At 50.8% G+C, this 55,880-nt stretch overlaps 2 protein-coding genes, 1 non-coding gene and 1 pseudogene across 3 annotated transcripts; 1 reads left to right on the top strand and 3 right to left on the bottom strand.

The window, feature by feature from the left end:
* Window positions 1-12,538: 12,538 nt before the first annotated feature.
* RGS14 (regulator of G protein signaling 14) lies at window positions 12,539-26,501 on the bottom strand. Its single transcript, XM_020874027.2, has 15 exons — window positions 26,249-26,501; window positions 19,022-19,043; window positions 18,654-18,832; window positions 18,218-18,310; window positions 17,986-18,129; window positions 17,494-17,637; window positions 17,275-17,377; window positions 16,816-16,928; window positions 16,167-16,370; window positions 14,397-14,473; window positions 14,027-14,153; window positions 13,868-13,949; window positions 13,722-13,768; window positions 13,529-13,643; window positions 12,539-13,247 (listed from the first exon to the last, which is right to left on the bottom strand). The coding sequence occupies exons 1-15, from the start codon at window positions 26,291-26,293 to the stop codon at window positions 13,045-13,047; spliced, it is 1,698 nt and encodes a 565-aa protein (XP_020729686.2). The 5' UTR covers window positions 26,294-26,501; the 3' UTR covers window positions 12,539-13,044.
* LOC139034509 (U6 spliceosomal RNA) lies at window positions 22,181-22,284 on the bottom strand. The gene has a single exon (XR_011487055.1). It is a non-coding gene; the product is annotated as a U6 spliceosomal RNA (small nuclear RNA).
* Window positions 26,502-32,287: 5,786 nt separating the features above from the next.
* Window positions 32,288-52,051, top strand: LMAN2 (lectin, mannose binding 2). Its single transcript, XM_020873979.2, has 8 exons — window positions 32,288-32,703; window positions 32,871-32,989; window positions 46,219-46,336; window positions 46,975-47,054; window positions 47,190-47,351; window positions 47,440-47,554; window positions 50,098-50,217; window positions 51,388-52,051. The coding sequence occupies exons 1-8, from the start codon at window positions 32,499-32,501 to the stop codon at window positions 51,546-51,548; spliced, it is 1,080 nt and encodes a 359-aa protein (XP_020729638.2). The 5' UTR covers window positions 32,288-32,498; the 3' UTR covers window positions 51,549-52,051.
* Window positions 52,052-52,588: 537 nt separating this feature from the next.
* Window positions 52,589-53,340, bottom strand: LOC110125106 (heat shock protein HSP 90-alpha A2-like; annotated as a pseudogene).
* Between the last annotated feature and the right edge of the window lie 2,540 nt (window positions 53,341-55,880).

The following is a 55,880-nucleotide window of genomic DNA, read 5'->3' as shown; positions in this document are numbered from 1 at the left end:
AATAATCCCTCAAATCGATGGAACGTGGCAACAGGAACAAGCATTCTCATGACAGAGGAAGGTACCACCAGAGGTGTCCCAGAGGTAGAGGGGTTCACCCTCACAAGTGCACCTCTTTCCCTATCCATCCCTACCCTCCCCCGCCCCGCCCCAGCAATAAACAAACACTGATGGGACTTTCGGCCATGTATGAGGCTAAAACCAGGATTGGTTTAGTTAAGGAGGGTCCCCACCCTGACCCCAAGTCTGGGAAGTCTCCAATTTGCTTTAGGACCCCTGGAACTGCCCCAGGAGTTCTCAGCGGCTGTTGGGGTGGGAGTACCTCCGTCTACTTCAGCACCCCCACCCTCCACCCCCAACCTTATTCCAAGGGTCCTGACTGTTGGGGTTGGGGACCATGCAGAGCTGAATTCCAAGCCCTCGAAGAGCATGAGTCCATTCTACAGACTCTGAGGCAGTGAGCCAGGCTGGGCTGGGACTGAGATGTTACAGGGGATGGGAATGGGAGCACAGTAAGGACAGAGGTGAGGGGCCCATTTTCTGCTAAGATGGGGATGGGATTGGGATGTGGGGACTCTGGACTCACCTTGGTGTTCTGTGTTTCAGCTCCTGCCCAGCAGCTCAGGGAAGCCCTAGGAGCCTGAGGAGAAGCTGGGACCTTCTCTTTATACCTTTGGGTCAAGGGCAAAGTCCCTAGAATCCTAGCTTCCCTCCCTCTGTTCCCCAATTAACTTCATCCCGGAGATTCCTCCTGGTTAATTGCTAATCGTCAGTTCTGCAGGGGGAGTCTGTGAATAGGCTCTTTCCTCTCCCACACAGATACCCAGCCTGAACTGTGATTTAACCACCAAGGAGGGCACAAATGATCCCATGTCCCTAGGCAGAGACCCTGATGCCACTCAGGCACCTCATTCCCAGAGTCTCCAGAGATGCCATGGCTCTGGCCTCTTTCCCTCATCCTTGGCCTGACAGTACTCCCCAGGAGGTAACCCAAACACACTTTATACTGCTTTGCCTCTGGGTGTCCTTAGGGACAGTCGAAGGAGAGAGACTGTGTGATGGAGGAAACAACAGAAGACAAACTCCAAGGGGCTGTGTAGTGCTCAATCGTGGGGGGTCCATGACCCCAGATCTGAGATATGACCCAAGAGAATGAAGCCGCTACCTGGATGGGGAGGGGCTGGTCTGCATTTTAGAATGGTCCTGGGTGTGGAAGGGTTGGCATGAGGCAAGGGGAGTGAGTCTGGAAGCAGAGAGACCAGGTAAGAGGGTGATAAGATGGTCCAGGTGAGAGAGGATGAGGTCCAAATCTAACTGGGAAGAAAAGGAACAGAGAGGAGAATGTGCGCTCCTGGGATGCTTTTTATTGAAATTTGAAATTGTTAGACCCTAGTTGTATTCTTTGTAGCCCCATGGAATATACAGCCCATGGAATCTCCAGGCAAGAATACAGAAGTGGGTAGTCATTCCATTCTCCAGGGGATCATTTCCGACCCAGGGATCAAACTCAGGTCTCCCGCATTGCAGGCGGATTCTTTATTGTCTGCCCAAGGAGTTGTTATGTTTGGGCAGAACAACTGGTGTTGGGGAGGTGGGTGGGAGGGGAGGTATATCACAGCTGGGTTTCTGGATCAAGAAGCTGATGATGACCTGAGGTCTCTTGAGGAGTCCCTGAAATGCAGGGAGTCTGAAAGTTTCTTTCCCTTTTGTAGGACCTTGAAGCCTGAGTTGGGGGCCCATATTCACATAGGGACATGTGATTCCCTTCTAAGGGATTTAGATTTTATCAGATCCAGGACTGGTGAATTCCATTCAAGATCTAGCTTGGGCAACTGTCTGAGCAACCTAACTTCCACCCAGTCAGCTACGTGTCTATCCATTCATTTCTAAGAACAGTAGTTGAGTTCTTATTCCATGCTGAGCCAAGAGCTAGCTTCTCTCTTGATCCAAGAAACAGTCCATTCCCTGAGTGGTCCTGGGATCCTAAGTCCTCACCTCTCTGAGCCCTAGTTTCTTCACTTATAAAATGGCCATGAGTATGGATTTGTCTGGGAGCTGTAGGACTCAATGAGCTAAATGACCTGTCTCAGTGCCTAGAACAAAGAACCTCAGCATGTTTGTTCTCTTCATGCTTTCATGCCCTTTTCACTGTTTCTAGGATGGTTTAAGTGTCCCTGCCAAAAAAATGGCCCCAACTTCTCTAGATTCTCCGCCCTGTTTCAGGTCAACAGCTCTTGGCTCAATAGCCCTCTGATTGCTCAATATCTTACACATCTTAGGGTGACACTGACCCAGCGTTTTCCTTCAAGGAGGATGGACATTTTTGTCCACTTCCCTCTTTAATATTAGTGCTTAATTTGCAGAGTGCTGTGGAATTATCCACTGCGTAGAGTTCACAGTAGACTATTGAAGTGCCTAAGAGCAAGGAAACAGGCCAACCTGCGTTTGGATCCTAGCACCGCCACACTGCGGCCATGGTAGTTCAGGCCACAAAACCCACAAGGGTGCAGGGGATGGAGGCGTGGCTGGGGCTGGTTTTGAGTAGAGTGATCATGAATCCCGGTTCGCCCAGCCACGTCTGGTTTATAACTGTTGGCCCAGAGTCCCCTTTCATTTTGCAAAGTGCCCTGGTTTGGAGGATAAGCCATATGGCTTGTTCTGGAAGATTCAGAGGAACTAAGGCAGGGAATCAGCCACTGGGTGCTTACTAGAAGGGTCTCCATTCAGAGCAAAAGGAAAATAAAAGCAATCTTGTTGCCCAGAAACATCCCTGTGGTGTCTAAGACATTGCCTTTCATCTTTTTCCCTGTGCCTATTTTGGATTGTCTCTAGAAGACTGCATCTTGCTTTCTTTCATCTAGCATTCTAACACAAGCCTTTTCCTCTGTCTTTACACTCAGCACACATATTGTTTTTAGTGATTGCATCACATTCAGTCATGAACCCTAATTTACATGTTGAACCTATGGGTGTTCTAGAACCTCTCTTACTTGGAAGAAGTGATTTGGGTAAGATTGAGGTTCATGCACCGGTGGAAGGGGTGTTGCTTATCCAGGGAAGCGCAGAGGCCCTGATGGGTTTGGAGATTGTCTGGGTACAAACATCCCCACCCACAGTGGTTTCAGGGACCCCCGCCCACAGGCATGGTCCTCTCTCCTGCCTGCCCCAGTCAGGCTCCGGGCAGGAGCAGTGGTATCCAGGGTGCTCCTTATGAACTGGAGGCACGTCTGCTTTTTAAGAAGGTTTGGATCTTTGACAGTTTTGAAGCCTACCTTCCCTGCCCTCAGGGAGCTCAGGGTTTAGCAGGGGGAGGCAGTTATTAATGAAATGTCTCACAGGAATACAATTACAAAATGCTGTGGACATCCATCAGTTCCAAAGACGTTTTTTTTGGGGGGAAGGGGCTCCTTGGGTCTTCCCCGGTGGCTCAGAGCTAAAGAATCCGCCTGCCAGTGCAGGAGATGCAGGAGACACAGGTTCGATTCCTGGGTCGGGAAGATCTTCTGAAGGATGGCATGGCAACCCACTGCAGGATTCTTACCTGGAGAACCCCATGGACAGAGGAGCCTGGTGGGCTACAGTCCATGGGCTCACAAAGAGTCAGACATGACTGAAGTGACTGAGCCCGCACGCATGGGGCTGCCACAGCCCTAGCAAAAGCATAGAGGTGGTCAGAACTGCCTTTGGGACTTTTGAGAACAGTGGAGAAGGTGGCCACACCCCAGCCCCTAAGCCTCTCAGCCCCTCTGCTCATCTCAGCTTCTGCTCACAGCCTGCCTCCTCCCTGTCTATGACAGATTCTGTGTGTTCCCTGAATGGTGAGTCACACCGTGTCTGCTCACCGCTACTCCAGCCACGGCCTCCCCCAGACCTCTGGACCTGGAGCCTGGGTGGTTGGCGGTGTCTCACACTGAGAAAAGGCACCCGGGAGGAGCAGTTTTAGAGGGAAGATGCCAAGATCTGTCTGTTCTGAACTGTACTGCTGTGTCTGAGATGTCTCTGGTGCAAGCAGTTGGAGCTGTGGGTCTGAAGCACATGGCGTGCTCTTACCCCCACATGGGGCCTCCTGCATGTTCTGACCTCAGTGAGCAGCACATGGGCCAGACCCAGACCCAGACCTGGAGCAGGCATCTTTTTTTTTTTTTAATATGTATTTATTTATTTGGCTGCACCAGCTCTTAGTTGCAAGCATGTGGGATTAGTTCCCTGACCGGAGCTTGAACCCAGGCGCTCTGCATTGGGAGTGTGGAGTCTTAGCCACGGTACCACCAGGGAAATCCCCAGGAACAGGCATCTTTGACATGTGTTCTCCGCCACCTCCTGGTCTCAGATCCATCCCCCTATTTTCCCAATTTTCCTTTTCCAGGAGCTCCCTAATCCTTCTGCCACCTCCCTGTCCTGGCCACCATTTCTCAGCTGGCTTAGTGCAATAGGCTTTCTGTCCAATGGCTCCCCCCAGTCCAATCTCCAGAAAAACTGCCAGCCACCTTTCAAAAGGCAAATCTCACCATGTCACCCCTGTTGCTCTTAAATCCTGTCCCTGCCAGCTTTTAGACCAGCATCCGGTCACAGCTCGGGGGCCCGGTGTGACTTGACTTACTGCCTGCATGGCCTCAGGTGAAGATGCCCCCAGGGAGAGTGGGCCCAGTGAGGAGAGACCCAGCCGAGCACCTGTGTTTGAGGGAGGACACAGGACGAGGTAAGGACCTCGTCTGGGAGGGACCGGGAGGAAGAGCAGAAAAGCAGGAGCCCCAGAAGCCAGGATCGCCCATGTTTTGAAAGAGACACCCTGGTCAGCATGATCAAATACTGCTGAGATGTCAGGAAAGGTGAGAACAGGGCAGTCTGAGTGACCTGGGAGAGCTGAACCGGGGCAGTGCTGGGCAGGGGAAGGAGCAGGAGGTAGGAGCAGAGACAGTGTAGCTAACACGAATGGGACAGGTGACAGACTTGGAATTTCATCCCGTGGATGACAAGGGCCTCTCTAGGAGTCGCATAGTTGCTGAATGGAGTGGAGAATGGTACCAAGAGCCAGTGTGTGGATCAGAAAGAGTGCGAGCCTTGGGATCCGGAACAGCCAGCTCTATTTCTGTAGTTCCCTGTTGAGATTCATTTTCTCCTTAAATACACACTGCTTCACATGTTTTCTGTGGGACCTAAAGTTTGACAATAATCAAAGGAGGAACAACTAACATTCCAGTCCATGGGGTCGCAAAGAGTCGAACACGACTGAGGGACTAAACGCTGCACCGCACTGGGTCTTCATTGCAGCTCAGGCTTTTCTCTACTTGCGGTAAGCGGGGGTTACTTGCTCACTGCTGTGGCCTGGCTTCTTACTGTGGTGGCTTCTCTTGTTGTGGAGCACGGGCTCTGGGGCACACGGGATTCAGTAGTTGCAGCTCCCAGGCTCAAGAGCACAGGCTCAGTAGTTGGGGCGCACTGGCTTGGTTGCTCCACGGCATATGGGATCTTCCCAGATCAGGGATCAAACCGTGTCTCGATCATTGGCAGGAGGATTCTTTACCACTGAGCCACCAGGGAAGCCCTGAACCGGACTTTTTGAGGGGACCTGGTTAATGACCACAAGAGGGTTTCCCATCAGCACAGTTTGGGGAACTGGTGCCTCTTCTCATCCACATTGATTCATTCAACCAACATATAAGCCCCACAGAGGCAGCGCAGAGCTGTATACTGGGAATATGTGCGTCAGCATTCCGACCCAGCGTGTGGCCAGCCAGACTGCACACTGACCCAGCATGCGTGTGCATTGCACACGTGGATGCCTCATTTCTGTATCTGTGGTCAAGGCAGCCACTGTTACCAGCAGGCTGAGTGACACAGTAGAGGTAACCTGTCACCTCCCTCTGGGAACAGAGTGGTCCCTCCCTCCCCGGTCCTCTTGACTGTCCTCTCGTAGAGAGCTGGATTTTGACCTGAGTTGACCGGAACAGAGCAGGAAGAGCCCAGAGATGTTGTTCCATCTGAGCCCCACTTTCCAGAGTGGGGCCAAGACTGTGTTAGATCCTCTGTGTCCAGGGCAGGGGTGGCTGGCCTGAGGAAGGCTGTGTCCTTGTTTGGGGGATTTGTGCCCCGTATAATGATTAATCCTGGTGGCGCAGTCACCAGTCACTCATTGACTGACAAGGCCAAAGTCTGTGGCGGAAAGAGCTGAGGCCGCTTTGGGCTTTTCTCAGAAATCACCTCTTCCCCTGCAGCTCTGTTCCTTATGTGTCCCCAGCCCAATGCCCTTCTTCTGGCCTCAGGAATAGGCCTGAATGGGAGGCTGTGAACCAACAGCTGGTGGTCCCAGCCTCTGGCTTCTGGATTCCAGACATGAAGCTCGAAGGTTGGCTTCAAACTTCAGGTCCTGGCTTCCATGGTCTGGATGTGGAGCTTGTCTCCAGTTTTTGGGGTCCCCACTCTGGTTCTGGCCTCCAAGTTGGCTCCGGGATCTGAGTTCCAGTCTCCTGCTCCAGTTTTAGGCATCAGATGTCAAGCTCCGGGCTCTGGTTCTTGGCGCTGGACTCCAGGTTCTGAGTCCTCATCTCCAATTTCAGATCCAGATGCCAGGTTCAGCTTTCCACTCTTGGCTCCCTGTTCTGGGTCGGAGCTTCAGTTCCCAGATTCAGGCTTTGTGCTACAGATCCCAAGTTCTAGTTCCACCGTCCAAGCTTCAGGTTTGGGGTCTAGGTTCTGTGTTCCTTCAGAGCCTCGGCAATAGGGCAGGAAGATGGTGGCCTCCTCCTCCGCTGGTGGGGTTACCTCAACACATCCACCTTAGTTGGCTGCTTCCTCCTGGCAACTGGCACTTCGGGTCAGCCTGGAGGTCGGACGCTCAGTGGGGCTTCTCCTTGGCTTTCCGTCCCTCTCTACACACAAGCCAGTTCTTTGGAGATAGGAGCTGAGACGGTCACAGAGCCCTCCTCGCTCAACGCCTGCAGGAGTCACAGGACACACACACATGTCCATGTCCCTTCTTCTCGGACCCTCAGGACCATGGTGGACATGAACGGCATCCCCTGCAGTTGTGCAGGGCTAGGGTCCTGTGCCCAGATCTGGCTGCATTTGATTCAGTGTAACCAATCATGTGTGTTCTTCCCTATCTGGGCCTTCGTTTCCCTGTGGAAGCTGAATTTCAGCCTTTAATCCCCCAGAAGTCCGAGTCACCTGACCACCAGGCCAGGCCCCCTGCCGGGTGTACCCTGCACTGCCCTTGGGGGTGGGGTGGCTGTCCCCGGAGCACCAGACCGAGGCCACGTCAGCACTTGCAGCCCAGCTCCAGGTGAGCAGCCAGGGCCTCTACCCTGCCCCCACCCTGGCTCAGAACCAAGGTCCCTGTGTCCATCCCATACTCCAAGGCTGTTAAGGCGAGTATAGGGACAAAAGACAGATTCTCTCTTAGAGGCTTGGAGCCCCATGGGCCAGGGCCCCCCTGCCCTCTCAGCCTGTGAAGGTTGTAGGATGGGGGTGGTGGAGGCTGCAGAGGGGTCAAATGTGTGCTCTCTCACTTCCTTCACCCTGGGCACTGGGTGAACAGGCTGACTGCCCCCAGGGCTGCCCCGCTGGTAGCATGAAGACAAGCAGCTCTGCGACGTTACCCACCCAGAAGTCTGTGCAGTGGTTTTGAAGCATGGTCCCAGGGCTTGACCAGCAGGTGCTCCTTGCACGCATTTATCTGTAGATGGGGCTTGGCCAGGCTGAGATGGACGATGAGGGCTCAGGGCTGCCTCTAGGGGGAGGGGAGCATGAGGGGACTGTGGCAGAGGGACACACCCAGCTGGTTAAAATGGGCTGAGGGGGCAGAAGACCCCTGGGCTGAAGACCCTAAAGGAAGAGTTTGGTACCACTCTTTGACAAAGAGATGGCAGGCCAGCAGTGACAAAGAAGTGGTCTTGAGTGCTTTGTGATAGTATAATTATTTTTAATTGTGTTCTTTAAAAGCAAATTAAAGGCAAAAGTCTCCTTTGACTACTATTCCATCATGGTCTCCTTCCCAGCTCCTTGTCAGTTTGATATGCATCCTTCTAGAACATTACTCTCCTGTCTGTACACTTAAAAGTACCTAGCGTGTTTGTGGTTTATATAAAGGTATTGTGCCATGTTCATTGCTGTGCTTTTTTCCTTTTTTTTTTAACCAAACAATAATATGTCTTGGAGAACTTTCTGTAGCAGGACGTACCCAATTCTTTATCTGCTGTGTGGTATTGGAGAGCACGTGTTGTGTAACCCCACCCCCACCCCATCCACTTTTCCCAGTTTTCAGGCCATAGACCACCCTGCAGGGATGGGCCCCTTTGTGTCCATAAGTGAGGGATTCTCTAGGGGCATTGCTAGAGTCACACACTGCGTGTTTTTAAGTTTTAACAGAAATTCTCAAAATGCCCCCCAGAGTAGCCATATCAATGTATCCTCTTCTGAGAGGGCCCAGGCTCCCCAACGGGAGTCCTACAGCATCCAGGCCCTCTTTGGTGTGTGTCCCTGAATCAGACAGAGTGCGTGCTGGTGACACCCCAGCGACAATTCCCTGTGTGACCCTTGGACTAGTCACTTGGCCTCCTGCAGCCCTGATGTCATCCACACCAGTCTGTTTTGTTGTGAGGACAAAATGAGATAAAGGATGGAGTATTTCTAACTTGGAGACCTTGGTAGATGTGAAGTCTTCCTCCTGCAGGGCTGACCTTTACAGAGGATTTCCTGCCTGGCCCACGATCCCCTTTCTAATGAGATAATCTTTTTGGTCCCTAAGAGTAAGAGGCATCATCTCTGGGAGTGGGGATGGAAGTCTGTAGGAGAGTGGGCTTGGCTTGCAGGATATTCCAACTTTGGGAAGTTACCCCATCTCTCACCTGGTGTCCCCACCTCTCTATCCCGGGGCACGTGGAAGAATGCCACAAGGGAGAAGCTCCAGGTCCTGGGAAGTATGAGCGAGGTTCTGCAGCTGATCAGGGAGGAGATAAAGCTTGCCTCCCTGCCTCCATGTCTGGCCCCAGACTGTAGCCTGGTGTATGTGGTCCCCTGCCTGGCACCCCCACTGCCCTGCTGTCCTGAATTCTTCACTGGGACTAGACCTGTGGGCTGTGGTATTATCTGTCAGCTCACTAGGCCAAGCAGACACAGCAGTGACTAAGATGGACAAGGTTCCTGCTGACATATATCATTCTGTCAGCAAAGTATAAATAAGTAAACAAGGTCATCACAGAGTGGGCTGAGTGCCGTGAGGGAAGAAAAATGGATAAAATGGTAGAGAACAGAGTTGGGAAGCACTTGGGACTTTTCTGGTGGTCTGGTGGTTAAGACTCTGAGCTCCCAATGCATGGGGCCCAGGTTCAACCCCTGATCAGGGAACTAGATCCCACATGCCACAACTAAGACCTGGTGCAGCCAACACACACACACACACACACACACACATACACACAAAGTTGGGAAGCACTTCATATAGACTATCATAGTCTGTTTGGGCAGCTCTAACAAAAAAAAAAAAAACCCCAGCAACAGGGGGGCTTGTAAACCACAAAAATTTATTTCTCACAGTTCTAGAGGTCGGAAGTCTAAGATCAGGGTGCAAATACGGTGGACTTCTGGTGAGGACCTCTTCCAGGTCGTAGACAGCCAATTTCTGTGTCCTCTTATGATGGAAGGGGTCAGGGAGCTCTCTGGGGTCACATTGTAAGGGCACTAGGGCACTAATCTCACTCATGAGGACTCCATTCTCATGACCTAATCACCTCCCAAAACCCCACCTCCACATACCATCACCTTGGGGATTGGGATTTCAACACATGAATTCAAGGAGACATAAATGTTTAGAGCATAGCACAATGTGGTCAGAAAGGCTCTTCTGAGGTGTGGAAGCTGAGACCCTCAGTGAAGCGGGACTCTATGGTTGTTAAGTCTTAGAAACTCACTCAGAGTCAGGAACACACACGACCAGTCATGACCACTGGCTTGCCTAGTGAGGAAGTCTAGGGGTGGATGGGTGAGTTTAGGAGTTTAGATCCTTTTCATCAAGAATCGCCACCCATCAGACCTGCTTTGTTGTGCTGGTTTCATTTGCACGCATCTTCTCTCCCTGAATGCCTTTTCTGCAAATCCCCCAAAGGACAGTAGACAATGACCCGGATCGGGATTCTGATTGGGGTCAGAGGATCATTCCTGAACCACACTCAGTAGCCAAACCTGGCTCATGAGACGACCCCAACAATGGACTGAGGGGGCAGAGGGCTGAAGGTCCCAGGAGGAAGGCCTGTACTCAACTTCTCGAGTTGCTGTTCAGTCACTCAGTCATATCCAACTCATGCACTGCAGCACGCCAGGCTTCCCTGTCCTCACCATCTCCCAGAGTTTGCTCAAACTCATGTCCATTGAGTCTTTATGCCATCCAACCATCTTGTCCTCTGTCGTTCTCTCCTCCTGCCTTCAATCTTTCCCAGCATCAGGGGCTTTTCCAGTGAGTCAGCCCTTCACATCAGGTGGCCAAAATATTGGAGCTTCAGCTTCAGCATCAGTCCTTCCGATGAATATTCAGCATTAATTTCCTTTAGCGTTGACTGGTTTGATCTCCTTGCATCCAAGGGACTCTCAAGAGTCTTATCCAACAGTTCAAAATCATCAATTCTTCAGCACTCAGACTTCTTTATGGTCCAACTTTCACATCCATATATGACTACTGGAAAGTGAAGAGGAACTAAAGAGCCTCTTGATGAAGGTGAAAGAGGAGAGTGAAAATACTGTCTTAAAACTCAACATGCAAAAAACTAAGATCATGGCATTCAACTTCTAGAGAAAGGCCAGCAAACCACACTCATCTCTCCCAGGAATTTCAAGGGTAAAAAGTCAGTTACAAGATAGGGGGCAGGTATGGGGAGCCCCTGGCAGAGGGTGAAGAACTGGAGTGGGGAGGAGAGCTCAGCCTGTTAGCGGCAGCCACGAGTGCCCCTCACTTCTCCCAGTGCCTTTTCAAGCCTCCTGTGTCTCCTTGTTTCTCTGTCACAGAACACTGGGATTGAATCCGGGTTCTCTGCCTGAAGGCTGGGGCTCTCCTTCCTGGGTTCTCCCTGATTCCACATTACAGGAGGCTAAACAGACATGACGATTAAATGTGATACCTGGCCCTAGACTGAATCCTATATTAGAGGGGGGAAAATGCTATAAGAGACTTTATTAGGTCATCTTATAAACTGGAATATAGATTGCAGATTAGATAAAAGTATCTGTCAATTTCATGTTGATAACTACTGTGGTTATGTAAGAGAATATCCTTATTCTTCAGAAGTACACACTAGAGTTTCGGACATAACTTACCCTCAAAAGCTCTAAAAAAAACAAGTACTCACACTCACATGGATACACACTCAGAGCAAATGCTAGAACAAACAGGTGTATTGGATGCTCCTTGTACTATTTTTATTTTTGCAACTTTTTACAAATTTGAAATTGCTTTAATAAAAAGTCAAATTAAAGTGTGCCAGTGGAAAAAAGAGACATGATTCCCTTTATTTGCAGATGATATTGAATATCTATAAAACCCTAAGAGGATCTAGTTAAAAATGAAAATGAATAAAAACAACCCCACCCAGAATTAATAAGAGAACTTGGCTGTATACAAGATAAATATATAACAATCAATCTCAGATTATTCTCCATCATATATTATTATAAGATTTGAATATAGTTCTCTGTATTATATGGTAAATCTTTGTTGCTTATCTATCTTAAGTAGCTTGTACCTGTTAATCCCATTCTCATAATTTATCTCATAAGCTGAAAACAAAACAAGACGGAATCACTTTTGGTTTGTGTTCTCCATGATAATTCAAGCTATATAGTCATGACTTCCCTTCTGTATGTTTGCTATACCTCAGTTAAACTTAAAACAGAATCACTTTGCTGTAGACCTGAAACTAATATGTTATCAATCAACCATACTTCAATTAAACAAGAGTATGTTTCTCCCCAAAAGAATCACAGAATGTTAAAAGAGATCGTTGCTTCTCCTCCTGGGTGGGCTCTGGGCTTCCCTGGCTGCCTGGAGAGAGGGAAAACCAAACAGCCAAAGCAGGTAGGGCCAGAACCTGCCCTTGCCACAACAGCCAGTGTCCTCCTTGAGGCCTTCACAGAATCCAAAGGAGCCCAGTGCCATGTCTACAGAGACATGTTCAGTCTCCACTAGAAAAGGAGTTGAGTGACCAGACACTGTACTCAGATTCAGAGACCTAGGAACAGCACAAGGACACCAGCAGAGGCACAGCTCCCCAGAGGGGTCTACCCTCCCTTCCCTTCCCCCTCTTCTCCCCTTCCTCCCTCCCCACTTCCTCTGTCCCTTCCTCCCTCTCTCTGGCTGTCTCTGCCTCTCTCTCACACTCACACCCTATACTGCCATGCAATCAGGAAGAGAGGCTCTGACAACAGGAAGTCAGAGGGTACATCCTGAGGCCCCCAAGAACTTCCTGGCACTGACCTTAGTGACAAAGGCAATGCAATTTTTGGGTGGGGGCGGCGCACAGTGTAGACTGGTACACAAGGAAGACACCTCATGGCAGAATAATAATAATTATTATAATAACAATATCATACATCCAGGACAAACCCAGCTGCCCCAAGCCAACCACACAGTCCAAGTCTCTGGGTAGACGGAGGGGCTGCCTGCCTGCACCCACAGGCCTTACTCAGACCATCTACTGGAAGAGGGGCCAGCCCCTCCTCCTGCTCCCTGCTGAGGCCTGGCACGCGGTGGGGAGGCTGGCACTGCCAATGCCTCCCCTCCGCGCTGGGCACACCTGCACTGGGGGCTAGGCCCACCTCCCCCTGGTGGCCTGGCAGCGAGGGCTGGATGAGCAAGCCCGTTAAGGGACCAAGAGGTGCCAGCTGTGGGGTGTCACTCCTCTGAGTCTCCTCTCTGCCCCTCCCACCTCTTCCTGCGGGCCTGCCCGTGGCAGGAAGGGGCCAGGGACACTCATGGCACAGACACGGCATGCAGAGCGGGCCCATGGCATGCTTGGCCCGCCAGGTGCCATGCAGCCGGCCTGGACTTTTGGGTAGCTGTCAGAGGGCAGAGTGGACAGTGGAGTCCGAAGCGCTCCCCTTGGGCTGGGCTGCTGATTCCACTTGGGGTTCAGGCTGCTGGGAGTTGGGTCCTTGGGCAGGCAGCTGCAGAAATTCTGGAAGCACTAGGTCCTCTTTGCGCAGAAGGCCCCTCTGGTCATGGGCTCCACAGCTCTGTACTCGGTTCAGCAGCTCCACCAGTCCTGGGGGTGGTGGTAGAGTCAAGGGGCCCATGGATGCAGACCTACCTATGCTGGCCCACCACAGACCCACTGCCCTTACTGTGGCCACAGTCTCCCTAAACCCAGCATTAATGCTCCCTCCCTGCCCCCATCCTGGCCTTTCTGATCCCTCAATCCCAGGGGACCCTGTTCCAACCCCAGTGACATCCAGGCCCCTGCCTCAGCTCAGCGCTCTCTGAGGCTACCAACCTTCAATAGTCCTCAACCATTCTGGTCCCTAGCCGCCACCGCTCCCAACGTACCTTCAATGTCACAGGTCTGCCGCTTTCCAGTGATACTACTGGGCACTTGGGCCAGTGAGTTCAGGGACGGCGGAGGGAGGTTGGTGGCCTTGTCCTGGATTCTAGGCGGTCCACCCTGCGAGAACGTGGGGTTGAAGCCATAACCAGGAGTGGAGACTGATGGGCAAAGGAGGGCACCCTGACCCTGGCTCACCTGGCTGTGGCAGGGGGGTATGTCGCCAGCCTCAGGGATCTTCACACCTGCAGCAGAGAGTGCCACCATTCCTGTTTGTCTCCTGCCTGGACCTCTTGGGCCAGAGGTATGCTGGGGGACCAAGCCATGGGGCCAACATGCCTTACCTGGAAGAGTGTCCAAAACCAATCTCTGGGAGGCCACCGAACTCACTAGCTTCTCCAGATCCAGCGGCTGCTTCTCGCCTGGCTGAAGGGACAGGTCAGTAGCCCGCGGGACCAGCAGCCCGCCCCGCTCCGCCCCGGTCCCTCCACCCGGCGGCTTACCAGGCGCAGCGCCACCTGATGTGGGCTCAGGCCGTGCTTTGTCAGGATGGGCTGTAGCGCCTCCTGCAGCCGCTTGGTGGGCTTGGCCGAGATCCGCACCAGGCGCTCCAGCGCCGACACCTCGAGCCTGCGCGGGACCCTAGAGCTGCAGAAGGGTGGAGAGCCCGCCGCGCCTCTCCCCTAACCCACCAGGGACTGGCCAGAGAGGGGGCGGAGCCTGAACTGGGGCGGTGGGACCGATGGGAGGTGGGGCCTCAGCCTAGGGGGCGGGGCTAGCACAGGGGCCGGACTTGGAAGGACAACAGCAGTCCGAACTGAACTGGGACCGAAGTGAGTGCTGGGACCCTGGGCTGAGGTGACAGACACTTACTCGAGGGTGATTCTGTTCTCCAGCCGCACTTCCTGGTCTGCCAGCACGGTACAGTCCTGATCCAGGACTAGGGCCTTCTGCAGACACAGAGGGGCAGAGTCTCAGAATTCCTTCTCCTTCCCCCTTCCCCCACCCCAGGTCATCCTCACGTCCTTCCATGACCACTCTGGAGGCTTCCTAACGGTCAGAGGGAAGGGCTGATGGTCGGGTGAGCCACAGAGATGCGGACAGAGTAAGAGACCAGGCTGGATCAGAGCCTAGAATGGCCCAGACCAGGGAGAAGGGTGGCAAGAATGCTGGAAAGACTTGGAAAAGGAGCAGAGTTACTGGAAACATGGAGGTGAGGTAAGCAGGAACTAGTAATGAGGCTGCTTGGTAAAAAGGGTCAGCTTAAGGGCTGGAAAAAACTACCTCTTCCTGAGCCAGGTGAGGATCTGCCCCCTGGACAGCTGCCCTTTGTCCCTCAGGCATGTGAAACTTAACTGGGCCAGCTGGACACATTTCCTCCCTCACCACCCACCTTTGGTCAGCCACCCAGGCCTTGTCCTTATTTTTTTTACACTTGTCCACTTCTCTCCATTCCCACCTACCAAGGACACTTCTTGTTTCCTCACTGCAAAAAAAGAGCTCATCCCTCCAAGACACCTGTGAGGCCAGAAGGATGTGAAGTATCTTACACAGTGCCTGACACATAGTAGGTACATAAAAGTAGTGGTAGTGATCACCACCTGGCGACCTGTACCAGCCCAGGGCTGGGAGGCAGCCTCTCCCAGGGAATAGGCCTGTGCTGTCTGCAGGGACAGGTGGAGTGTGGGTGGGGAAGTTATATTTAGCAGACATGAGAACCCATCTGGGTTGTGGAGGCTGTCTGGGTGGCCAAGAGATGGGCAGAGTTTCTCCCACTGTGGCCCTCACACTCCTGTGCCCCAGGCCTCTGAATGTGCCCAGCACTTCTTATATCCCCCTATGCTCTAATGTCCTTCCCCCACAGCTCTGCCAGGCAAACTCATCGTCATCAACCACCACCTCTTCCCTGAAGCCTCCTGGGACCACCCAGAAATGCCTACCTTGCCCCAGAAACTCTCTGGAGGGTCAACTCCTCCTCCCTGATCACATTCTGCCTGGCTCACCTCCAGCCTTTGGACCTGGAAGACCCTGGGTCCCTCTGCTCACTCACCTGGCAGGGCCTTAGGATTGTCTACTGGGTGAATGATATTCTGATAGTTCTCCCTGGGATATGGCAACCTTCCTTTAGATTCCCCCTTACTGGATGGTTTAAGTTTAAAGCTATGCTAGTTTGTACCAAAAGGAAAATTTTTCATAGGCTGGATGAAGTTGGGCTTTCCCGGAGGGAGGGAGGGGTCTCCAAATGGCCATTTCAGGAATGGGCAATCTGAAGTCTGGGGGTGACAGGGAAAAACACAGCTCCAGCAGTGGTTTCCCCCACTCTTGCTCCCAGAGACTATCATAGTCTCTGGATATGGACGAAGCTGGAAACCAGGATGGGAATGGGATGGGGCCAGGATTTTTGTGGGGTAAGAGTAGATACCTGAATTTGAGTGAGGAGTTGGTGCTGGATTGATTTGAAGTTGGGCATGGGGCTGAAAGTTGTAGCAAGAGCTGGAGTCAGGAAGGGGATAGGGACGGGGGATGGGGTTAAAGTTAAAGATGAAATTGGTGTTGGGGTCACGGCTGAGCAGAGACAGGAATGGGGAGGGCAGTTCAGGATCAGGAAGGGATTTAGAGTTGGAGACCAGGCCAGATTCACACCTGCTCATTGCCCACCAGGTAGACCTTGATGTCAGGTAGAGAGAGGCCTCGTTTTTCACAGATGCCTGCCAGCATGTCACGGATGGTGAGGCCGGGTCGGGCCAGGGCCAAGGAGGCTGTGCCATCAGGCAGGTATACGCAGCAGTACTTCCCTGGTCGGCTTTCATTCTCACCTTCTGAGCTCCCAAGGCTCTTCCGGTGGCTCTGATCCAGAGCAGATGTCAAGGGAAGTGATGTGTACACATGCAAGGACACAAAGACAGGTACACAGGTGAGCTCACTGGGGCACACACGTGCCCAAGGGCACACTTGCAGGCAGGCAGGATACATCCTCCTATGGGAATACATGTATGCTCACCCAAGCCTATGGGCACCCCAGGGACTGGTCTACCCACCGACTGCTTGCTACACACACGCTGTATACACGTGGTCACCCACACATGCACACACAGGCTGAAGAGTTCACCCATAATATGCATGGGGCCCAATGCAGTGAGGACAGGAAGAAAGTAAGGAGGCTGAGTTGTTGGCCATATGGATCAAGTAGGGGATGAAGTGGGGCTGGTGACGGAGAATGAAGGTGGCCACTCAAAGGGGTAAGAGTCAGTGACCTGGGTCCACACCTAGTCTCCCCTAGCAGTTGGCTTACCTCAGATTTGCTGCTGGTAAAGGCAAGGTAGCCCAGGTCCAGACTGGCGGAGGAGTTGAGCGATCCCTGGGACTCACGGCGCAAGGCTGAGTTGGCCGTCCCGCCGGCTAGTTCTAGAGGAGAGCAAGACTGAGAGGAGGACAGGCCCCCTCTCCTCATCCCTCTGCTGAGGCCTCTCCGCACCCGAGCGGACCCTATTGGAGCCCTTTTGCAGGGGTCTAACGGGGTTTGGGTTCCTGGAGGCTTCGCTACTGACAGGGGCTCCCCAAACTTCTGGGTTCTAGCGTGGGAACAGAACCACCAGGGGAACGTAGCGGGGTGGGGGTGGGGGGGTCCACAGGGCCCTGCATTTCGATTTTCACTGACTTAAACTGCGGGATCAGTAGGAGGAAGGGAGTGTTCTCCAGACTTGCCCAGATTTCTGCCCTCGCTACCTCTGCCGTCCGCTCCTGCCCTCACCCCTGCGGAAGGACTTGCGGAGCTGACGGCCCTCAGCAGGCGGCAGCTGCCCCAGCTCCTCCACGCCCAGCGGCAGCGACTTCCCGGGCTTCAGCTTCGGCTTCTGCAAGACACACGCCAGGCACTGGCACTGCGCGGGGCGCCAGCCCGCAGGCCGACCGTGGGCGCCCCCCGCAGATCTGCACCGAGACACCGCCCCCCACAACCCCGCGTGCGCACCTTTCTCGTGGCGTCTGGGCTGCCGGGGCGCCAGGAGCCAGGTTCCCGCAGAGGGCGACCCTCGGCCTCCGCCAGGAGGCACTCGCGGTACAGAGGGGATTTGACGAAGCGCGCATAGCTGTCGAACTTCATCAAGTTGAAGATCTGCGGAGGCGGCGCCAGGCGGTGAGCTGCGGAGAGCACTCAGCGAGCCGCCTGGGTTCCAGACCCGGCCCTGGGGCCAACTTCGGGGGCGAGCCCCGAGCCCCTCCTTGCCCCAGGCGCCGCCCCTCAGCCCTTCCTTTACAGTAGACTCTCGTCTTCCCTCTGACCCACGCCCTGCCCCTACCTTTAGCCGAGTGCCAGCATCCAGACCTGCTCTCTTCCCCACCCTATCCCCACCATCTCTGCCGCTCAGGCTCCGCCCCTGGATCTGGCCCCGCCTCTGCCCCGCCCAGCTCCCTTTGGAGGCGACGCCCCTTACCCCAGGCCCCGCCCCCTGGGACCGCTTACCTGAAGCTGCTGGGCGCGGAACATGTCCGGTCGCGGTTCTGCCAGCACCTCCTCGCCGAGCCAGGCTTGCCGGTCGATGTTCACGGGGCTCAGCGCCTGGCTGGACAGGAACTCCTGGTAGATGTTGCGGGCCTCCTGAGCTAACTGGGGCAGGGACGGACAGGAGAAGGTCAGGGGCATGGCTCAGGGCTTGGTCCCATCTCTCGCAGCCTCAGCTCCCCCTTCTCCACACCTGCTGGGTGTCGCTGGCCGGGATCTGCTGGAAGCGCTCGCAGGCCTTCCAGAAAGTCACATTCTCAGCACTGAACTCCTTCTTCAGGAACTCCTGGGGGTGGGGAGAAGGAGAGGCAGGTGGAGACCCAGAGACCTAGTCAGGAGATGTGGTCAAAGAGACTGGGATAGAAAGAGGGCCCAGAGACCAAGCCAGACAGACAGATGGGATCAGATCCAGAGGCACAGAGAGGAAAAACAGAGGCAGAGAGAAGGAAACTTCCCAGTTGGGAGAAGAGCAATGAGTGCCAAAGATAGGCTGGATGAGGAAGCCAACAGAGGGGTCCAAATCTGGCCAGCCTGAAACTCCAGCCATGCCCCCTCCCATGCACCCCCCCCGCCCTTCCCCCCATGGTGGCCACTGCCATCCGCCCTCCCTATCCCACCCCAGGGCTTACGGTGAAGTAAGCCAGGCCCAGTGGGTCCTGTAGCAGCCGCTCGAAGGACAGGCCCCAGCTGGCCACAGGCTGCTCCTCGGTGGGGAAGGGGCTGCTGGGGCCACTGGGGAGGCTGTGGATGCTGAGGGAGCTGCCTCGGCCCTCGCCCTGGCCCTGGGGCCCAGTCGTGCTGCTCAGCTCTGCAGGGGGATGGACAAGTGCAGGTGAGCCTTGAGGCCTTCCCCAGCCCCTGGCCCAATCCCATCTCAGGTACTTTCCCTGGAAAGACAGCAAATGGCAGGGGTATCCCCACCCTTTCTCCAAATACACCCCCCTCAACCCCTACCCCCAACTCCAGCCAGGCTTTCTCTGTACACTTTGTCACTTACCTCCATCGGAGACAGCCAGAACCTATAAGAAACCCAAGGCAGAAAGTCAGAGGAGAGCCCCGGGTGGATTCTCAAGGGACAGTTTGAGGCCCAGCCCCTGGGACTGAAGCTGTGTTCTCATCTGCCTGGAGGGCCACGCTGGGCGTCCTCAGCCAGGTCACTGCTTGCTCAGGGTTTTGCTCAGGCTGCCCTGGGCTCCCCTTCCATCACGTGCCAACCACCTTGTGTGCTAGGACTTATGCCAGGTACCCTCCAGTCACTCATGGTTGACCCCTAGCTCCCACTGGGTGAGCCTGGGTGTTGAGTATGGTGGGTAGGAGCATAAGGTTTGAATCTTACTTCTGTTACTTCCTAGCTGTGTGACTTTGGGCAAGTTACTTGTTTGTCTCCATCTGTAAGTGAGAGGGGGATGATAATAATAGTGACTTACTTCCTGTGCCTGCCACTGAAGGTCAAATCAGCTTAATATATTCCCAGCATCTACAACAGTGGCCAGCACGTGGCAAGTGATATATCGATGTTTGCTGTTTTCTTTGAGAAAGGAGAGATTACCTGTGTAACTGATGATCTCCTTATTGTAATTGTTTCTTCTTGGAAACACCCTACCTTGGGCAGGGCATGGGGTTCTATTTTATAGTAGAGAGCAGTGGTTCTTAAATTTTAGTGTGCATTAGAATGATGGAGGGGCACCTCTGGAGCTTCAGGCTCTCCATTTCTACTATCTGAGCCACCAGGGAATCCCCCAAGGCTCTCCATTTCTAACAAATCCCAGGCAATGTTGATGTGGCTAGTTATGAACCTCACCGTGAGTAGCTACAGAGGTCAATCCCATCCTCTGTGCCCCCTCCCTCACTCTCCACCCCGGGTGCACAATTCTGACTTCTCTGGGAATCCCAACCATCAGTGAAACAGAAAAACCCTCCTTTCAAAATGACTCTTGCAGTGGTTTCCCTTGGTCTTCCTACCTTCCTTAGCAGCTCCTCCAGCTTCCTCATTATCTATACATGCAAGGTGGCCTTTACCCTTCTCTGACTCTGATCTGGGCCCTTTCTCCCTCCCACATCTCCCCAGCTTCAAACACACACATAGCCAACTTCCTGCTGACATCTCCACCCAGATGCCCCATAAGCCCCTCCAGCTCAGCCAGTCCCAAATGGAAGCCACTTCCTGCCGCCACCAATGCAGGGCAGAGAACCAGCTTCTCTGCGTCTGGTTTTCTTCCCATCACTGGGGTTTGACTAATCCCAGGTTCCTTCCTCATCGGCCCTGCTGCATTTTCACCAGGTCCTGTCACAGGAGCTTCCACCACCTGCCCCTTCACTCCCTTCCTGCTGGAAACACGTCTGCAGATGTCTCCTCCCTAGGAAGCCTCCCCCTGCCCTCCTGGCTGGAATCTCCCTCTTTGTCCCCCACTTCTACCTGGGAGCACCCGGGTCACACATCTGTGGGCCAGAGCTGGCCTGCAAACAGGTAGGATGTTATTAATATCAGAATGTTCTTTTTTTAACTTTAAAGGGGTTTCCCACATTTAAAAGTTGGGCATTTTACATGAAACCCCAGTTTCTGCCCTAGCTACCCTGAGCTTCTTCCCAGCATGGCAACCCTGCCTGTTCCTGAGCAACAACTGGCTCCTCTAGAAGGAGTTCACACTCTCCTCAGAGGACTCTGGGGCCAGTCTGAAGCATTTCTGTTACTCACAGAAGCAGGTCCCAGACAACCTGAGTTCGAGTTTGTGCCCTGTGACCTTGGACAGGATACTTCATCTCTCTGTGCCTCACATTCTCCCTCTGTATGTGCTAAGTCGCTTCAGTCACGTCCAACTCTGTGCGACCCTATGGACTGTAGCCCGCCAGGCTCCTCTGTCCATGGGACTCTCCAGGCAAGAATACTGGAGTGGGTTGTCATGCCCTCCTCCAGAGGATCTTCCCGACCCAGGGATTGAACCCTCCTGTCTTATATCTCCTCTGGGGCAGGCAGGTTCTTTACCACTAGTGCCACCAGACTGGGCAAATAATGGTCCTGACTTCAAAGGCTTGCTGTAATTAAAGAAATTAAATATACATAGAGAGAACTCAGAGCACCACCTGGCATGTGGTAAATGTTCAAGGAACATAACTATTATTGTTGCAGTAGTATTGGTGTCTGACCCTGCTTCAACTTTCAGCTTTGCCAAGCCCTGCTGCAGAGGGAAAAGCCCCGGTACTGGGTCTGTTGGACCCGGATTCAGATCTTAGCCCTGTCCTCTTCTAGCTTTACCACCTTGGCCCCTCCTTGAGCCTGTCTCCAAGCTGGAGTGTGGGGATAAGACGTTGCTGAGGAGGAAGGAAATCTTGTGCAGAGGGAAGCTGGGCGTGGAACCAAGCCGGGCACCCTCGCCTGGTTGCCCCAGCCTTCGCCCAGCTGCCTCTGCGCTCTCCCATCTGACAGCTTCATCAGAATTCTCCCCTGGGGCTGCAGGACAAACTCCTGGGGTGTGTGAAATGGACAAGCTGAAGCTCAAGATTCCTTCCAGCTGTTCTTTCCCTTTCCTGGCAGCTGCCCACGTGGGCGGGGCTTCCCAGGTGGCACTAGTGGTAAGGAAATCGCCTACCACTGCAGGAGACCTAAGAGATACGGGTTCGATCCCTGGGTGGGGGAGATCCCCTGGAGGAGGGCATGGCAACCCACTCCAATGTTCTTGCCTGGAGAATCCCATAGACAGAGGAGCCTGGCGGGCTACAGTCCATAGGATAGCAAAGAGTCAGACCCAACTGAAACGACTTAGCACAAACTCATGCCCTCTTGGACACCTTCCTGCCCCGAATTCTCCTCCCCAGGCTGCTCTGTGACTGTTTCCAGCCTTGGTCACCAGGTCAGGTCTCTAGGAACCATCCTGACTTTCCCCTCCTCATCCACAGTGGCCATCTGGTCCTCCCTCCTCCCGCCCCCAACACCCACTGGCCTCTCTCTGGCCCACCCTCCAACCTGGACTCAGCCTCTCCCTTGCTCAGCGCTCTCCACTGCACTCTCCCCTGGTTGGGGGGTGGGTGGTGGAGTAGCAGGATGCTCCTGGGCAAGCCAGGACCCTAGGACCCCAGCCCAGAGGGGCCTGGGCTGGCTTACACTTGTTTAGTTCTTTACATCTTGTTGGATGGACTGTGTCTTTATTTATTTATTTTTTAAAATATGGAACACTTCACGAATTTGCGTGTCATCCTTGCGCAGGGGCCATGCTAATCTCTGTATCGTTCCAATTTTAGTATATGTGCTGCCGAAGCGAGCGCTGGACTGTGTCTTTAGATGGGGCTGGCTCCCAGGTCCTCTTCTGGTCCCATCTGCATCTGTTGCTGGGTTACAGCTTAAGCTCTGCCCCAGGCCTGACTGATGAACCTCTTCAGCCTCCACCATGGCCTCCCCCTCATCTCCACCCTCTGCTTTATCAGACTTTTATTTTCCCCACACCCCTTCACACTCCTGCTTCCTGCTTTGCTGTTTCCTCTGCCTGGTATCTGCTCCTGCTCCTGTTGCCCTACTGCTCTCCAGTCTCTGCCTGTTGACATGGGTTATCCCTAAATACCAGCTGCCCTGATCCTCTGTCCAATGCACGCTGCCTGTTTATGTCTGGACCGCTCCTCTTCCATCCTGTAGCTCCTGGAAGGCAGGCCTGTACTACGGGAGAGAATTGGCCTGAACTCCCTCCATAAGGAGCACTCGCCCAAGTGCTCCCGAGCAGCCATGGGGGCCCACGTAGCCCTCCTCTGCCCTCGCAGGAGGCACTGGCACCCCTCCATCAGGGATTCTGTGGCTCCGGACCCCCCATCTCTGTGGCCTGCAGTTCTTCCTGGCCCTCTCTTGCCCCACTAGATGTTAACCCTATAGAGCTGGGGCTGAGACAGGAGGTGGCAGGGAGTGGGGACAGAGTTCAATTCCAGATCCACCATTCCAGGGCAAGTCACTTCCCTTCTCTGGGCCTCAGTTTCCCCCAGGGTAGTCTGAGGCTCAGCACTCGCATCCTCCGAGGTTGCCAGGAAGGGATGTGGTGGGCGTGCAGCGAGGAGAGTGGCTGCTGCTGCTACTCAGGGCTCTGACCTGTCCAGGCTCCTGGGCCTGGGGAAGTTGTGCCGAGCCAGGCTGGCCTTGCCCCACCCTGGCCTGCCTGAGGAGAAGTGGTGAGTGAATGGGAGAAAAGGGGAAGAAGGGATGAGGAAGGGTGTGGTGGCCAGTGGCACCCCTGACCCATGATGTGGCTTCAGTTTGCCATAGTTTTTTCCTTGGAAATGGGCACTGGGGGAGTCGCTGGTGTCTGAGAATACCCAGGTGAGAGTGGCCCGATGTTTCCTGTGCTCTCTCCGACAGCAACGGCACACAGCCACGTTCTCCCTTCATCCTCACCTGGGGTGGTAGGTGTTATGGCTTCCGTTTTACAGATGAAACCCAAAGAAACTACACAGCCAGGGAGCACCCAAGTTGAAATTAAGGCCCCAGTGTGCCTGCCTTGGGAGCCTGAGGTCTCACCTCCATAGTTTCCTCCCTGCATGCACAGGAGACGTACCAGGGAGATGAGATCAGCCCCTGGGGTGTAGTTGGGCAAGGTTGATTGGGGTAAAAAGCTCAGGGGCTCCTGGATGAACTCTGCCCTCTGGAGGGGGTCAGACTTCAAAAGGAAGGCTGATTTACTGAGCAACTTCTGAACCAGGCCCTCTATACCAGCATCTCATTTCATCCTGGCTTGGGGTGACTAGGCTCCAAGGTCCTCTCTGGGAAGACCCACGGCTGCCCAGCTCTGCAGCCTGAGTCAGCCCAGTGGAGCTGACCCCTAGCCCTGAGCTGGATTCCAAGGTGCAGTGGGCTCTGCCTTGCAGGTCTTCCCCAGCAGGAAGACTAACTGGGTGCCCTGAGAGTGACAAGACTCAGCAACTCCAGGCTTTAGGCTCACCAGCCCCCAGGCCTGGTCCGTGTGCCCACATCCTGTTTCCCCGAGTCTAGGCATTTCCCCAAGCTACTCCCCGCTCTGGCTGGCACGTCCTTTCAGGACACCTTCCGCACCAACAATGCATGAAGCGACTAGAAAAGTTGGTTCTCCCTCCCAGGTCCTCCTCAAGCTTTCTCTCTTCCTGACCCACGCTCTTACCCAAACCTGCATTTTATCCCAGCGTTTCTGCTTGTGCCCTCTGTGCTTTGCCAGACCAGGAGCTGTTTGAAGGCAGGGGCTCGGGCAGTGGGCCTGGGTTCTGATGCCTGGGACAGGGCCAGCACTGAGCAGGCCCGAAGGAGGGGTTGTTGAATGAATGTGTGAGTGAACAAATGAAGCAGCAGCTGGGACTGTGTGACGGCCTCTCTGGGAGGGGGCTGGGAGCCATCTCTAAGTGACAGGTTGCATTGCAAGCGCCTGACAAGCTGAGTGGCAGAAAGATGAGGCTGACAATTGAAGCTGCCTCAGTAGGGAATGACAGGTGGGGGTGGCGGCAGGGGGAGGTAGGGGAGGACGAGGCAGGCAATTCTGGGAGGCGGAGGAGTCCTGGCATCGAGTCAGATCGGCCAGGTTCACAGGCAGGTCCCTCTACCTGCCAGCTGCCTTTAGCACATCATGTCCTCCTCTGAGCCTCCCTCAGGAGATAACTCATGGAAGGAGGCTGACAGCTGGACCACATCTGTGGATATCTGAATCTGATGCCTGCCTGTCCCTCTCCATTTCAGCTGAGCATGGCTGCAGAAGCCTGCCTGAGGTCCAGTGAGTGGCTAATCTGTGACCCTCGGGATGCCAAGAGATAGCACAGAGAGTCAGGATGGAGTTGGGGAAGGGCAAAGATAAACCTGAGTGTGAAAGTTTCTGAGAGGAGCTGGGGTGTCCATGGACTTAAAGAAGCTATGGGTTGACATGAGATGGGCAGAAGCTGGGTATCTCAGCCCCCCAGCTGTCCTGCAATTCTGGGCACTGCTCAGAAGCATCAAGTCAGCTACCTCTGGGGTGGGCGTGGGAGTGGGCATGTTCCTCCTTGGCATGGATGCCCTAGGAGGCGTGACCCAAGCCCCATGCCTCCAGGGAGTGTGAGGCCCCTGCGTGCTCAAACTTTCAAAGTTAGGTTGATGGTAGATAATGAGGGGCGGGGGGGACTGCGCCAGCCTGGAGGGGTTTGCCTCTCTCCTGCCCAACAAAGAGATCCTGGAGGAAAAGGTGTGGAGACAGGTCTTGGAAATTAGTAGGAGTAGGGGTGGGAAGTGGCTCAGCTTCTTGGTGAGGCAGGAGATCCTTGAAGAGGGGCTGAAAATGAGGGGGGCATTGTGCTGACATTTAATGGAGACTCCCCAGTAGGTCAAGGACCTCAGATTCATTATTCCACTTAATCATCTCAAGTGGAGGAAACTGAGGGTCAGTCCCTAGTCAGGGACAACAGAGCTGAGGTGAGAACCCAGGTCTCTGTGGACAGTACTAGGCTGGGGCTGGGTCAGAGACTAGGACACTGTCTGGACTTTCTGGAGTTTTTAGGAGGAGCAGGGTCTCTGCCAAGTGGGCTGGTGTCCAGGGGAAGAGACGAGAAGCCCAGCACAGCCTGTCCCATCTGCTGAATGAATAAAGAAGCTGCCTCTCCAAGGGCATCTCTAACCTGGACCCCAAGCCACCAGAGGATTTAAGGGGTGGGGCAGTGGCAACAGCCAGGGCCATCCCAGGGCTCAGCTCCCCCCTAGCCTTCCTAGCAGCCCAGGAATAGAACAGACAGGAGTTGCAGGGACCTAGTATGATACTGCTGACCCACCCCAGGCTGCCCAAGGACTGCTAGCTGTGGCAGGAAGCCTCTGGAGCAGGTCTCGGTGAGGGTGGTGACCCCGTAGGAGCTGCCCCTCACCTGATCGTGGACATCAGGATACCAGGTGAGGGAGGGGGCTGAGGCTAAGTGAGGTATGGGGGTTCAGGTCCCCGTGGGGGTATACAGGGGGCAAAGAGCATGCCAAGTCTGCCTGCTCCCCTAGGAAGCCGGCAGCCCCAGATGGTGCCTAAGTAGCAGGTGAGAGAGCAGCGGGGACTGGGCCAGAAGCCTACGGCTGTTCTCCTGCACTCTCATCCCCAAGGTGGCCCCAGGTCCCCATCAGAGCCATCTGGAAGGTCCTGGGGCGAGGGCAGTAGGTTCCACCACCTGCTGCTGTCTGTCCACAACTTCTCTAGCCCAGCCTTGCCGGGTGTGCCTGTTGGGCTCCACCCTGGGTGTGCCTACCCCCTCCCCGTGGGCCTGGCCCAGAGCCCGCACTCACCATGCGTCCATTGGGGACACCCAGGTGCTTGGGCTTCCCTGGCATGCCGCTGCTCTTCACGGGTCCCTGCTGCGAGGGGCGCCCACCATGGGGACTGCGGGCAGCTCCGGCCAGAGCTTGCACGATGACGGGCAGATGACAGAGAGAACCCAGGTCTGCTCCTGCGGGCCCTCACATCCTGAAACACCAGCTCACTACCTCTTTTCTCTGCCACAGGAAGTGTCTCTATAGAAACCGAACCACAGAAAGAAGCAAGGTCTAAGAGAGCGAATGTTTCTTCCTACACACACACACACACACATACACACGCAGGCGCGCACACATTCACGCGCACACACACATGCCGCCAACGCACCCTTGGCAGTGCCCCACGCAGGCACCAACACACAGCAGAGGCCTCTGTGTGCCCAGCGAGGAGCCCAGCCAAGTCTGGCCCATCTGGGGAGTTCCAAGGGCATGTCTGGGCACTCAGAAGTACATGTTCACACACCTGGGCGCCTTTGTACAAGCTGCAGGGGCTCCCGTGGACACCAGGACGTATGTACTGTGATCTGAGTGTCCACGTGTGTTCTTCACTTGGCACACACCTATCCCATACCTGCCGTGTGCTGAACGTATGCACACTCAGCGTCTTTCCCCCTGGCTGTTGTATACATACAGTTACCACCTCTGTCCTGAGATAGCTCCAGGCTGTCCTTCCCGGGCCTGTTACTGTGTGTGCAGAGAAATGTCCACATTGCAGGCATGGTCACGCACACACACCCCCTTTAGGTTCTCCTTCATCAGGAATATCTGGGCGTTCAGTCATGTGAATGCACAGTCCCTTGGACATGTGCGCGTGACAGTCACACATGTGCACAGGCACCTGTGAATTCAGGCACCCCAGTGACAGACACATACAATCAGGTATACACACACTCACCCACCTGGGCAGGGAACAGGTCAGGTTCCCAAAGACACCCGTGCATTCAAGTCACATAAGAGTCTCACCTTCATGGAGTATTGTCGACTGAAGAAGGGCACCCTGCCTCCACCGCCTGGCCCAGGCCCAAATGAACTCAGGAACTTCAGAGTCTTCGGTTGGCCTCTTTTTTATATGTGTGTGTATCCAGCATGGGACTTGTATTTTACCTCAGTGTGGGCTTACTTGGGACTTGCCTGGTGGCTTATCAGTAAAGAATCTGCCTGCAATGCAGGAGATGCGGGTTCTATCCTTGGCTTGGGAAGATCCCCTGGAGGAGAGCATGGCAACTCACTCCAGTTTTTGTCTAGAGAATCCCATGGACAGAGGAGCCTGGTGGGCTGCAGACCACGGGGTTGCAGAGTCGGATACGACTGAAGCGATGGAGCATGTACACACACATGGGCTTATTAGAGCTCTCAAGTCACTTGCCACTCCAGTTTGGGCCCCTCTTACTACAAGGATAAGGTGACACCCCCTCTTTCATATTATACCCTCTACTCTATTGCCCGCTTCTAGGGCCATGACCTGAAAACTTCAAAGGCAGAAACCAAGTGACTCTTCATGACAGATTTATGTCCACTTCTTTGGCACACGGCTAAGCTTTAGTTTCCCAGGCTCCCTCACAGTCAGGTGTGGCCCTGCACCAACTAGTTCCCATGAGCTGAATGTGAGTGCAGTGGAGGGTACCAAGGCTTTTACGTCCCGTGTGTCTTCCACATTCTTTCCTTTCTCTTTAGCTGACTGTATACAGAAGATGATGAAGCCCTAGGGGCTTGTGGAACCACAAGAAGGAAGGAGCCTAGGTCTCCACGTTAATGTAAGAAAGTAAGCCACCAGTCAACCAGGAACACCAGCTTTGGACTGTTCAGAGAGAGAGAGAGAGAGAGAGAGAGATAAACTTCCTCGAGCTGCTATACACATGGGGTGTATTTGCTATAGTAGCAAGCATTATCCTAGTTAATACACCTCTTTGCCCAGTTCTAACTCACTTCTTTCTAGACCGCTTGCTCCAGGCCACCAGATTGTCACTGCTCAGTCACTCAGTTGTGTCCAACTCTTTGCAACCCCATTGGACTGCAGCATGCCAGGTTTCCCTGTCCTTCACTATCTCCTGGAGTTTGTTCAATGCTCAATCTCATGTCTATTGAGTCATGAGACTCATCCTCTCATCCTCTGTTGAGCCCGTCTCCTCCTGCCTTCAGTAAGTCATTCTTGGTGTGTGTATTGGAAGTTGCATCTGGATCATTGTCAATGGTGGTCTTAAGTTCTGTGACAGTGTCAGTATATCTGTGACAGGGGGTGGTAGAGTGTGATTGAGTGGCAGCTGCCTGCCTGTCTGCTGTGCCATGGATCTGGGCCTAGATTCATAAGGCTTTAAAGTTTACAAAGTCTTCCCCCAACATGACCTCCTTTGATCCTCACAACCTGCTTGTGAATGGTGCTCATTGAATAATTCTACAGTCAGGAAACTGAGATTCAGAAGTGAGTTGCTGGGCTTCCCTGGTGGCCTAGTGATTAAGAATCCACCTGCCAATGCAGGGGATGTGGGTTTGACCCCTGGTCCAGGAAGATCCCACATCTTAAGCAACCAAGCCCATGCTCCACAGTTACTGAGCCCTCATACAGCAGCTGCTGAAGCCCGAGTGCCCTAGAGCCTGAGTAACAAGAGAAGCCACTGAAGTGAGAAGCCAATGGTTTGCAACAAAGAGTAGCGCCTGCTCAACACAACTAGAGAAAGCCCGCACGCAGCAGGGTTACACATCAAGGTGGAGCTCTGCTGAGCTGTGGGTGTGCCTGAGGCGCCAGGAGCTGGCCCTGGGCCACCGCTGGTCCAGGTTCCAACAGCTCATCTTCTTCCCCGCAAAAACTAATCACCCAGGTCCTGCCTGGAACCCCCACCTCCCCGCAAGCACATCCCCCCTTGCTGCTGCAGAGATATATCTTCCCACCACTACCACAATGGATGCCAGTTTTGGCACAGACTGAATCTTCACCCCAGGGACCTCCAGCCAACTCTGGGACTCCCCACCTCTCAGGCCTTGCTTAGTTTTCTCCCCTCCATAATGATGGTGATACTTCGATGTCACAAAACATAGTTCTCAACTTTTCTTGCCCTGTCTTCCCACAGGGGATTTGTTACTGACATCTAGTTTCCCTGTGGACTTCTGTTCCCCCTTCCCTGTGGAAACCTTCCTGGCTCAGGCCCGCCCTCTCTCATCTGGTCATAACACCTTACTTCACCTGTAACCTCCCTCCAGTCTTTCTCGCTGTAGCCAAGGAAACTCATGATTGGTCACCTGCATGCTTAAAACCATCCCATTGCCTTCTACTCCAGAGCTGGAATTGAAGGCTCTTTGAGTTCTGGCCTCAGCCATACTCTTTCCCCTACCACTCCTCAGCCATTCCAAACTGTAATTCCTTTTGCCTTCAGGGATCTTTCCTGGTCTTTTCATTTCCTGTTCCCTTTGCTAAGGATGCCTTTCTGGTAAACTCCGACTCATTCGTCAGCGTCTCTTTCCAGATTCTAGACCAAATATCCATTCTTTTACCAATTACTTATTAATCACCTTCTGTGTGCCAATCACTTTTCCAGATGCTGGGGATTCAGTAGTGATTAACAGCTGATAAAAATCCCAACCCTCATTGAGGTCCAAGTGTATGCATATGTCCTTGTTTGCATGTGTGTGCTGTGCATAGTTGCTCAGTTGTGTCCGACTGTTTAAATATGGATATTTCTTTGGGAGTGTATACCTCTTGGAAGAGGACTTTTGTTGTATATACGTCTGATGTTGTTGTTTAGTCGCTAAGTCATGTCTGACTTTTGTGCCACCACATGAACTGTTGCCCACCAGGCGCCTCTGTCCATGGGATTTCCCAGTCGAGGATACTGGAGTGGGTTGGCATTTCCTTCTCCAAGGGATCTTCCCAACCTAGGAATTGAGCCTGCATCTCCTGCATTGGCAGGTGGATTCTTTACCACTGAGCCACCAGAGAAGCCCCATATAATTTTAAAAAGATGTCTTACTACTTAATCCTGAAGAAGTTCATTCATTCAAAAAGGCAACTTCTTGAGACTTCCCTGGTGGTCCTGATCTCAGGGAGGCAGCAGTGAGTGGTGGCATGAAATGAGATCTAAATTCCCTACCCAGTAATTGAATCTGGGTAGCCTGGGTACCAGGAATCTTAACTGCCAGACCAGCAAGGGCTAGAGGCTAGAAGCTATTTTTCCCTGGATCTTTGCCCCCAGTGAAAAATGCATTATCACAGAGGCAGAAACTGTAAATGCAGGTACAGAGTTTATTATTGGAGACATAACACAACAACAAGTGGGAGAGCAAACAGAGAAATGCTTTGTTAAGATAGAAGCAAGGCAGAGATACACACTGGAGAGAAAGGGTGTGGGCGTCCCCATTAGTGAAGAGGAACACAACAAACAGGCAGTCAAGTCATTTATATAGGGCAGTTCTTCCAGGTCTTTGTCTTCCTTTAGGCCAATTATCTGGTTTCTTTTTTCACACCTGGCCTACCCTGGGATACTCCCCTGGGTGCGCTTGCACCCTTCAGCCAAAATGGATCTCTAAGTGAAGACTTCTGACAGGAGCAAGACTTACTATGGCCTGGCATTATCCCCTGATTTTTGACCCACAAGCAGCCTTTCTGCACAGGTGTAACATCTCCCTTGCCCCAAAAGAGGGGGGAACGGAGATCCTTTAATCCTCTACTCAAACAGGGTTTTGTTCCTCTTTGTCCTTGCCATGACTGTTACCTTAATGTGTTTACAAGAGGAAAACACTGGTTATTTACCCTGTTTCTGCTGTTACTTCCGTTTTGGAGGGCAAACAGGAAGCTGGTTGTAAATGCCTTAACTGGAGTCCACCTATCTCTTGCCTCAAGAAGTGCTAACAGTTGTTAGTATCCAGCCTGAAGCCCACTTCTTCATGCCCTATGAAATGCAAACAGGAAGCCAGTTGTAAATGTCAAACCTGGAGCCCATCTATCTCCTACATTGGTCCAGTGGCTAAGACTCTGTCCTCCTAATGTAGGGGGCCTGGGATCCATCCCTGGTCAGAGAACTAGGTCCTGCCAACTAAGAGTTCACATGCTGCAACTAAAAAAAATTCCCACATGCTACTACTAAAGATTGAAGATCCTGTGTGCTGCAATTAAGACCTGGAGCAGGCAAACAGTTTTTTTGTTTTATTTTTTAAAGATGTGTTGTTGAGGCAGAGAACAGCAATTTAAAAGAGAGCGGGGCCAACTTTTTAAAGAAGCAAGCGACCAACTATTCCACCCTGTGATCTATAACAGGAGTTATTAATTCAAGTGTCTGGGGGCCAGGCAGGTGCTCTAAATTAGTGGCCAGAGTGGACAGGAGCTTTGAAAAATAAGGCATTTTTAGCAGGGCATCCCCATGACCCAAGTGTGGTTGGGTCTTCCGATTTTTCCTGAGAAGCTGGAAATTTGGATTTTTAATAGCGATTTATCTCAAGATTTAAAATATTAGTAGTTGAGCCATTTACTGAAATAGCATCAGTAAGAGCTCTGGTTAGCTGTGGGCCACCTGTTTCCCACCTTTGGTCCAGTCAGCTTCCCTGGATCTTTCATGGAGGGGACCCGCTACAATCATTTGGATATGAATGGGCCCCAACCATCACAGGGATGGGACTTCGGGCCTCCTCCTTCTGCTGAAATCCAATTGGGCCTGAGGAGCTGGGAATAGTGGACGCCACCAAATAGAATTCTAAGTTTGCAAGGGCTTGGAGCCACAGACGAAAAAGCCCCGCCTGAGATCTAGACGGCGCAGAAGTTGGAATTCAGGCCTCCACCTTCAATTTAGAACTCCTTTCTCCTCTGACTGGGAAAGATTACCCCACAGAGCTGACCAGTGGCCAGAGGTCAAGTGTTCTGGGGCCCATAAAAACTACAAGTTCCAGCATGCCCCGCTTCACAGACGACCCTCCGCGCAGCCTGCTGACACAAATCATCCTTCCGTTCCCCGTTGGCCCGCAAACCGAACGTGCTGTTCCATGATTGGTTGCTGCTCTTGTCGCTCCTAAGAACCCATTGCTGAGGCTGGTTGACAGGTGTCTCGCAGTCGTCAAGGCACTCGACCAGGATAGGGGGCTGCTTAGCAAATAAAGCCGTCGTCCACTCGGCAGCGAGCCTTTGCTTTTGCTGGGAGTTCCCAGGTGACACTAGGGTTGGTGGGTTTCGGGCCGGAGGCTATTAGATGGAACACCCGGAAGGCGGAAGTCCTAGGACGGAAGTGGCCCAGAGGGACAGAGAATGGCGGCGGCGGCGGCAGCAGGTTGGATTTGGCTCTGGGGCTGGGGCCGGCGGTGCCCAGGGAGGTCTGGGCTTCGCGGCCCCGGCCCAGGCCCCACTATACTTCTGCTTTTCCTCTTGTTTCTGGGGCCGGTGGTTGCGGATATAACTGACGGCAACAGTGAACATCTCAAGCGGGAGCATTCGCTTATCAAGCCCTACCATGGTGAGGCCTGTGGCGGGAATGAGTTTAGGGTAAGGTCGAAGCTGGACGGGGTTGGGGAAGGGATGCTCTTTCTTCTGATCAGGGCAGCCCTGTGGGTTCCCTGCCTCGGCAAAGCTAGTCCTGGCCCGGCCTCTTAGGCAGCTGTCTGTCCTTGTCTCTGTCCTCAGGGATCGGTTCCAGCTCCACCCTCCTCTGGGACTTCCAAGGAAGCACGATGCTCACGAGCCAGTATGTGCGTCTGACCCCTGACGAGCGCAGCAAAGAGGGCTCCATCTGGAACCACCTGGTGAGTGGTTCCTAAGAGGGGAGGCAGACCATGAAGTAAGCCACTGCAGTTAGTCTTCAGCAAGCCTGAGCTTGATTTGAAGGCCCCCCTGCTCCCCCGCCCCCTTGGTCCCTTGCCTTAGTACTTGCCAGTAGTAACAGGTGATGGCTGTTGAAGTTACCACATGTCAGGAGCTGTTCTTGACACTTTGTGCACCTGTCTTTTTATTCCTTCAAAAGCCATGTAAAGTAACTGATGTTATCTCTGTTTCGCTGGCTGAAGCAGCTAAGACTCAGAGTTGAAAGTGCCTTGCTCAAAGTAACATAGCCAGCAAGTAGTGGAGCTGCTTCAACTGAACCCTCTCATTAGTGGGATAAAGGGAAGGAGTGGGGTCTTTATTGGGTATTTTATGTGTGTTAGGCACTGACTTTAACGTGCCTTATTGCACTTATCTCAGACTGATATAGGTGGCTTTCATGACTCTGCATAAGCAGAGCAAACACAATGAATGGCTGTAAACAACATTTAAATTCTGTCTCATCTCCAAGTCCAGCAATTCACTTGCTACACTTGACCGCAGCCTGGACGGTGGAGGAACCCCTTAAAAATCCTTGCAGACATCAGTCCTCTTCCTCAGTGCTTGATTGAGGCCATCAGTGGACTCCTGGGCAGTTTTAGTTTCTGTGACCTTTGCTGCAGAGGTTACGGACCTTCGGGGGTCGCAGGCGTGTCATACAGAAGCAGTGGCCGAGATCTGCTGCTGCACAGACGCCACACCAAGGAAGGTCAGGAAGGGGTGCAAGGGGAATAACTGGGGGCAGAACCTACTCCTCCCCTCAACCTGCCTGATCCCAACCCTTTCCATGGCCTAAGCAGTTGGCCAGTGTCCTAGTTTTATCCATCACCCCACTCTTTGGTCTCTCTGAATGACTTCCCCATGTAGTTCTGAGAGCCCACACCGTCCTTGTGTTGCCTCGTCTGCGTGTGACTTCTCCTCCTCCTTTCTTTCCTGCTTGGGGGATCTGGAGATACTTTGCTTAGCTTTCACTCTGATCCTCAGAGCCTGGGGTCTCCTGTGAACGGATAAACATGCACTGTGTCTGCACGGTCTGGCCCCTAGTGCCTCGCATCTCCAGTCATCCTCTCAGTTAATATTCTTCCAACTTCTCTGGCTGCCATTTTGCCTCAGGACCTTTGCACTTGTAGCTTCTGTCTGGAACACCATCTCCTGGCTCTTCATGCTTGCTTGGTTTCTCCTCACTTGTTAAGTTTTAGTTCGAGTGCCACCCACTCAGAGAGTACTTCAATAATTACCCTGTTTCCCCTGGAGTCACATTCTCTCACCTTATTCTGTCATATAACTTAAAAAATTTTCATTTTATGATTGTTTGGCTGTGCCAGGTCTTCCGTTTCGGTACAGAGGTCTTTGATCTTGTGGTATGCAGGATCTTCCCTGACCAGGGATTGATTGCTCCTGAACCCCCTGCCTTGGGAGCGTAGAGTCTTAGCCACTGGACCCCCAGGGAAGCCCCTAATTTCATTTTATATTATGGCTGATTTACAGTATTGTGTTAGTTTCAAGTATACAGCAAAGTGGTTCATTTATACATATATCCATTTTGTTTTCAGATTCTTTTCCCATATAGGTTATTACAGAATATTGAGTAAAGTTCCCTGTGCTGTATTGTAGGTCCTTGTTGATTGTCTATTTTATATATAGTAGTGTGTTTTTATTAAGCCCCAACTCCCAATTTTTCCCTCCCTGTACTACTTGTCCCCTTTGGTAACCAAAAGTTTGTTTTCCAAGTCTGTGAGTCTGTTTGTTTGGTATATAAGTTCATTTGTATCTTTTTTTTTTCCTTAGATTTCACATAGAAGTGGTATCATATGATATTTGACTTTTGATATGTCTGGCTTACTTCGTATGATCTCTAGGTTCATTTATGTTGCTGCAAATGGCATTATTTCATTCTTTTTATGGTTGAGTAATATTTCACTGTATATATGTACATTTTCTTTATCCATTTCTCTGCTAATGGACATTTAGGATGCTTCCATGTCTTGGCTATTGTAAATATCACTGTGATGAACATTGGGGTGCATGTGTCTTTTTGAACTATGATTTTCTCCAAATATTTCCAGGAGTGGGATTACTGGATCATATTGTGGTTCTATTTTTAGTTTTTTAAGGAATCTCCATGCTGTTCTTCATAGTGGCTATACCAGTTTACATTCCCACCAGCAGCATAGGAGGGTTCCCTTTTCTCCGCACCCTCTGCAGCATTTATTATTTTTAGATTTTTTTGGTGATGTCCATTCTAACTGGTGTGAGGTGATGATACCTCATTGCAGTTTTTTTTTTAATCCTTAGGTAGTTTTTTATTATATCCTCCAAAAGATCATATGATAAGAGTCAGAGCAGTGGTATAAAGTGTTAAAGAAGTTCAGGAGAGAGTTGACTTATTGTCTTCAGGCTGGGGTGGATGTGGCTTCACAAAAGAGGTAGCAGTTAAACAGAAGGAGGTTCCTTCTTTCCCAAGAAACCAAAACCCCTTTTGCCTTCTTCCATACGTACATCCATTAAGAGTACTCTTCTTTGCCAAAAGAAAAGTTTGAAGTCATCTGAGGCCATCAAGGAATTACAGGGCAAAAATCATGATAGGTTTCCAGTTTTTTTCAGCATGCAGGGTTATCTGCTCCTTCACGGAAGCTAGACTAGTGGTGGCTGTGCTGTCAGGTTCCACACCTGGGCCAGTGGAGGCAGTTTCCTGGCAGGTCAGTGGTCATCCCTCCTTCCCCAAGGGGGCCTGCTCAGGAGCTGGCGTTCCTCTCCCCAGGTAGGCAGCAGCCAGCGTCGCTCTGGGGACCTGGAACATCACCGCCACTGCACCCAGAAAAGCTAGAAAAATGATACTTACCCCTCTTTCCCCAACCTGCCCCCTGCCCCGAAGCGGCTCTTTGACTACCCTTGGTGGTGATAGCAGTGGCGGTGGTCAGCTTGCCCCTCTGCCCCTTGGCCATGGCGCCATCTCCACACTGGCATTAGCGAGGACTCAGCCCCAAGCCCCCTCTACTGCTTAGGCTGTGCTGCCCGCAGGGCCCTCGTTATAAGTTCTGATTTGTATGTCTCTAATAATGAGCGATGCTGAGCATCTTTTCATGTGCTTTTTGGCCATCTGTCTGTCTTCTTTGGAGAAATGTCTATTTAGATCTTCTGCCCTTTTTTTTTTTTTGATTGGTTGGTTTTTTTTGATACTGAGCTGAATGAGCTGTTTGTATATTTTGGGGATTAATCCTTTGTGGGTTGCTTCATTTGCAAATGTTTTCTCCCTTTCTGTGGATTGTCTTTTTGTTTATGGTTTCCTTTGCTGTGCAAAAGCGTTTAAGTTTCATTGGGTCTCAGTTTGGTTTTGGATAACTTTTTTTTCTTTTTTTTTTTGCTGCACTGCGAGGCATGTGGAATCTTAGTTGCCCAGTCCGGGCCCCCTGTGGTGGAAGCACGGTGTCCCAATGGCTGGACCGCAAGGGGGCTCCCATGCTTTCGGATAACTTTTATTTTATTTTATTTTTTTTAAGTTTATTTATTTTTAATTGATTGATGATTGCTTTACAGCATTGCTTTGATTTCTGTCATACATCAGCATGAATTAACCATAGGTGTACATGTGTCTCCTCCCTCTTGAATCTCCCTCCTCCCTCCAGCCCATTCCCACCCCTCTAGGTTATTGTGCAGTGCTTAGTTGATCAGTTGTGTCCAGCTCTTTGCGAACCCCATGGACTGTAGCACCCCAGGCTTGTCTATCCCTGGGGATTCTCCAGGCAAGAGTACTGGAGTGGGTTGCTGTGTCCTCCAGGGGAAGCTTCCTGACCCAGGTGTGAACCCAGGTGATTACAGAGCCCCAGTTTGAGTTCTGTGAGTCATACAGCGAATTCCCACTGGCTCTCTACTTGTATATGTTAGTGTATATGCTTCCATGCTGCTCTCTCCTTGGATAACTTCTGAGAAGGATATTTTTCAAGGAAGTGAGTTCAGCATAGCATACATTTTTTTTTTTTAAAGTGAGGTACAAATTGTGCCGAAACTGCTAGAAATTGGTTCAGTCACAAGTAACTTAATTATGATTGGAGGTCACTGGTGGTTGGTAGTATCACAGGGATGAGAGAATTCTGCACTTGCCATCATCAGATTTTCAGTCTGGAATATAATTGTCTTATCTTCCTGTTGAGTGGAATCTAAATATTGCAATTTGAGATCCACTCTTTTAAACGCTGTGTGCGTGTGCTAAGTCACTTCGGTTGTGTCCCATCTCTTTGCAACTCCATGGTCTGTAGCCCGCCAGGCTCCTCTATCCATGGGATTCTCCAGGCAAGAATACTGAAGTGGGTTGCCATGCCCTCCTCCAGGGGATCTTCCTGATCCAACCTATGGCTCCTGGATTGCAGGCAGGAGCTGAGCCACCAGGGAAGCCCTTTAAACACTATTAATAAGCCCAAGTTGTATGTCATTTCTTAAAATTGAACTTATATTTTCATTTCACATCCCACACAGAATTTTATCCTAATGCAGTGTATGTAATGCTTAAAAATCTTATTGATTAGCCTATCATGTTCTTCTGTGACTAAGTGTAATAATTTAAGCTTTTTAACTTTTTTGGGACCTTGAAATTAAGTTTTAATATTTTCTTTGGGATTATTATAGTTACCACTGGTATACAGTTGATCGAAAGAAATGCCTTACACATTACACAATTTTTGAGTAATTATTACACCGAGTAAACACTTTTTGAAATGCATCTCATTGAGCTGTCATCTCCCCATCCCCATTTGATTGAATGTCATTGTCAGAATGAGAAGCTTAAGCATGACTTCTGCTTTTTGTTCATGTGAATGCTGAAAATTTATGTTCGCTTAAGTAGTAGATGGAGATGCAAGGAGTTTTGTTATAGCAGGGGTCATTCAATATTTTGAACTCCTTTGATTTATAAACCCCAAATGTAGTGCTCTTTCATCAGAAATTTTAATGGAAAAAAATGTTAATGATGTATCAGCTGACTCTTAGATTAGCTCTGCCTTTCACTTTGTTGCAAGCCAAGACATAGAAACCACCTAGCTGTAAAATGGTTCATGACTGCCAAGTGATTGATTCTGATTTAGTTGGCATGGGGGAGGGCCAGGGCATTAAGATATCTCAGCTCCCAACATGGCTCAGCTGGGATGAAGGGCCATGACCATGTCATGTTCTGCCCCCAAAAGCATTTTTACATTAGTTCCAGCCCATACTTCATCTGCTTAAAAACCTTCTTTGTACTGTCTTTATCATTGTATTCTATCTGATGATCTGCAGTCTTACCTGTAGTATGGGGAGACTTTCCAAGGCTTGGATAGTCTTGGAGGTATCAGTTTCTAGGTCCTCAAATTTTGTGTGTGTGTGCTCTTTCCTAGAACTGATCTCCTGCAGGCATGCTGGGGACGGGAGGGGAGGTCCTCCTTTCCCATCCTCCGGTGCACAGTGGCCCTTCTCAGAGGCACACCTCCTGCTAGCTCGGGGTCTTATCTCAGTGCCTTGTTCCCGGGCACAGAAACTCCTGGGCATGAAAGAGGCCATTTGAAATATTGGCTTCTGGGCTGACTTTTGTGTATGTAAGTTACATTTTTACATTTTTTTCAAATATGTAAGTGCTTTTCTAGTTGTCTTTACTTTTTAAGTTGTTATTATTGATATCTGGTTTAATTTCATGGTCAAGAAACGGATTCTGTGATTTCAGTCCTTGGACATCTGTTGAGACTTGCAGATGGTCCTTCAAGTGGTCAGGGTTTGGGGGACACATTCATGTGTGCTTGCAAAAGACATAGATTCTCTGCTGGTTGAGTGAAGTGTGCCATTTAGATCTTTAGATCTGTTTGCTGACTGGGCTCAAATTTCTGTATCTTTCTGACATTTTGCTTGCTTTTATCAGTTATTAGAAGAGGTGTATTAAAATGTCTGTGTGTGTATTTGCCTTCATCTTTATAGTCTGTCAGTTTCTACTTCCTGTATTTTGAGACCGACATTTTCCTGGTAAATGGAGTCCTTTGTCATGGAGAAGAGTCCTCTTCTAAACTTTGTTATTGGCACAGCTGCACAAGCTTGCTTTTGCTTAGCATTTGCATGTGCTGTCTTTTTTTGTCCTTTTCTTTTCCCTACCTCTTTTAGAGTTGTCTCTTGTAAACAGCATATAACCAGGCTTTTGGGTGGTTATCCATTTATTTTTATTATGATAAAACACAGCAACATAACAATTTGCCATTTAACCTTTCTTAAAAAGTTGTTTATTTATTGGTCTTTGCCTAGACTTAGCTGCAACATGAGGGATCTTCAGTCTTTAGTTGCAGCACGTGGGTCTTTAGTTGTGGCATGCAAATCTTAGTTGAGGCAGATGCTGTCTAGTTGCCTGACCAGGATTGAACCGGGCCCCTGCATTGGGAGCCTGGAGCCTTAGCCACTGGACTACCAGGGAAGTCCCCCATTTAACCTTTTATTGTTTTTTATTTTTAAACAGTTTAATTTTTCAAACCATTCTCTTCTGCATGATACTTAATGGCATTGAGACAGTTTTTAAAAGTGTAGATGGTCACCACACAGGAGGTATACAATGGGAAAAAGACAATCTCTTCAGCAGGTGGTGTTGGAAAAGTTGGACAGCCTGTTGTAAATCAGTGAAGTTAGAACACATGCTCACACCACACACAAAAATAAACTCAAGATGGCTTAAAGACTTAAATATAAGACATGACACCGTAAAACTCCTAGAAGAGATCATCGATAAAACATTCTCTAACATAAATTGTACCAGTGTTTCCTTAGGTCAGTCTCCCAAGGCAATAGAAATAAAAAGCAAAAATAAACAAATGGGTCCTAATCAAACTTAGAAACTTTTCAAAGGAAGCCATAAACAAAATGAAAAGATACCTATGGATTGGGAGAAAGTGAAAATGGCTCAGTCATGTCCAACTCTGCGACCCCTTGGACTGTAATCCATGGAATTCTCCAGGCCAAAATACTGGAGTGGGTAGCCTTTCCCTTCTTTAGCGGATCTTCCCAACCCAGGGATCGAACCCAGGGATCTCCTGCATTGCAGGCGGACTCTTTACCGTCTGAGCCACAGGAAGCCCAGGAATACCGAAATGGGTAGCCTATTCCTTCTCTAGCAGATCTTTCTGACCCAGGAATCGAACTGGAGTCTCCTGCATTGCAGGCAGATTCTTTACCAACTGAGCTACCAGGGAAGCCCAGATTGAAAGAAAATATTTGCAAATGATGAGACCAACAAGGGTTTAATTTCCAAAATATACAAACAGCTCATACAATTCAATAATAATTTTTTAAAAAATGGGCAGAAGACCTAAACAGACATTTCTCCAAAGAATATATACAGATGGCCAATGCCTGTGTGTATACTCAGTTGCAAGTGAAGTCAGATTCTTTGTGATCCCATGAACTGTAGCCCCCAGGCTCCTCTGTCTATGCGATTTTCCAGGCAAAAGTACTGGAATGGGTTGCCATTTCTTTCTCCAGGGGATCTTCTCTGTGCAGATCCACATCTTCTGCGTTGGCAGGTGAATTCTTTACCACTGAGCCACCCGGGAAGCCAGTTATTAGAGAAATGCAAATCAAAACTTGAGTGAGGTTCCACCTCGCACTGGTCAGAATGGCCATCATTAAAAAATCTACCAACTACAAGTGCTGGAAAGGGTGTGGGAAAAAGGAGCCCTGTTACACGGTTGATGGGGATGTTAATTGGTACAGCCAGTGTGGAGAACTCTCAGAAAACTAAAAATAGAGTTGTCATATGATCCAGCAGTCCCACTCTTGGACATATACTTAGAACTCTTAATTTGAAAAGATACATGCATCCCTATGTTCGTTAAAGCACTGTTTACAATAGCCAAGACATGGAAGCAGCCTAAATGTCTGTCAGCAGATGAATGAACCAAGATATGTGTGTGTGTGTGTGTGTAACACACACACACACAAATGAAATAGTACTCAGCCACAAAAAAAAAACAGTGCCACTTGCAGCAACATGGCTGGACTGAGAGGGTTTCTCAGGTGGCACTAGTGGTAAAGAACCTACCTGCTGGTGCAGGTAAACACAAGAGATGCGGGTTTGATCCCTGGGTCAGGAAGATCCCCTGGAGGAGGGCACGGCAACCTACTCCAGTATTCTTGTCTGTAGAATCCCATGGACAGAGAAGCCATAGGGTTGCACAAAGTCAGACACGACTGAAGTGACTTAGCATGCATGCATGGGTGGACCTAGAGATTACCATGCTAAGTGAAGTTAGAGAAAGACAGGTATCTTATGATATCACTTATGTGGAATCTAAAATATGACACAAATGAACATATATACAAAACAGACTCACAGACATGGAGAACAGGCTTGTGGTTGCCAAGTTGTCAGGGAGTTGGGGAGGGAAGGATTGGAAGTTTGGGATTAGCAGACACAAACTATTAATATAGGATGAATAAACAACAAAATCCTACTGTATAGCACAGGGAACTATATTCAGTATCCTGTGATAATCCATAATGGAAAATATGAAAATACGAAAAAGACTGTATGTATAACTGAGTTGCTTTCCTGTATAGCAGAAATTAACACAGTATTGTAAATCAGTCTACAGTAAAATTTTTTAAAGTGTAATGTCTACCAACAAAAAAATTAGTTTCAATTACTATAAATATGTATCTACATGAAAAAGAAAATTTAAAAATTTCTCAAATTTTTTTACTGTGGTAAAACATACATGACATAAAATTGACCATTTTAACCATTTTTAAGTGTACAGTTTAGTGGCATTAAGTACACTCATTTTGTTGTGCAGCTATCACCACCATCCATCTCCAGAACTTTTTCATCATTGGAAGCTGAAACGGTACTCCTTAAACACTGACTCCCTGTTTTCTGCCTCTCTGCAGCCCCTGGTAGCCACTATTCTACTTTCTGGTTTTGAATTTGACTCTTCTGGGTACCTCACATAAATGGAATCATAGAATATTTGTCTGTATCTAACTTATTTCACTTAGCATAATATAGGCAAAGTGCATCCATGTTGCGGCATGTATTAGTATTTCATTCTTTTTATGGCTAAATAGTACCCCTGTGTGTCTGTGTGTGTGTGTGCCACACTTTGTCCATCCATTCATCTGTGGGTGGGCACTGGGTCGTTTCCGCCTTTTGGCTGTTGTGCTGCTGTGTACATGGGTGGACAAAGGTGGCTACTGGAGTGCCTGCTTTCACTGCTCTTGGTAAAGACCTCGGAAGTGGAATTGCTAGGTTATATGGTAACTCTTTGTTAAACTTTTTGAGGACCACCAAACTGTTTTCCACAGCAACCACACCATTTTACAGTCCTACCAGCAATGCACCAGGGTTCCAGTTTCTCCATATCTTTATAATACTGTATTTTCCATTTTTTTTATAATAGTCATCCAGACGAGTGTGAAGTGGTATCGGTTTTGATTTACATTTCTCTAATGATTAATGATGTTGAGCATCTTTTATATGCTTTTCATATACAAATTATTATCTTCTTCTTTGAAAAACATGTCTATCTAAACCCTTTGTTTAGTTTTGGGTTGTTTTTTGTTGTTGAGTTTTAGGAGTTCTTTATGTATTCTGGACATTATCAGTATATGATTTGGAAATTTTTCTCTCAATCTGTGGGTTGTCTTTTCATTCTCTTGCTGTTGTTTGACATGTAAAAGGTTTTAATTTCGATCAAGCTCACTTTATCTAATTTTTTTTTGTTGTCTGTGCTGTGGTGGCGTATCCAGGAAATTATTGCTAAATCTAGTGCTTCCCCTGTTTTCTTCTAAGAGTTTTATACTTTTAGCTCTTTAGTTTAAATCTTTGATCTATTATTTATTTTTAAAATTAAACTTTTTTTGAGATAATTGTAGATTCACATGTAGTTGCAAGAAAAAATAAAGAGATTAAGAAGTACAGAATTCCAGTTGTAAAATTAAATCATGGGAATGTAATGTATAGCATAGGGAATGTGGTCAATAATATTGCAATAATAATAGTCTTACAGTAACTTTCTGTGGTGATGGATATTACTAGACTTGTGGTGATCAATTTGTAATGTGTGTAACCGTCAAATCCCTATGTGGTACACCTGAAACTGATATTGTATGTCAACTATATTTCATTTAAAAAAAAAAAGAAAAGAATACAGGGAGATCCTGGGTATCCTTACCAACATTTAGTCTATCTACATTTTGTAAAGTCATTGATACATTTGGATTTAATCTACCATCTTACTGTTTACTTTGTTTGTACTGGCTCTCCTCTGTTCACTTTTCTCTCTGGTTTTGGCTTCTTTTGAGTTGGTTAATTTTTATTCCACTTTTATTCTGTTAGCTTGAAAGTTCTGTGCTTATTTCCCAAGATTTTGGTGATTACTCTGGAGTTTAAACACAGATCATGTTTTACCAAAGAGTACTGATAAGGTGTACTTTTAACTCCTTCCAGGACGATGATAGGCTTTTAGGACACTTTTAACTTCTTTTGCCATGTTGTTATTAATCTTTCTGTTTTAAATCACACAAAACATTATTGTTTTATACAGCTAAATATTTATTTATATTTTTAGTCTCATACTTAATTTAGTCATTGGTCTTCATTCCTTCTTGAATCTTTGACTTCATGTCTGGATCTGGATCACATTTCTCCCTGAAGAATGAAAGATAGTCTTTAGTGTTTTTGTTGGAAAATGTCTTAATTTCACCTTTTTTTTTTTTTTTAAAGGGGATTACATAAGTTGATCTATTTATTATAGGCTAGCAGTGGTGGTGCTTCTGCTGATCCTGCAGTTCCTTCAGTCTTCTGAGCCCTGACCTTCCTGTGACGGCAGAAGTGGCGACGTTGGTTCAGGCACCACCAGCTACTGTTCTCATGAAGGAACCGCAGTGGCAGATCCCCACAGCTTGTCTCTTCATCTTGGTTTTGTCACAGGAGCAAGTGTACTTGTGCTGGCTGCTTTCCCTTCTCTTCACCACTTTCCTGAGGGAAATAGCAGATCCCATAATTTACTGAATATTCTTAGTGTGTTTAGCTCTATTGCCGAAAATTAGGTCCAAGGCCAAAGAGCACCTTCATTCTTGAAGGATACATGTGCTAAGTATAGAATCCTATGTTGATTGTTATTTTCCTTCAACTCCAAATATATCAGTCTGTTGTCTTATTAATCTTAGTGTTTCTGTTGAAAATTCTAGTATCAGGCTAATTATAGCTTCTTTGAAGTTAATCTTTTTTTTCCTTCTGGTTACTTTTAAGGGTCCCTGGGATGGTGATGGCGGTCGTTGTTCTCCCTCCTTGCCTTTCTCTGTGTTTTGTTCCTATCTTGTCTCTTCATGTGCCTGGTATTTTTGGTTGTGTCCCAGATATTGTGTTTGTACAATGTTTTGTTGAAAGTATGAGGCCTGAGTGAGTCTGTTTAGTCTAATTTCAGTTACTGTGAGAACTCATAGCTGAGCTGCAGCCCCTGGGAGCCCTTTCTCATTTGTTCTTACTTTTCAGTTGTGATTTTTGTCACCTCTATCCAAAGCAAGACTGGTTTACCAGTCCTTCCAACCCCCTCAGCAGGTCTTGGACTCAGATTCCTTGCACATCTGTCATGGAGACCTGCTTTTTATCACCTCACAGTTGCCCAAATCCAGAATCTGCAGAGTCTCCCAGAGCCAGTGAACTGTCAGAAACTGGGAGGGCTGACTTCACACTATGTCAGACTGTCGTGCAGGTGCCTGCTAACCCTGTATTCTCAAGGGCCGAGTCTTCTCACCTGAGCTCCTGGTGCCCAGGCCCAGAACAGTGCCTGGTGAATCAGTGATGCACAAGCCACGATGGGACATAGGGTTTTCTATTTTTTATTTGAGTTTTTTATGATTACGGAAGTAATATGTTCAGTATAGAAGATTGAAATGTAGAAAGTAAACATTCCCCTCCCAGAGTTAGCTTTCATTAATGTTGGTCACATTTCTTTCATTTCTTTCTTTCTCTGAACAGAGATTAATATATATATATATGTATTTTTTAAGTGGGCACATAGCGCTGATACTATTATCTTTCCTCTTAGTATCTTTGACATCTTGATCTTGACTTGTAAGAGCTTATGGATCTCCCTCATTTTGTTAAAAAGCTGCAATAGCCAAATTGCTCCCAAGAAGATGGGAGCATCCGCTGTCCTCTGGATCTAGGCCGTTTCTCTTCATTCTTGTCTGCATTGCTGCTCATGATCTCTTTAAGCCTTGCCAATCTGATAAGTCAGCAGTATCTTGTCTTAGTTTGCCTTTCAGCTGGGTCTTTGTTTAATTACTTGCTCACACACCCATCTGCAGACTTTCTCTAAGCAGATTCTTGTTAGAGTGTCAGTACCATAGTTTTCATGAGCAGCTTCCTGGTAGGCAAAGCCAGGCTGGTGTCCTTGCTGTGGGCCCAGCTTTGTGCCTTCCTGACTGCTGGGAAGTCCTTCCTTCCCTCACATCACAGTAGCCCAGAGGCCCTAGAGCTGCCCTTCCAGCCCCCAGGCCCGATACCAGCGTCACCACCCTCAGGCTGGGCTGAGACCGCAGGAGGCAGGTGGTGTGCCGGCTGAGAGTTCAGGGCTTCGAGTCTGCCAGACCTGGGTGTGGGTCCCTCTGTTTGAGGGAACACAGTGGGGACGGAGAGCCAGAAAGGAGTTGGCGCAGCTTGTGTTACAGGCCTGAAGGCCACGGCAGCCGTAGGCAACAGCAGAAGTTTCCGAGTCAGACAGTCCTGGGCGTGAGTCAGGACATCCACTTACCTACTGTGGAGAAGTTATTTCAACTCTGAATGTGTTTTCTTTTTATAAAATATGTGACTCAAATAGGGAGAGTAATCCTTCCACAAGATCTCAGGGGACAGGAACAGTGGGGATGGAGAAGAATCAGGGCTAACAGGTTTGGCTGGTATCAAGGAAAGTGAGTCAAGGTGTGAGAACCAACCCTGGAGAAGACTGTTGCCAGGGTGGGTGGAGTCTGGGCCTCAGCAGCCTTGGGACAGTCTGTGGCCTCCCTCTCCCTCCCTCCTGAGATGCTTGGGGATCTGTTCATCAGTGATACTTGGGACCGTGCTGCCTGGCCCTGTTCTGAGTGTCCCGACTTGCTCCAGGGTCTGTGCTGGGTCACTCAGTGAGTAGGCAAGCCTGGGGAGCTCTGACAGCCCTCTCTGCTCTCCCTCTAGCCTTGCTTCCTCAAGGACTGGGAGATGCACGTTCACTTCAAAGTTCATGGCGCAGGAAAGAAAAATCTCCATGGAGACGGCATTGCCTTGTGGTACACCCGGGACCGCCTGGTGCCAGGTAGGGTGGTGCTGGCACAGGTGGGCTGTCTGTGGCCAGGAACCCCCCACTCTGCACTCCTGTTAGGGTGCTGCTGCTCCCCTTTGAGGAAGCATGGGGCCTGGGGAGTACCTGGAGGGAGCGTCCTGTAGAAGATGACCCCCTGGTCAACTCTGCCCAGTGTGGCCTGGTCTTCTCCACCAGCTAGGAGGGTTTTACCATCCTATCGTTTTAAGAAGGAAAAAACAAGGAAGACTGTGACAGAGACTGTCTGTGGCCCACGAAGCCTAAAATCTTTGCTCTCTGGCCTTGGACAGAAAGTTGGTGACCCCTGGATTCAGGGATGGTCCTTACTGCATGACCACCTGGTTTTTTTTTACAGATTAGGTATCCTCTTGCCCCCAATACCTCAGAGCACATAGACAGGTGCTGTTCCTTCACAGTTCAGACTTCAAACTAGAGTCCTTTCTGCCACATGCCTGAGACTACCCTTCCACCCCCCGCCCCACCCCACTTAGAGAGCCCTTCTTTTTCCTGGGAGCATGACCGTGGGCTAACCTCTTTTGACGCCATCCACGCTGGCGTTGCTCTGTCCTTCAGGTACCCATCGGGCAACTCCCAATTTCTCCCATCACAGGAGCATCTCCTTCTAATTCTAGGGCCTGTGTTTGGAAGCAAAGACAACTTCCATGGCTTAGCCATCTTCTTGGACACGTACCCCAACGATGAGACCACAGAGGTAGGCTCCTGCAGAGCAGGATGGGACTTGTCCCTGGGCCCTGCGTGGGAGCAGCCTCCAGGGATCAGGGTGGTGGGTTCCCTGCGGCCTCCCACTGGCTGGGCTGCCCTCGGAGTGACCGGTGTCTTGTCTCAGCGCGTGTTCCCGTACATCTCCGTGATGGTGAACAATGGCTCCCTGTCCTACGACCACAGCAAGGATGGCCGCTGGACCGAGCTGGCAGGCTGCACGGCTGACTTCCGCAACCGCGATCACGACACCTTCCTGGCAGTGCGCTACTCCCGGGGTCGCCTGACGGTGAGCAGGCAAGAGGGGCGGCTCTGCGGGGCTTGGGAAGGCAGGCAGGCCGGCCCTGGGCCGCCCTTGACTTGCTGGCTGGCCGCAGGTGATGACTGACCTGGAGGACAAGAATGAGTGGAAGAACTGCATTGACATCACGGGAGTGCGCCTGCCCACCGGCTACTACTTTGGAGCCTCTGCTGGTACCGGCGACCTGTCCGGTGAGTGTGCGGGCAGTGCAGGGCATCCAGTCTCAGTCTGACCTTCCCTGCTCTCGGGAGCTTGTGACACGGCAGGTCCCTTTCCTCCTCGACCTGCCTTCATTTGGTCCCACACGTGCCTGGTTTTCTTCCCCCTCTTCCCGTTTGTGTGCAGTCCTTCAGCCGTCTTCCCTCTCTGTCACCTGTGAGCTGGGGGGGTTGAATCTGGTGAACCCAGCGATGGACCCCCACGTGTCCCTCTCCAGACCCGAGGCACCAGCCACGTGCCCAGCAGGCCTCTCAGCCTTCACACGCCCACAGCCAGAGACAAACGAACCTCTGTTCTAGTGGCTGCCTGGGTCAGAGCACCTTGGTGTTATTCCGGCCTCTGCTTTTTCTCTCCCCCGCCACCTCCCATTTGTTGGCGTGTCCTGCTGGCTGTGTCTTCTTTTCACCCTGCAGCAGACCACTCTTCTCCCTTCCTTTACTGCAGGCAGGTCTGGGCCACCGTCCTCTCTGCTTGGACAACTGCAGGAGCCTCCCGAGTGTCCCCTCATCCCAGCACCACAGCCAAGCTACTCCATCCACCTCACTCAGAGCTGAGGATGCTGCCCTCCCAGCAGTGGTCCTGTTGCCTTCCACCACATTCCCTCTGCCGACACTGCCCCTAGCCACTCTTCAGACCCACCGCTGCCCTCCTGCCTGGGGCCTTTGTGCCTGCATCTCTCCAGGTCTTGCTCAGATATCTCTTTCCCAGTGAGGCCATCCCTGATTCTCTCATTAAAAGTCGCACACACACAGACCCCAGGCGCCTGCACACTTCTGTCGCCTTTTCTAGCTTTACTTTACTTCATAGTATTTAACCACCCTGGTATCCACCGTGTCATTCATTTCATTGTCGTGTCCCCCTCACTGAATCGTGAGCTCCATGGAGTCAGGGCTCTGTCGTGTTTGGCCCGCGGTGAGTGCTGTAAGCTTGTGGTGCTCCCGCCGGTACAGGCCTCTTGGGACACCAGGCCTGGGTGGCGCTTGGCGCTGGTCCTTAGTCCCTTCTCAGGGCCCTCGGGAGGCACCGTACCTGGGGTCAGCTCTTGTTGACCAGAGCTGAGAAAAACGTGGCAGACCAGACAGAGGCTTGTTTGTTGTCAGGATAGATGTTTCCAGGGCCTATGAGCCAGCCACTGTCCAGGAGCGTCCCCGTCACCATGGAAGTGTCTGGGTCCATTTGCTTCCCGGAGTGTCTATTATTTTAAGGTTTCTAATATGGAAATTCCAATTGTATACCCACAAGAGGGAAGATGGTGTGATAAGCCCCTTACTGCTGTTAGTCAGCTTCAGTAATTACCAGCTCACGGCCTGTCTTGTGTATTTTGTGGACCCGGTACAACTCTTCCCTGGGTTACCTGGAATTCCATCTGACAGTGTTTCAGCAGGTGTCATGAGAAAGTTCTGGAAACAGAGCCAGGTCTCTGACAGGGGTTATTCTCTGAGTCTGTCTGGAGAGGCCCTGGGAAGGGCGATGGAGGGGCCTTGCCTGCGGTAGTGCATGACCCTTAGGTGGAGGGGCGTGCATGCCAGCCTCCCGCCAGGTGTCTCATGGCTGTTCTTAGGTAGGTCGCTCTCTCTTTCCCCTTTTGTACAGCTGAGACCATTGGGCATTTGGGAGTTGGAGGGAGGTGAACGTCAAGTTCGGGCACCCAGGAAGTGACAGAGCTCAAATGGGACCTGCTGTCTGACTCCAGGGTCCCTGCTTGTCCCTGGGCTTCCAGGCCTGCACACACCGGGTGTCTGGTACACTGGTTTCTGCCTGACCTGGCCACAGGGTCCTTGCCGTTTACGCTTTCCCCCTTTTCCTGGCCTTTATTCAGATTCCAGTCAGTTAGCTGAGCTGATAGCTGGTGGCAGACTGCCTAGGACCCTTGTCTCTGTTCTGAGCCTCAACCTCTCCATCTCAAAACGGGATTGTCAGTTACTGTCAGTGTCAGGCAGAGGTCCTCTCCTGCCCACAGTAGTGGACCGGGGCCTGCCTCACATCTCCCCAGGTACAGTCAATGACTGTCATAGCCGAGCTGTCAGCACTTGGGTCTCTGTGACAGAGCGTCTGGCGGCTGCCCGCCCCCAGGAGGGTCAGGCTTCTCAGCCAGCCATGCAGCAGTGTGTGGGTCTTTACCTGGTTCTGTTTTCAAGGACATACTACCTCCAGGCAGTTTACCTTTGTCCCTGTGTGTGCTTTCTCATTTACATGCCTCAGTAACCACAAGATGGAGATTACCACCCCCATTTACAAATGAGACTGAGCCTCAAAGAGGGTAGCAGAGCCAGGATCAGACCCAGCGATGCTGATTGTAAAACCTGTGCTTTTTCCTCTCTGCTCTGCTGCTTCCCAGGTTTCTTATTGCTGAGTTCTGGAGTATTCCAGCCCCTGGAATACTGCTTGCTGGAGGCTGCTGGGTTCTCTGCAGGGGACCTGGCCACTCTCTGTGGTGGGGGCCGGGAGAGGGTTGAGCCACGTGCGCCAGAGTGGCTCCATGCCCCTTAGAAGCTAACTCTCGTCATGATTGCAGACAATCATGACATCATCTCCATGAAGCTGTTCCAGCTGATGGTGGAGCACACACCAGACGAGGAGAGCATCGACTGGACCAAGATCGAGCCCAGCGTCAACTTCCTCAAGTCGCCCAAAGGTATGCTCGCACAGCCCCTACCGGCGGGGCCTGGGCTGGCTTAGGAGCTGCCCGGGGTCCATCTGCCCTTCCTGGGACCAGCTCAGCCCTTGAATCAGCAGCTAGTGCTTGTGAACAGGTGTGTGAGCCCCTGGCATCTGCATCATCCTGCACTCAGTGCTGGGATAACGGCCAGTGAGGCCAGAGGGGCTGTTTGCTGGTGCAGGCACGCTGATACCTCAGTGCGTGGCCTCAGCAAACAGCCTGCAGTAGGTCCTACAACTGCTAGGGGAGCTGATCCTTAGGCTTCCTCAGCTAGAAAGAGGTAAAATGGCGGGATGCAAACTTGAGTTTTGGCAAACCTCCAGGTCTGAGACCTTTGCAGGGTAGCAGTCAGCCACCACTCCATCCTCACAGAGAGAGGGTTTTCAGGATGGATGGGGAGTGAGGTCCCTGTGTGTGTGTGTGTGTTGTGAACTCTACTTCAGGAGCCCCAGAGTCGTGCGTGGGGGCCCAGCGGGAGATGGAGTACCACTGGAACCCAAAATTTTATGTGACATTTCACTTTTTAAAGATTCAAGTTGCTTTTAAACGTTTGGGGGCCAAACAACCCCTGCCATAGACCACTGATTTGCAACCTTCTGTTGAAGGCTTCCTGCTGCCAAGGCTTTTGGACACATCTGCTCCAGCCTACCCAGCAACCTATGCAGCTGGCCTAGCAGGGGTTGATTCCTTGTCAGACAAGTGGGCCCACTGGGCTAGAAGGTCAAAGCGAAAGGACGGAGGTTGGGGGTCAGGGCCCTGGGAGCATCCCCAGGAGGCACTGAATACGTCCACATGTGAGGGAGGGCAGCCTGTGGCCAGGGCCATGTTTCTTCAGCTGGGGACCTCAGACCACTGCACTGGACTGGGGGTGGTCTTGGGAAAATAGGTCCTGGGCCCGCCTAGGCAGACTCAGGCTGTCAGGGAGATCCCAGGTGTTCAGCGTTCACCAGCTTCTTGCAGCAGAAGGCACCTCAGCCTGGATCTCAGGGAACCTTGGTCCCTGTCGCTCTGTGCATACTCCTGCCTCTTGCTGGAGCCATGCGAGCAGGCCACAGCTGCTGCCTCGAGGGTGGGGTGGTGGGCCTTTATCACGCTGTCTCCAGGGAGCCCGTTCGGCCCCTCATTTCCCCCTCTCTCCTCCCTCAGACAACGTGGACGACCCAACGGGGAACTTCCGCAGCGGACCCCTGACGGGGTGGCGGGTGTTTCTGCTGCTGCTGTGCGCGCTCCTGGGCATCATCGTGTGTGCCGTGGTGGGGGCCGTGGTGTTTCAGAAGCGGCAGGAACGGAACAAGCGTTTCTACTGAGCAGCCAGCCCGTGGCTTGGGGAAGGGCCCTGGCGCTAATGTGAACTTTTTTTTTTACTAGGATTGTAAAAGGAAAATAAGATGACCTTATTTCTTAACCATTTCAAAGAAATAATTAAAGTATTTTCATATATTTTGCTTCTTGCCCAATGGGGAGTAAGGCTGCAGGGCTGGGGAATAAGGGTTTTCCATGCCCACAGCTGGGGGCAAAGGCTCTGGCCCTGTGCAGGCCTCTCAGGAGCAGGGGGTCTGTGCCTGGTGCTGGGCCGAGAGCCTGGCAGGTGGCTGTGAACACTGGAGGGCCCCCCAGGCCACACTGGGGTGGGCGCCTGAGGACACAAGCAGTGATCATGTTCTGTGCTGTGTGGTATGTGTGGCAGAAGAGGAGGCCAACTGGGGAGCCTGGGTCTTCACGCTCCGAGCTTCTTCCCAAGGCAGACCCTCGGGTGAGGCTGGAGGAGCAGTTTGGTGGTTTGCTAAATAAAGTGAAATAACCAACCTCAGTTGTGTGGCTGCCCTAAGAGGTCTGCTTTTCCTTTCTTCGAGTGACTTCCGGGTGCTTTCCAGCTTCAAACCTCATCCCCTCAGGCATGGCCTGGCCCCAGGAGGCAGGTGCTGTGGTCTCCATTTCCCAGTTGGGGAATCAGTTGTTGGAGGTCAAGCAAAACTTGCCCGGTGACACACAGCCGCTGGCAACATGGGGTGGGGCCTGCACTCTCTCCACGCACCGTGGGCCTCTGTGAAAGCACCCACTGAGGGGAGGATGTGGTTCCCACACGGAGGGTGTGACTTCCCACCCAAGGGCTTGTGGGTCAGCAGTGGTGTTCCCATTCGTGTCATGGCTGGTCAAAGGTGGTTTATGACGTGAAGAAAGCCCACAGTGGTAAGTGCCACATGTGGCAGCCTCTGAGGCTCACTCCCAGTGCAGCTGGTTGCTGCATCCAGTCTCGCCTGACCCCCGCCTGCCACGGGACGGGTCCCCTTCCAGCCCAGTTAAACACTCACAGTGTTTAACTTCTTCCCACTCACAGTTAAACATTTCAGCCACCACTGACTTCCTCATAATGTTCCTTCTCCACAAGGAGAGTCATGGGACATCCGATAAATTGAGAGTGTTTCTTCACAATCTCCTTTATTCTTTCCTCCAAAGACTTGGTTAGGTCTTTCAGACACTGAATAGCCTTTGTTCTTCAGCCCGTAGGTTTGCCTCTGTTAGTCCTAACTGGACGATCCTCCTACAGAAGGCTATAGTGGTGATAATGGCCACTTTAAGTAGCCAAATAGGTAGAATAAAACCCAGCACCAAACTGTTCTGTCACAGAGAGCTCTGTAGCAGCCTGCAAAGCCTCCATGAGTGCCTTGGTCCCAGACTTGGGAAAGCACCAGGGTTATTGATCAGTGCATCCTTGGTTGTCCCCCTTTTGGTGTCCATAGCTGTGAGGGTTCGATTTTACTCGTCTGGAATGAGACTAATGTGCAGCTCTTGCCCACATTTTAGTTTACTGGTGTCTGTCAATCTTTCACATCATAATTTTGTCCAGAGCATCTGATGATTTAGAAAAAATCTCCCTCAGAGCTGTCTATTCAAGTGGTAATTATTGCTGCTCAGTAACGTCAACTGGGTAATTGCTTCCTGAAAGGCAGACATCTCAACCTCCTCCTCTGTCGGCTGGTCTGGGGTCTGGGTTTCCTCAAACATCTTGGCTAAAGAACCACACGGATTTTTTTAGCATCAATGCGGCACCAGGACACAGAAGCAATTGAACCTCTATCTTAAAGCAAGTGCAAACCCTTGCTTCCAGGTGTGGGCAGGCTTTTTGTAATTGACATTATCAGACTTTCATTGTAGAATAGGTAATGTAAAAGTAGATGAGGTGAAGAGTGAGAACTTATTTTCTCAGTCTTTCAGGCTCACTCCCAGAGCTCTTTGTTGGCCTACTGTTAACCATCTCCCGTCCCTCTCGATGTTTCCTGTGTGTATGGCTTAGGTGTCGAGAGATTGTTCACACGCTTGACTTTGAGGGGTATGAGCTGTGTTTCTGTCATATGGGTTTGGGAGCTTGTTCATGAAGCCATAAGAGTAAACATGCTTCTCCTTACTGAAACATTTTATTAAGCACTTACCTCAAAATGGTTTCTTTACTCGAAAAGTAGCTAACATGGACTGCGCACTGTGTGCCCAAGGGTTTGGTTCTAAGCAGTTGACCTGAGTTAACTGCCTTCACTCCATGCCCTTATGGATGCAGGAAATCTGTAGGGAGAGCTCACTGAGGCTCCGCCTCATTGAGCATTTCCCTCGTGGAGGGGAGCGCCATGACCACACTGACATGCACAGCCGAGGCCTGGAGTCTGGACGCCCCTCCACGACCGCAGCAGACATGTCATCTGCAGCCCACTCACTGTGCTCGGTGTCCCCTGAATTCCTGAAGTAGGCAAGTTGGCATCTGATACTCTGTAATTCTCACCCATGACCGCATGTAATTCTCACCCTTTTCCACCTAGAAAAGGAAAGTGAGCCTGCCTTCTTCTCCAGCTCTGGTGTAAGAAGGTGGGGCCTGGGCAAGGGCAGGCTTTTTTGGTTTTGTTTTTTAAATATGTATGTATATTTTAATAATTTTATGTATTTAATTTTTGGTGGTGCTGGGTCTTCCTTGCTGCAGGCTCTTCTCTAGTACAGAGTGGGGGCTGCTCTCCAGTTGCAGTGCTCAGGCTTCTCATTGCGGTGGCTTCTCGTTGCGGAGCACGGGCTTCAGGAGTTGCAGCTCCTGGGCTCTAGAGCACAGGTAAGTAGTTGCGCATGGGCTCAGCCACTCTGTGGTATGTGGGATCCTCCTGGACCAGGGATTGAACCCATGAGTCCTGCATTGGTGGGTGGATTCTTTGCCACCAGGGAAGCCCAAGGGCAGTTTTAAAAGCACTCCCTCCCCCGCCCGGGCGGTTCTGATGAGAAGCCAGGCTTGAGAAGCAGCAGGTGTCAGGCCCCTGATTTGAAGGCAGAGCGTAAAGTGATGGTGTTGGTCTTTGCTTGACTGTCAGGGTCTTGTTTATATTCCTCTCAAAAGTCACACTCGGGTGCTTCCTCAGAAAATTAGATGGTTAATGTATGTTCTTAATCTGTCTTTTCATACCCTGGGATCATGATGCTATAATCACCATGATGTTTTTGCCAAGTGTGTTTAAAAATTGAGTTATTTGGTCATCTCAAAGTTATATATAAATGCATATCCCTGGACCTGCTATGCAGTGTGAGAAAAACATTTCAAAATGTTGGCATACCTCTTCATCCTCTGCCCTAAACCTGTGCCCTCCCCTCAGATGTGACCACTGATGGTTCTGACTTTTTATGTGTTTCTAAAAAATTTTACCATGGAAGTGTGTATCCCTCAGTACATAGTATTATTTTGCATTTTAAAAATTATAAATGGTACACAAATGTATTCCTCAATGTCTATTTGTTTATTTCTGGCCTCACTACTTGGTTTGCAGGATCCTCATTCCCTGACCAGGGGTTGAGCCCTGGCCTGTGGCAGTGAAAGCATGGAGTCCTGACTCCCGGACCACCAGGAATTCCCTTCCTCAGTGTTTAAAATTCAGCGTTGTTTGTGAGCCTTTGGACTACATGTAGCTCAAGATGTGGCTGAGCAGGCTCCAGTCCCATTCTGTACTGCTGGACATTTAGGCAGTTTCCAGATTTTGCCCTTAGAGCTCTGCTCTGCACAATTCATGAGCAGTCTTCATGCACAAGTGTATAGGAGCTACTGTTGTAACCCACATGAGTTTCAGTTTTATTACAGGTCAGGGTGCTCTCCAAAAGGGGTCACATCCATTCCACACCTATATTGGCTGCCGTCCCACTGCCGCTTCTCAGCATTTGATGTTAAAGTGTTTAATTGTTGGTTGTCTGATGAGTGTACAGAAGTCTTCATTTGTGTTTCTCTTCTTGTCAGTGGAGGATCTTTGTATCCTCAAGGAGGCATTAAGAAATTGGGGTGCCCTTTGGTTGGGGCTCAGGTCTTCTCTTCCAGTCTCCATCCAGGACTTCCCAAGAGCAGAACCCAGCAGGAGGCTGACTGGCTAAGGAGCGTGGCAAGCATAGTTTACAGAGTTCCAGACACAGCACCACACAACAGGATAAAAATGTGGGCTTGTGGCTTAGAGACGATGACTAACCCGCAGACAGCAGGCTGCTGGGCACGCGGCTGCTTGGAGGGTGGCCCACCAGGGTCCCTGGACCCGCCACTGCTGCAGAGGGCATTCACAGGGAGAGAAGTCAAACTTGCATGCGTATGTAGTTTCCTTTTACTCATGGTTGAAATTAATTCTAACTCATGC

Source organism: Odocoileus virginianus, chromosome 3, assembly GCF_023699985.2.
Source record: "Odocoileus virginianus isolate 20LAN1187 ecotype Illinois chromosome 3, Ovbor_1.2, whole genome shotgun sequence".
NCBI classification, from domain to species: Eukaryota; Metazoa; Chordata; class Mammalia; order Artiodactyla; family Cervidae; genus Odocoileus; species Odocoileus virginianus.
The sequence above is the reverse complement of the archived record's forward strand: the minus strand, read 5'-3'. Positions and strand labels throughout refer to the sequence as shown.

Bases quoted from the DNA above. Each gene is read 5' to 3' on its own strand.
- RGS14 (XM_020874027.2), bottom strand. From the start codon at position 26,293: ATGCCAGGGAAGCCCAAGCACCTGGGTGTCCCCAATGGACGCATG. The intron at 18,130-18,217 runs GTGTGGAGAAGG...TCCCTGCCCCAG, and splicing joins CGGCCAGCGACACCCAGCAG to TTAGCTCAGGAGGCCCGCAA. The intron at 16,371-16,815 runs GTAAGCCAACTG...GCTCTGGATCAG, and splicing joins TTACCAGCAGCAAATCTGAG to AGCCACCGGAAGAGCCTTGG.
- LMAN2 (XM_020873979.2), top strand. From the start codon at position 32,499: ATGGCGGCGGCGGCGGCAGCAGGTTGGATTTGGCTCTGGGGCTGGGGC. The intron at 47,352-47,439 runs GTGAGCAGGCAA...GGCTGGCCGCAG, and splicing joins ACTCCCGGGGTCGCCTGACG to GTGATGACTGACCTGGAGGA. The intron at 50,218-51,387 runs GTATGCTCGCAC...CTCCTCCCTCAG, and splicing joins CTTCCTCAAGTCGCCCAAAG to ACAACGTGGACGACCCAACG.